This window comes from Paramormyrops kingsleyae, chromosome 22, assembly GCF_048594095.1.
Source record: "Paramormyrops kingsleyae isolate MSU_618 chromosome 22, PKINGS_0.4, whole genome shotgun sequence".
Taxonomy (NCBI): domain Eukaryota; kingdom Metazoa; phylum Chordata; class Actinopteri; order Osteoglossiformes; family Mormyridae; genus Paramormyrops; species Paramormyrops kingsleyae.
In genome coordinates this window covers 18,024,753-18,082,086 of record NC_132818.1, presented here as the reverse complement: position 1 = coordinate 18,082,086, position 57,334 = coordinate 18,024,753, and the positions used below count along the sequence as shown (strand labels likewise).

Sequence of the window (57,334 nt, the reverse complement as noted above, 5' to 3'; positions counted from 1 at the left end):
AAACGAGCATCTCAGAAGCACACGTGCCATCGTGGTTTGGAGCCACATCGTTTAAAACTCCAACAGCTGTTCAACAGTAAGGTGTTTTTGGGTCAAAGGGCACCATGTTCATGCTTTCCAGCAACGGTTACACATTTACTTGTAAACGCTACTTGAAAATATGACATTGAAATCTTGTTGTCACACCTTCCATACAAAAGACACTTCTAAACCTGTGCCTAGCCACCCTGCTTCACATTGCCCTGTGGTTTGCACTATGAGTACTGTGAAAAGCCTCATGCTTTTCATATCCCAAGGTGTGGTCTATAAAAGCTTGGGGGGGCGGGGGCTTTCCCAGCAGCCCTTTGCATTTGGCTATAGCAAGACAATGGGTGGGGCTCTTATGCATGGTCTTGGGGGAATGTTACTCCCTGCCACTGTATACTTGTGTATCAGTGTTTCCCAATCCGGTCCTCGGGGATGCATAAACAGTACATGTTTTTGCTCCCTCCCAGCTCCCGATAGAAAGCAAAAACACTGGGCTCTGGCAGGAAACTCGGAGGGATCAAAAACACGGGTCTCTGAGGACCAGATTGAGAGACACTGCTGTATACAGATGGCGTGACAATAACACTCACCTGCCTTGACTTGACGTCCCACATACAAAGTACATTTATATTTGGTAAGTTTGCTGTATGTTTCTGGAAGCTGACAGAAGTATCTTTTCCTAGAATTCTCCGAATCCTTAAATCTCAGGTTGTTTTGTACATTCACCAGAGCAAAAGTCACAGTCACAGTTGTTTTTCATTAACCTATGAAGCCACAGACTGGCGACAAGTTCCCTTAGATATCATGGCAAACAGATGCACATAGCATCCATATCATGGTTATTTGCTTATTAACAGTACAAACATTTACTGTTACTGGTTATGACTTTCAGAGCCATGGTTCCTATTGTTCATTCTGAGGCACTTATAATTCATTTCATGTTGGTTTGTTTTTTTGGGGGGGGGGGGTGGACACCACACCTTAGACCGACAAAAGATCTCACCACTACCAATCCGATGGGACTATACTTCTCCATTATACGGTAGATGTGAAGGAGGAACACAAAGGATGCCGTGGGCAGAAATCAATGAACTCTTAGTAAACATGTTAGTAGTTCTGCTGGTGAGAGTCTTACTCCTGGGGGAGCAGTATGAGGTGGGGGCAGAGGGGCTGAAAAAGACTAAAAACAGCTGAAGAACAACATTCAGCAGTAAGGGACACGATTTCCTGTCCCAGAAAAATATTACAACACGAGGAGTTTAATCCAGGAAAATTCCTTACTTTACTACTAAATACCCTACCATACAAGTAAACATTGCTCTAAGGAACCATGAGACTATCCACCAAACAGTTTCAGAATACCTTTGAAACTACCCATCTATCCATGAATCCATGCCAACACAGAGAGAGAGAGAGAGCTGGGGTGGGAATCGACCCCACACCCTGCAAGTTTGCATTCCCAGTGCTATTTACTTATCAACAGTGCTGTCCTGTTAACCGCTTAGGTGTTGGATTACTGTGGAGGCCACAATGAACAGCCACGGCGATGCTGTGGACTGTGTGACCTGACAGTCTCCTTCAATTTAATGATAATTAACACAAACAGCCTTGATTTAGTAACGAATTGGGTCAAAATGCAAGATGAAAGAGCAGCTCAGAGACGTGTGTCTATAAAGCCTTGGAATGTCATCCTCTTCACTTCAGGGCTTTGTGACTTCAAGCATCTATAGACACAAATACATTTTATCTTTGATAATAAAAGAGGAATCAAATAATCACCACCGGTGATAACTCACTTACACCATGACATTACTTTAATTATACCTTTATAGTATTAGAATCAAACAGAATGCAGTTACAGTATGTAGCTACGTACAGTAGTAAAATTATGTATTTATTTGCTCCCCCCCACCCCCCCCCCCTCCCCCCTTGAAATTTGTTTGCAACAGATCAGGCAGATAGTCAAAATCTCAAAATCTGCTTCCTCCCCAGTTGGTCAAATATACTGGAAACCCCCTTCCCCCCACCCCCAAATTTATTTCTGGCTACAAGTCTGGTAGGCATATGTGTAAATATCAGAGAGTGGATTTATTCGGCGATACCAAAAAGTGACTGACACTCCTCTGAGAAGAACGGAGAGAGAGAGGAGGACAGGACGGCGGGAGAGGGAGAGAAAGACGGACAGAAGAAGGAGGCCGGTCCTGCTTGGAGGACACGGCAGCGCATGGGCGTTTGCCATGCCCGTTATCGTTAGCCGGAGCTATAGCTATCTGTACTCTGCACATGCTGAGCTCCCAGCGGCCACTATCTATACGCTAAACTGACACATCATAATGTTAGGCCCCGCCCACATCTACTCTACACTACCTGCCAGTACATTAAGCCCGGATAAGCTGTTATTATTTGAATCGAACGACAGATTCCTTTACATCAAGCAGCTTAGATTTTACACAGTCTGACACGCTGCTCAATAATAAAGTCAGATATTCCCCTGGATCAGCTCTTCAGGTCGAACCCACGGCATTCTGGCTGTCAGTCGGTTTCCTTAATCATGGTGTCGCAGCCTCTCACTTTTTCTGACTCTGCCCAGGCGTTTAGGCGCAGAATCTGCTGGCTTCCGCCATCCACCTGCCTCTCCAGAGTGTTAACCTGCGTCACACTTGCAGTCCACTGCACACACCTGGCGTGTACTAATCACCAAATTTTATTTACGTCCGTTTATATGTGTTTTCCCTGTAAGCAAACTGCTTGCTTTCCTCCGAGGGTTGTCATGGTAATCTCTTGGAGTATTTTGGCTATTGAAATGAGAATTTGTACCAGTCAGCTCATCTGAAGGTCTCTGTGCTGAAGTTCCTCATTTTCTTCAGCTCTTAGAGAGATTTTTAAAAAAAAAGAGCTGACAGCCTCCCTGACTTAAATGGTAACCCAAAAGCCGATTTTGGGACAGTTTAAAATGCTATTTAAAAGTATATTTTACCTCAACAAATGACTTATTTATTGAAGAACATTTATTGTTATTATTTGTATCAGAGCTTTTCTATCAGCGGGGGGAGGAGCTGCACACAGACCTATACAAAGGTTTTTGTGATGTTTAGGTTAATGCCACAGAAGTATTACATCCAGGGCTATCAGCTGAAAAGTTTCACTGTTTCTGCAAGCGTGTGCTTTACAGTTTACCTTTGTCGTTCAATATTAACACACCACTAATGTGTTTTGAAATAAGAAGGTTCTGGTAGGTTTTCCCAACCATTGATGAAGGTGAGGACCACAGTACTAAGAACTATTCACTCTGCTTGATTTCGCTTAGTTATGCCTTATTTCTGTCTGCCTTTTTGTTTTACTTAAAACCACAATGCGGCAGGAGATTTATACTCTAAGGGTAGGTGTGTTAAGATGCCAGTAAAGATTAATTGATTCCTGCAAATGTTAAAGTAAAAGAGAACATTGCAACCAAATTGCCCGGAGGTGTGCATGTGTGAGTGACCGGTGTGTGAGTGACTGGTGTGTGAGTGAGTGACTGGTGTGTGTGTGAATGGTGTGTGTGTGAGTGACTGGTGTGTGAGTGAGTGACTGGTGTGTGTGTGAATGGTGTGTGTGTGAGTGACTGGTGTGTGAGTGAGTGACTGGTGTGTGAGTGACTGGTGTGTGAGTGAGTGACTGGTGTGTGTGTGAATGGTGTGTGTGTGAGTGACCGGTGTGTGTGTGAGTGACCGGTGTGAGAGTGACTGGTGTGTGAGTGACTGGTGTGTGTGTGAATGGTGTGTGAGTGACCGGTGTGTGAGTGACTGGTGTGTGAGTGAGTGACTGGTGTGTGTGTGAATGGTGTGTGTGTGAGTGACCGGTGTGTGTGTGAGTGACCGTTGTGAGAGTGACTGGTGTGTGAGTGACTGGTGTGTGTGTGAATGGTGTGTGAGTGACTGGTGTGTGAGTGACTGGTGTGAGAATGACTGGTGTGTGAGTGATTGGTGTGAGAGTGACTGGTGTGTGAGTGTGCCCTGTGATGGGTGGGCACCCCATCCTGGGTTGTTTCCTGCCTTGCACCTGTAGCCCCAGGAATAGGCTCCTCTCACCCCCCGCGCCCTTGATTATGATAAGCGGTTACAGGAAATGTAGGGATGGACAGATGGAGAATGTTTCACCCATTGGCAGAGGAAACCATTTTTAAATGTGTGGCCAGTTAGTGCGTAAAGAGGAATTCTGAAAATAGACGCAAGCCATTTCCAGGAATACAAACCTGGCTTTCACTGGTAAAGCAAATTCATGTAAGCAAATGTACCAGGAATGCACGACCACAGCGATGGGGTGATACCTCTCATCTGTTCCTCTTTCGTCAAGTTAATTTGCAAGTCTCACTGGTGTTTTCCGGGTCCACATTCAGTCTCAGGGTCAGCGAGCACAGACCTTGCACAGCATTAACATTTCTGCAGACTGGATGAACCAGACGCCATTGCTCTCCCGCTGTGTGATCATAAGAACATACTGTAAGAACATAAGAACATAAGAAATTTACAAACGAGAGGAGGCCATTCGGCCCATCAAGCTCGTTTGGGGAGAACTTAACTAATAGCTCAGAGTTGTTAAAATCTTATCTAGCTCTGATTTAAAGGCCCCCATGGTTTTAGCTTCCACTACACTAGCAGGAAGACTATTCCATACTCTAACTACACGCTGTGTAAAGAAGTGCTTCCTCAAATTTGTTTTAAAATGTTCTCCCGCTAATTTCCACTTATGGCCATGAGTTCTAGTATTTAGACTAATATTGAAATAGTCATTTGGCTGAACAGCATCCAGACCCGTTAGAATCTTATAGACCTGAATCATATCCCCACTTAGTCTCCTTTGCTCAAGGCTAAACAGATTCAGTTCCGCTAACCTCTCCTCATAAGACATTCCTCTAAGACCAGGAATCATTCTCGTAGCTCTTCGTTGCACCTTTTCTAAGGCAGCAATGTCCTTCTTGAGGTATGGTGACCAAACCTGCACACAGTATTCTAGGTGGGGTCTTACCAAGGAATTATATAAGTGTAACATCACCTCCCTTGACTTAAACTCCACACACCTAGAGATATAACCCAACATTCTATTGGCCTTTTTTATTGCTTCCCCACACTGGCGAGAGTGGGACATGGAAGCATCAACATACATACCGAGATCTTTCTCATAATCAGCTACTTTTATCTCAGTGGAACCCATAAAATATCTGTACTTTATATTTCTGCTCCCTGCATGGATTACCTTACATTTATCTGTGTTAAATTTCATCTGCCAAGTATCAGCCCATTCGCTAATTAAATCCAGATCCCTTTGAAGCTTCTCTGCTGCTAGATCAGTATCTGCTACACCGCCCACCTTGGTGTCGTCTGCAGATTTAACCAGTTTACTGTATGTATTTGTGTCAATATCATTAATGTAAATTAGGAACAATAGTGGTCCTAAAATTGAACCCTGTGGTACCCCACTATGAATGGAGGCCCACTGTGACATTGTGCCTCTAATAACTACTCGCTGCTTCCTGTCAGTTAGCCAGTTTTTGATCCAAACTGCCACAGTTCCTAAAATCCCTGCAGCTTTAAGCTTTAGCAAGAGCCGTTTGTGGGGGACAACATCAAAGGCCTTCTGGAAATCTAAGTAAATCCCATCATAGGCCTTTTTGTGATCAATTTCACTTGTAGCTTCCTCAAAGAACTCAAGTAGATTCATTAAGCAGGATCTACCTCTCCTAAATCCATGTTGGCTATCCTTTATAATGTTATTTGCATCTAGGTAATCTACCATTTTCACTTGAATTATAGCTTCCATTATTTTTCCAGTAATGCTAGTTAAACTGATTGGCCTATAGTTTGCTGGATTACTTCTATCCCCTTTTTTGAATATGGGTGTTATATTAGCATGCTTCCAATCTGATGGTACCACACCCGCAGATAACGATTTCTGGAATATTAAAGTTAAAAGTTGGCTAATAATATCCCTCATCTCTTTTAAAACTATAGGTAAGATGCCATCAGGCCCCTGCGATTTATTTATTTTGAGTTTAGCTAGGCTAAGTATCACATCAACCTCAGTTATCACAGGATCTTGTGCAAACCAGGCCACAACCTTTGTATTGCAATTCTGGAATTTTGTCAGAACCTTAATGTTTTTTTGTCGGTGTTTTGAAACAACTAAAGTTAGACCACTGGTGTGTCGAAGCCGGCCAGCACTAGCGCTGATGACCATAATGATGGTGAACCACGTATCTAAGCTCAGCTCATGCCAAACCACATCATATCCAGACAGTGTTTCTCCTCGTATCCAAATTAACATCTCACCTTCCTGGGAAACTGAAGATAATGATCACCAAAAATAATGAATTACTTTTTTGGTTATGAATTTATTAATTATAATACAGCAGTGCCTGTGGTTCACAAACACGATCTGTTCCAGGAAAGTGGTTGTGAACCAAGGCAATTTTTCCCATAAGAAAGCTCTGACTTTTGATTAATTCATTCACAAACCTACCAAATAATAATTTTTAATTAATTTTCTGTTTTTATAATAAAAACTTTAAAGAAAAACACAATATTACACATGGAGACTTGCTTGCCGGGGAAATCACGCTCTTTATTAACAGTCCTTAAAGCCTTTATATTGTTATAGTTAATGTTAATGGATGCATTTCCCTATTGTCGCGTGTGTGTTTGCCCGTGTCTTGTGTGTACCCGGTCCAATCCTCACGTGTACTTAGCGTGTGTAAATCTTCCACGGTGTGTGCATCTTGCAGTTCGGCGTCTGACAACCTTGTGTTTCCCGTCTGTGTATTTGGGTTTGGTGCTCGTTGGTTGCCTGTTGTGGTCCATCTACTTACAATGGCAGGTGGGGCATGCTGGGACATGCTGGGGCATGCTGGGACATGCTGGGGCATGCTGGGATATGAGCCCCGCCGGTGCTACACTAGTATAAAAAAAGGAATCTGGTCGAAGAATCTGTTCGTCGACCAAATATTGTATGTGAACCGATGCATTTTTTTCACTAAATTTTTGGTTGCAAACCAAATTGTTCGTAGACCACAGCGTTCATGAACCACAGACACCACTGTAGCAGAAAAATTAATGACACAATATGTTAGCATTTATTTATTTATTTGTATTAGCGTTTTAGAGGCGGTACTCATTGGCTGCTTTGCACACATATAGAAAACCTACAGTATGCAGTATTTCATCAGGAGACGTCATGACCGCAGCATTTTTGGGAGTTGGCACTACCGTTCTTTTTTCTCCACCTTTTTCTCAAATGATAATAACTGAGTGGAAAAGCACATCCATAGAACATTCTGGATTTCCACATCAAGAGCTGCTGCTCCTTAGCTGACCAACAATGCCAAGTCGAATCACCGAGTAACAGGAATGAGTGACACATGCAGACTAACCAGCCTTACAGCTCTCTGCAAAGCCTCTCATGCTTACTGAGGCTTCAGGATCTGATGGTGAGCAGTAAAGGTGTGGCATGACTATGGTTCTCAGAAGGATTGTAGAAAAGCTGGTTAGCACAAGTGTATGAATACCGCACAGAGAAGCTCACTTTTGGGGCATCGTCTTCTCTCCTAGGACCTTTGTCTCGTCCTCTATAAGGAAGGTCAAGACCAAGGAGTTCAGACTATAACCTTTCTTATGAATTTCGGCTTAGTCATCATTAAGGGCTTGACCTGCCAATGTGACAAAGGTGGAGAGACGACAACAAAGCCTAAGCCAATCAGCATTGACCTTGAGGTTCAAAGGTTAGGTTCTTACTATAATTCACCAATAAGAGTTTAGATATCACTACAGCTAACACCCCGAGCTATGCGAACAGGAAGTGGATGAAACTGGATATTTGAGGGGAGACCTGGATAGAGATCAGCCAAAAAATTAATCAAAATCAAGTTTACAGCCAATATAGTTTGCAGTTACAGTGAAGGCAGAACCATCCACAATTACCTTTTTAAAACAATGTTTATAAATTTTAAAAAACAGAAACCGAATGATCCCACATCCCAAAATGCTTACATGTGGGACAACCATAAGGGCAATTGTATAATTTTATCTGGCCTGATCTCAAAACCGCGTCATCTGGGGGTTCTGGGGACAAACTGCGATAAAAAGGAGCACAGGCTGAGGGGAAGGACGAGGCAGCTACGAGTTACAGGATAATGCACGAGGTGCGGCTTCTGCTGATCTTCTCCATGGGTTTGTTGTCGTAAGCTTTCTGGACGGCATCCAGCACCTGCAGAGAGAAGAGATCCGCAAGACTGAAACAAGTCTTCAGTACTCAATCACCCAATCAGCCTCCACAACAAACTGCATTTACCCTATCAGACAAACACCGAAATGTGGGGAAATTCATATATACAGATTATACAAATAGTATTTATGTACTCACATCTTCAGTGTACGGGAAGCCACCGCTTTCGAGTTTGGAGAAGACTAGCTGTCCATTGATCTCAATCTCAAAACTGCCTGCAGAAAAAAAGGTAAAAAAGGAACTTGGAATCAGAGAATAAAATACAGACGCTCCTCTACTTACGAACTTCCAACTTACGAACTTTCAGACATACGAACGAAGAGGACTGTAAGTCCAAATTGTGTTCATTGGGCTCCCGTTTCCTGTTCGCAACATAAATTTTTCTGCGCGCCAATTCCGCCCAGTACGACTTCTGGCCGCTACTCCCGCCGCGCAGCAGTGTAGCATGCGTACTCCCAGCATCGAAGTTCTTTGTACTTGCGTATGATGTTGAATAACGACTTACGAACATTTCAACTTACTAACGGCCGTTCGGAACGTAACTCGTTCGTAAGTAGAGGAGCGTCTGTATACCTAAGATCTGTTTCTGGCAAATCAATTGAGCCATTAGTGCACAGCACGTCTAATCTCAGCGTTTGGTTAATTGCAGTGAATACAAAACGTGTACACACCCTGTTAAAATGCCAGGTTTTTGTGATGTAAAGAAATGAGACCAAGATAAATAATTTCACACCTTTAATGTGACCTATAACCTGTACAATTCAATTGAAAAACAAATAAACAATCTGTTGGGGAAAAAATTTCAAACACGTACAATAAGCTGGTTGCATAAGTGTGCACACCCGTAAACCAATACTTTGTTCAAGCATCTTCTTTTGATTTAATTACAGCATTCAGTTGTTTTGGGGACACACCTGCCAACAATTAAAGTGACTGATTAACAGATTGACAAAGCTCAGCTGTCCTAGTAGGATTTTCCTGACATTTACTCAGTTACATCCTACAATAAAAGCCATGGTTGGCAGAGAGCTTACAAAGCATCAATGGGATCTCATTGCTGAAAGGTATCAGTCAGGAGAAGAGAATCATCAAGAAGTGGAGAAAATATGCGAGAACAGTGATGTTAGCGGGAATGAGACGTCCCTCCAAAGCTGAGGAAAACATCTGGTCATGGAGGGTGCCAGAAGGTCTACAGCAATGCTGAAGGAGCTGCAGGAATTCTGGTCGTATGCTACATGTGACAATGATCTCCCATATTCTCCATATGAGGTCGCAAGATGGAAGCCTTTTCACCAAAAGACCATCACACCCACGGTGAAGCACGTGAGGGCAGCATCACGCTCTGGGGCTGTTTTCCTTCAGCTGGAACTGGGGCTTAGTCAATGTGGGGGGAATTACGAACAGTTCCAAATACCAGTCACTTTTGGCCCAAAATCTTACGGTGTCTGCTAGAAAGCTGAAGATGAAGAGGAATTTCTCCTTCCAGCTTGACGATGACCCCAAGCATACATCCAAATCAACAAATGGCTTCACCAGAAGAAAATGAAAGCTTTGGAATGGCCCAGCCAGAGCCCAGACCTAAATCCAACTTACAATCTGCGGAACCACCTGAAGGGGGCAGTGCACAGGAGACGCCCTCGCGATCTGACAGATCCGGAGCTCTTTTGCAAGGAAGAGCGGGCAAACATAGCCAAGTCAAGATGTGGCATGATAGACTCCTACCCAAAAAGACTGAATGTTGTAATCAAATCAATAGCTGCTTCAACAGTTTTAGTTTAAGGGTGTGCACACTTATGCAATCAGCTTATTATATATTTTGTATTTTTTATATTTTTCCTCCAACAGACTTGTTTGTTTTTCAATCGAATTGTACAGGTTATAGGTCACATTAAAGGTGGGAATTTTTTTTTAATGATTTATCTTGGTCACATCACAAAAACCTGTCATTTTAACTGGGGTGTGTACATTTTTTATGCCACACAGGATTGTATAAGCGCTTCCAAGAAATTGTGTCATAAATGAGCAAACAGCTGAAAAGCACCAGACAAATGATTAAACTCACGTTTCCTTACGCTTGTCTCCCACCCTTCCGTCCTTACCTTTCCTCCCGGGGGAGCCCGACATCTTCGCATCGTGGAACTTCGCCCATACGGTTCGGGCGAGCTCCTCAAACTGGAAGTTACGCTTTCATTTTCCTCTAAGAGCGAGGAGCAAGGCGCCGGAGGAGAACGGGATGGGCAAGGAAGACAGAGAAAGCGCTCTTTGTTATTTAGTACCGACTTCACCAAGAAGGACGTTTTAGTGCATGTAAGCCATACCTTCTCGTTATGCAAAAAGAATCGAGACGTCCTTCATTTTGTTAGAGTAGACTTAACACTAAATCCGTGAATTGTTTAATACATAGTAACAGTGTAATATAGGTTAATAGATCATTTCAGAAGCAATAATGAGAAACATTATACAACTGAAGTTTTTGTGCTGTGATTATTCAATAACATAATTTAATAGGCTACTTAAACTTTTAAGCAAACACACACGTCTACCAGTATTAATATACAGCGGAAGATTCAACTTACCAGAACTCAACTTTGATTATTACAGTCATCTTTCTTTAGCTAGATCTGCGTTTGCTGACCTCCTCACACCACAGACTAAGCAGAAAATATGATCATGACATACGTACCCTACGGTTCACCCAGTTATACTGCTTTTGGTTGGCAAGACAACAGCATGTAAACTACAATAGCCGCAGATTTGTCTACCTCACACGTCATATAGTGGACCCAAATATTATTTGTACACTGTGAAAGAATGCTCCAAATGGAAATGAAATTGAGAATACTGAAGAACAAACTTTAAAAACTGTCTAAAATGTTACAGTTATGTGTGTTTTAGGTAAAGAAACAACAAAATAAAATTATGCAAAATATATTCTGAAATCGTTTTATGATTATGTAATTTGTTGCCTTCAAAGAATTATTTGTACCCCTGGCCGTTCATAGAGTTGGACAAATATGTGACAACGGGAGGAGTTCCCAGTCATAATAGAGATCATTTAACGCGACACATAACAGCAGGTGTCCCAGATAGGCAGGTAATTGGGGGCCCTTAGTTTCTACAAGTAGACTTGGTGGTCATTCTCCATACAGGTATCTGTAGGGTTGGTTCAGTTTCCTAACATGGCTAAAGCTGCTGAAATACCCAATGCATTGAGGGGAAAGAGTCATAAAAAGTCACCATTGGGTCATAAAAAGTCATCGCCAGAGTCTGTCTGTTTGAAAAATTGCCACCAGACTTGACATGATGCACACTACTGTGCACTACATCATCCAGAAATTCAAGAAGACTGGTGAAATGGTTATTCTGGAGGGAAGAGGGAGAAGAAGAAAGACCTACAGTCGAAGGACAGACGGGTACATCAAATAGCAAAGCAAGTCAAGGAGGCCACTGGCATTCAGGTTTGCACACAAACAATAAGGAACAAGCTGAATGTGAGAGTCCATTTATATGCGAAAACAACAAACTGAAACATCTCAAATTTGCCAAAGAACGTGTTGACAAGCCTTCATCCAGCCGTCTGGAAATCTATTGTATGGGCTGATGAATCCGAATTGAACGTGTTTGGATCAGATAGTCGTCAGAGAACGTGGCACAGCTCAGAGGAGTACAGTCCCCCAGCGCCTGGATCCGGCTATCAAGCGTGGTGGTTTGTGGTCACATGGCAGCTCGTGGTGTCGGCAGTCTGCATTTTTTTGAAGGCAACATAAATTCTGAGGTGTATGAGGATCTCCTGTCTGCTGCCAAACTGCTTGGGTGTCGCTACGCTTTCCAGCAAGATAACGACCCCAAGCAGACTGCATAGCGAAAGCCTTTCTCGCCAAGAAGGTGAAAGTGCTTTAGTGCGGCTCCCCCCCTCCCCCCACAAAGTCCAGATCTCAATCCTGTTGAGCACCTCTGGGCTGAGATGGAGAAGAAATGCCCAACAGACCCATCAAGCAACAAACAGAACTTGAAAGACATGCTTCACCACGTATGGGAGAGCCCTGACCCAGTCGCATTTGCAGAATGGGAGAGCCCTGACCCAGTCGCATTTGCAGAATGGGAGAGCCCTGACCCAGTCGCATTTGCAGAATGGGAGAGCCCTGACCCAGTCCCATTTGCAGAATGGGAGAGCCCTGACCCAGTCGCATTTGCAGAATGGGAGAGCCCTGACCCAGTCGCATTTGCAGAATCTCGCTCCCCAGGAGACATAACAGACATAACTGTAACATTTAAAATATTCTAGGCCTTCGCGCCCTGGCTGATCCCCCTAGCATGCCCATTTCTCTGACCGACAGTGGTACTGGCCCGGCACCAGAGAAGAACCTGCAGCCGCTCCCCGATCGGCCACTGTATCCGTTCCGGACTGCAACGGAGTGGAGAACGCGAAGAACGCCTCTCACGTTCTCCCCGGGGTTCTGCAGGAGCTCCTCGGAGATCCCCGCCTTCAAGAGTCACAAGAGCCGGTCACCCTACTGCACCAGATGGGGGCACTGAGGACGATCTCCTCAGCCCCCATTTCTCCGGTGATATGGGGGGGGGGGGGGGGGGGGACCGGGGCTGTGCTTGCCTTGCTGAGTAAAAGGGACGACTTAACTCTCCAGCCCACAGCCAATCGAGGAGCTGCCGCTTTAGTTCCCCCCTTCCAGCGCTGCCTGCCTGCCCCCCCGCCTGCCTGCCCGCCTGCCTGCCCTCCTGCCAAGCTCACCATGCCCAGATCCCCGTTCAGACATTGTAACCTGTCAGCATTTGTGAACCCATCCTGTTTATCTTAATAAACACCCGCTATGTGGGTTTTGTATGAACACCTGCACTGGGATCATGCCTCGTTTGACAATGTAACAAAGAGAAATAACCTGTAATCATGTACAATTTGTACACACTCTCACATAATTCTTGTTTGTTTTATTTTAGTGGGAGGAGTTATCACAAACTAGACATAAATCCACCAAGATTGCTAAACAGATTATTGTTTTGAATTTGTCATACTTCCTGCACTCATAACAGGCCTTGCATTGTAATATAATTAAACAGAATATAGGCCTACTGTATTTATTCCAGGGGGAAATTCTTTGTCAGTAAGATAAATATTGTCTTGTTTGTTGTGAAACCCTCTATGTCGGACAAAATTCGTTTAGCTACCAAATATTTAAGGTACTTTTCTTATTTAAAATAAATAAATAAATAAAAAAAACTCTGCGGCCACAAGGGGGCAGCAACTACCCACGTCAAACCCGATCCGCTAACGCTAAAACCCGAAATTAAATGTGAATATAAACATTTGTCTGTGGGATATTAGATACTCTCACTTACTAAAGAGCTACTTCATGCCAATGCCATCGTTTAATACGGTGTTTATTATAAAAGAGTGATGACTGCATGTGCGTATAATAGCCGCCTAACAACTAAGATTAAAACCTGATTTGCGGCTTTGTAACGGATAGGATATGAACTGTATTGTAGGAAGGTATTTGGTGCGGATGCATTATGTTTGTATATAAGCAGAAGAGCTTAAAGGCATGCCAATTGCCGTTGTTCCACCCACGCTAGCGTTCCTTGTTATTATGCCTACTGTCATGTTATCAAATTCGGGTAATCAATGCAGAGACCGTGCAGAGTATCATAGCGCTCTGAGGTTGTAATTTGTGTCATCGCAATTCAAAGAAAAAAAAACATACAAACAAATAAATACATAATCCTCTTTGCCAATAATCCATCGGAACACATCCATGCATACAAAGCGCCACCCTGACAGCATTAAGACTCAGCAGTTTTCTGCCCTACTTGTACATGCAGGGACGCTTCTCCATTATAGTTACTATTGCTGCAAGCTATAGTAAAAAATTAGGCTATTGACCAACGTCGCTACAAGCTAAATGGCTCCATTAGGTCAATATTGTATCAGCGACGCCTAACTGGAGGCTTGGTATGGGGCGGGCGGGCAGTTGCTTTATCAGGAGCACAGTTATTCAGTCCTTAAGTTAACTCCAGCCCAGATCCTGATTAATGAGGCGTAATTCATTTGTTCACTGCATTCTCACAATAATTTCTTAAAGTCTTGATATTTTTTTATTTATTTTTTTTAAGGACAACGAGTTTATTAGTGTCCAAAAGAGTTTTGTTTGTCTTCTGTAATGTATTTAACTGTTTATGTTATTTAATAGCTGATAACTCCTCAGCCAATTTAACAAACAAATGGCTGATTCACTTGGATTAAACCGAATAATATTTTGTGTTGCTGCTCGGGTCACGCTGAGACTCCAGTAACGCATTTTACCTTCTGTTTGTACAAAAGTACCTTCGACGCTCATTAACGGAGCTGCTGCTTTAAACTATTTTCAGATGCGGCATCCGGATTGTCGTTTCACAACAAGTCAATCAAACGTCATTAATTAGGGGTCTGTTTGGACCAACAATCAGGACTCATGCTGGCTTCGGGATGGGGAGGGGGCTGGGATGGAGGAAAAGAGTGAAAGTGACTGAAACTGCAGTCTGTAGTGGGGTGGGGGGAGCCGCGGCGCTACCCACGGTGATTCACCGCCATGCAGCAGTATAAAACTAATGTGAAATGCACATTAAGAGACAGGGAGTCTAACTCGAGACACTGATTCATCGTAGTAGCTTAGTCATCGGGATGGTGCGGCCTGTTAGAAGCGCCGGGATGTTGGGGGCGATTTTGACGAATAGCCTCGGTCCCTTTAGTGCCCCCCTCGCGTGCGTACGCCTTTCATGTGGCAGGATGTGTAACATGACATCACAGTCACTTTGGCACATGTCACCGTGGTCACTCACGTGTCGTCATTCCGCGCGGCTGACGGCCACTCACAGGAGTATCGCCCGACGAAACGTAATAAACATATGTACTGCTGGGACGAAATGTTTAATATCACCACAGTGTGGCGCTGCTACTGCAAAAAAAAAAAAAAAAACATCGACAGTGGATTTCTCTTTATTTTAAGATGTGTTTTAAAAGGTTTCCTAAGCGATATTATACGTAAGATACTGCGTTTATTTTTTTAAGGAGCATTTGCGTGCATCTGGGGGTGTCACTGAAACCAGCCGATGCTGGAAAACAAACCAGGACCTAAAAGCGTCGGAGAGGAAGCCCCACATTACCGGTAGAGTGCGGCCAGGCTTTCGAGAAAATGGGCCGGGGGGGCGCAAATGAAAGGCGCGAGGGGTGTCTGTGGGTGGCTGATGGACGGAGAGGTGGCTGGAAGCTCAGGTGGAGGCGGTATAATAGGGGGGGGTGCATGTTCCCCAGCGCCTAATGCAGTGCCCCCTGACCCCACCGATAAATGCATGCTTGATTTGACCTTTAATGTATCCAGATCAATGTGACCCGCTTTTCAGTCTGCTATACAAGCATTGCCCCCCCCCCCCCCCCCCCCTTTCCTGAGACCAGTGACAGGAAGTGCGGGGGGGGGGGATGGGGACCAATCAATGCATTTCCATGGACCGTAACACAGCATGTCCCTTGTCCGGTCAGAACCCGCTGAGAAGCTATGGCATGAGAATGCACAGGACAGGTCAGGCAGCCATTTCTATATCCGGCAAGAGCCACTTCTCTAGTTCCAGAGTTTCTTGGCGGTATTTCACGTCGTCACGAAGCGGTACGTTTCTGCTTCGATGCGTTCACTGTACACTGCATAATTAAAAGAAAGCTTTAGTGGATTTTAGGTAGAATGTCAGGGTAGGAGAATATAAACTTAACGGATTTTGGTGTCGCTTTACTTAACAACAAATTCATAAAAATAATAATGCATTCATAAAGCATTATAAACATGGCTATAAATGTTTATAAAAAGGCATACCACATTATAGCCATGTTTATTATGCATTATGACTGTCTTATGAAGCTCTGACCTATGATGCACTATAGATACCTTTATAATGCAAGGCAAACATCCTTAATGCTTATAACTATAACAACCATTATAATGCATTATGAAGGTATTTATAGTGTATTATAGATGAGAGCATCGTAAAACCATGGCCTTAAGTAAAAGTGTTACCGTGATTTTGTTCACTGATTTATTTTAAATACAAATTTAGAATGATGGTTATGATTATCATAACTGAAAGGGCTGTTAATTGCCCGCTAACTGCTGTGTCACTGCGTTTTTTTTTAAATTAACTTAAATACTCCCAAGGTGACTCACGAGCAGCACGGCGGCTGACGGTGAACGGGGGACCTGTTCAGGGACGGCGTGTGACGCCGGCTGACTGACTGGGAGGGATCCCTTAGCCTTATGTGACACCCCAGCACCCCACCCCGGCCCTCCCTCCTGGCCTCGGCCTCCAGTCAGATCTGCAGCTCCACAGGAAGAGGGGAGAGAGAGAGAGAGAGAGAAATGGATCTCTTTTATTGAAGCTTTTTAAGAAACAATTACTGCGCCACATCCATCTCCATTAAGGGGACAGACGAGAGGCTCACCCAGCCTCCAAGGCTCGAGTTTCTCCATGAGTTATTTTTTCAGGTGGGCCAAGGACCAGGACAGGCGGGGGTGGGGTGCTGAAAAATGCCAAAGTGGGGGCGGGGCATAATTGGACGCAGGCAAACATAATCATCACCTGACTTCCTGTGCGTAGCATGGGGGGGGGGATGGGGGGTGTCATGTCTTCCTAAATGGGAGCTCCTAACTCCTGTTGCTTGCTCGTAATTAGGCTAATTTACTAGACAAACCTGAAGACAGTTTTCTTATTTAGACAAATTAAATGAATGGGTGATGGAAATATACTGACTGATGTACCACCTATTATTCAGTAAGAAAGTATCAGATATGGCTGCCTTCCTTAGTTATATCTTAAAATGTTAAAATGACATTTTACTTTGGGGTTAATGGATGTACTGTCCATGCCTGTGTACATGTCTATTTCCATGTTTGTGTCCATGCCTGTGTACATGTCTATGTCCATGTTTGTGTCTATGCCTGTGTACATGTCTATGTCCATGTTTGTGTCTATGCCTGTGTACATGTCTATGTCCATACTTGTGTCTATGCCTGTGTACATGTCTATGTCCATGTTTGTGTCTATGCCTGTGTACATGTCTCTGTCCATGCCTGTGTACATGTCTATGTCCATACTTGTGTCTATGCCTGTGTACATGTCTATGTCCATGTTTGTGTCTATGCCTGTGTACATGTCTATGTCCATGTTTGTGTCTATGCCTGTGTACATGTCTATGTCCATGTTTGTGTCTATGCCTGTGTACATGTCTCTGTCCATGCCTGTGTACATGTCTATGTCCATGTTTGTGTCTATGCCTGTGTACATGTCTCTGTCCATGCCTGTGTACATGTCTATGTCCATGTTTGTGTCTATGCCTGTGTACATGTCTCTGTCCATGCCTGTGTACATGTCTATGTCCATGTTTGTGTCTATGCCTGTGTACATGTCTATGTCCATGTTTGTGTCTATGCCTGTGTACATGTCTCTGTCCATGCCTATGTACATGTCTATGTCCATACTTGTGTCTATGCCTGTGTACATGTCTATGTCCATGTTTGTGTCTATGCCTGTGTACATGTCTCTGTCCATGCCTGTGTACATGTCTATGTCCATGTTTGTGTCTATGCCTGTGTACATGTCTATGTCCATGTTTGTGTCTATGCCTGTGTACATGTCTATGTCCATGTTTGTGTCTATGCCTGTGTACATGTCTATGTCCATACTTGTGTCTATGCCTGTGTACATGTCTATGTCCATGTTTGTGTCTATGCCTGTGTACATGTCTATGTCCATGTTTGTGTCTATGCCTGTGTACATGTCTATGTCCATGTTTGTGTCTATGCCTGTGTACATGTCTCTGTCCATACTTGTGTCTATGCCTGTCTTAGGTCTCCTGTGTCATGCAAAGCAATCATATTCCGAAAATTATTCTAAATCTAAGCAGGGTATCTTCTAATCTGCAATCTGTATATAACATGAGGCCAGCTGATATAAATGAGGGGTTTATCCAAATTACAGCATATATAAATTCACAAACACGATTAAAGCCACTAATTTTCATCCATCTTCCATAACTGCTTATCCAGTACAGGATTGCAGTGGCCAGGGCATATGAGGCAGGGAGAACTGGGATAGTATGTCATCCCATTGCTGGGCACAAACACTCATATTTTAGTTTTTAGCAATTTAGAGTTTGTCTACCTTACCACTTGTCACTGGACTGCAGGAGGTGACCCTCAGGAACACAGGAAGGACGTGTAGATCCAACACGCAGAAATGGGGTTGGGTATCGAACCGATAGCCTTGGTGTGCAGCTACACAGTGCTACCCATAGAGCCTGGGATAGGTTTGTTGTTTCAACCTCCCCCCCCCCCTGCCATCCACTCCAAGTGTTTGTGGCCTGCATGGGTTGAGTGCTGGCAGGACTGGGAGCTCCAATAACAGACACAAGGCACACAAGGAAAGAGATAGGATGGAAAGGCAGCAGGGCGACAGTTATCATCCGAGTGCGGAAGATTAATTCGCAGTCGCCCATGCTGTCTTCTCCGTGTTTGCACGCTGCCTGCATCGATCACTCTGGAACGCCAGGGTGGCCGTTCAGCCTTTTATCATCCATAAACCGCTACTTAACCCGTGACTCGTTCCACATAAACATTCCGGTGCGTGTGTGTCATCTGCGCGATGAAATGATCATATTCAGGCAAGAAATATATCATCATAAAATGTGACCAAAATGGCCTCTTTGTGATCCTAGGCCTAAGCCTCAAGGAAATTGACCTGCTCTCAGGTTAAGTAATAACAGAAAATGTATAATTTTATTAAACAGAGAGAGCTTTCCAGCGAAGAGACAAGGTGACCCCTGAGCTTCCTCATCCATTTTCATAATAACCTGTATTGCAGTTTCAATATTAGATAGGGAAGGCAGTAATAGTTAGCTAGAGAGGCTAATATTTTAGCTTTCTGCCTGACAAGGCCTGTAGTCTTGGTTAAGAGTGACAGGCAGACAAAAAACTTAACTTTAAGCCTGGCAAACCCTACAGTGTTAGCGTTAAGCTTGGCAGTGCCCAGAAGATTAGCCTTAAGGCAAGCAGGCTCTTAGATATTCTGGCACTACCTACAAAATTAGTTCAAATGCTGGCAGATGCTGCAAAAGTACTTTTAAAATGGGCAGGTCTGGTGATGTTGGCTTTAAAACTGGCAGTGCCTCCAGAATTAGCTCTAAGACAGACAGGCCGTACAATTAGCTCTAAGACAGACAGGCCGTACAATTAGCTCTAAGACAGCCAGGCCGTACAATTAGCTCTAAGACAGACAGGCCGTACAATTAGCTCTAAGACAGACAGGCCGTACAATTAGCTTTAAGACCGACAGGCCGTACAATTACCTCTAAGACAGACAGGCCGTACAATTACCTCTAAGACAGACAGGCCGTACAATTACCTCTAATACAGACAGGCCGTGCAATTAGCTCTAAGACAGACAGGCCGTACAATTAGCTCTAAGACAGACAGGCTGTACAATTAGCTTTAAGACCAGGAAACAATAAAATATTAGCTTTAAGACAAGAGGGCTCTACATTGTTGACTTTGAGATAGTCGGGCTCTACAATATTAGCTTCAAGAGTGGCAGGCCTTTTGATGCTAGCTTTGAGACTAACTAGTTTTATATTACGTTGTGGTGGGGGTGGGGCGTTGGGAGGGGGGTTGTTGTTGCTGTGCTTGAAGGCAGTGGATGGAGAAAGTTCCGGACGGAGACGTCTTTAGCCAGCTGGTCACAAGGTCCACTTCCTGCTCTGCCGACCAGGGCCTGGAAGTTTACAGGTCAGTTGCGATGTCACAGTCAGTGCAATTTGTGGGGTCAAGGGTCAATTGGAAAGAAAACCCGAAATACGTGTTCATTTTTCTTTAAAACCACGGCTGATTTAAAGGGGCTTCCTTTCGGCGGCAGGGGCTGAGGAAGAGGAGCTGAAGCAGGTTTGATGCAGCGAAGGGACTCACATGTAAAATAGCCTCGAACCCCTGCAGATGTAATGGGCAAATACTGGCCCGAAAGCATGACACTGAAGGCGTTGTCCTGTCGTAGGCATCTCTCCCCATCCTCTGACCTTCTCTCCTCTCCCGCAGGAAGCGTTTATTTATACCGACGTATAGATTTCCCAGCCTTGTTTGGAAAAGTCACATGGGAAAAATCTCCGGTGAGCTGAACAGAGAGGATTATCTCTGTAATTATGATGAGCTGGCAAAAGGGGGGGGGGGTGTAAACAAAGACTAGGGATCTTAGTCCATTAGCCAGCCAGTGCTTCCAAAGTTCATTTTCACATCGATCTTCTTTGGGGGGGGGGGGGGGGGGGGGGGAGTAGCATCTCTGAATATATGCAGCGACTGAAACCCAGGGGGAGTTGGACCATACTACTGATCAGTGACCGATATTGAGACTTGGGTTGGGGTTTGTTTTTTTAAACACCCTCTGACATGAATGTTAAATATCCAGTAGGGTCACATCTACGCGACCTGCAAGATCCAGTTTAAACTGGCAGTCAGGCATTGTGATGGTTTTGTAAACATGTGTACACAGCCATATCTGTTTTTTTCCAAGCACAGGACATGCGATAAATACTCCAAAATCTTCACTGGGAAGTGGACTTCCTTCCATTTGTCAGTAGCAAATGGAATTAAAGCCATAAAAACCAAGGGAATCAGAGTGGCTGCATTGATTGTCTTAATTTGGATTTTTTTTTTCTCTCTCAACAGTGGACTGGACCCAAACACAGGCGCCCCCAAACACAGGCGCTCCCAAACACAGGCGCCCCCAAAAACAGGCGCTCCCAAACACAGGCGCTCCCAAACACAGGCGCCCCCAAACACAGGCGCCCCCAAACACAGGCGCCCCCAAACACAGGCGCTCCCAAAAACAGCCGCGGGCGCGGCATGATTTACGAGGCTGTCTTGAGGCATCCGGTTCCTGGAAAGTCACAGGCAGCCAATGTCTCCGTGGGCCGTCCGTCCTGCATCGCCTTTGAGATTCTGTCCCATTTCCCTGATTAAATCCGATAATTGACTCAAAGCAATTACAGCAGAGGTGAAAACTGCACCTCAGCGCTAGTCACTGCTGGCCTTTGTTAATGCAAACCGTAATTTCTCTCAGCAGTTATGCTTGCGGCATGCACCTTTCGCGATTGGCTGGCTGGTGGGACAGTCACCTGCGATTGGCTGGCTGGTGGGACACGCCCATTTTGTAGTAGCTGGCCCTTAAATCACACTATTCCTGAATGAATTTCTATACGGAAACACTTAGTGAGCCTAAATATGGACCCCCGGAACTCAAAGCTGGCCGCCACTGGAAGAGGATCCGGCCAACCCCACCCCCGTCGCCAAATCTCGCACTGAGAAACAGGCCCCACCAGCCCCACAGGATTTAAAGCCTATCTGAGGAGACAGACATTTGGTGGAACTCCACATGAGTTTACAGATCACATTCAGGGGTTTCAATGTGTGAAACGTGCCTCAGTATGAATCTATCGTGGCATTCAGGATACGGAATACAGTCCGGCCGGTTTTGATTTAGGCCGTACTCACACTAGACCTGGTTGCCTTCTACTGCACCCGAGTATGATTCCCACCCCCCCAGCAGAATGGAGTTCGTTATTAAAGTCCTGATTCATGACTTATTTGGAGCCATTTTGGCTGCGATGACCCACGGCCTTCTTACTGATTTTTTGTCTACGGGAGCAGCGATTTTCATTTAATCGTGCTGCATGTATAAGTTATTATACCAAACATCTCGGAGTTTTGTGTGTTGCATCCTGCTCTTCCTGGATACTCTTGTCAGCCCAAATGTCCAGCAAACACTGTACCACTGCCATAGACCAAAGTGATCGCTTTGGGGCCGCGTTTCTTAAAGGTCCAGTCACATCACTGATGTCATGTCTTGAGTTCCGTGCTCAGGTGTGGTTAGCAATCACACTAGATGTGTACTGTCTCCGAGTCCGACTGAACTGTGCCGGATTCACCTCTTCACGGTATGGAGTGATCACACCAGTCAAACGAACTGGACATCGGGGTCAGATGTGCTTGGGAACAGTATGGTTCACCTAGTGTAAGTACACCCTTTGCAAAAGAGAAAAGCAGGTAAATTCTGGAAGGGCTGGAGCAGGTTGGACAATCTTATCTCCAAAGGGCCAGTGTGTTCAAATTCAGGTGCGAGGACTCTTCAGCCAATCAGTCCCCTAATTAGTAATCCTTTGTGGATTACTGGGCTAGACACTCAGGTATATATTATAAAAATTATGAACATTTTAACAATTATATGGCCAAGTAACAGCTAGCATGGCAGAAATGGAGAAAGCAGATAATCAGCACATCCATAATAGCATTCATTTTCCAAACTGTGCAGTCCTAGCTATTTAAACAAGAACCCAATATTAGCAAAGATGTTTGATGTCGGACATTAAAGGCCTCTGCTATCATATTTTGAAGGTATATTACATTTTAGAGCCCAATTTTGGTATTAACTAGACATAATGCATATGCTTTAATATCAGACCCAGGTGCTGTAAACAAAAATCAGATCAAAGCGGTATAATCCAACATAAGCGACATCACACCTCATGCTGAAATACTTATTTGTGCCGTTTCATGTTCTTTCCTGAGGACATGCATTGTGACAGGGTAGAAAATTTAGGAGATAAGCGCAGTAATGGGTCGTCAGAGACTCCCCAGCCTCGGAGCAAGCCGACTCCAATACATTAATCATGAATCCCATTAGCAAAAGAGGTAATTAACACATGATAAATGCACTTAGCAGATGAAACATCAAGGACGATGGCTCTTAGATGTAGTTGTGAATCAATTTTAGTTTCCTCTGTCAGGTACATTTAGGGGTGTTCCTGAAATAATAACAAAAAAAGAAAAAACAACAACGTGTGCGGAGGTTTGTGGGAGGGCTTGGATGAATTTAGCACGGAAAACGATCCCATCGCACGAGCAACATCTGTGAACACAACACAGGCTGCGATATTATCTACATTAACACTTGAGTTGGTGAATTCCTTTCGTCACTGTCGGCTCAGTCCCTCACCATTCTGACTGTATTTTTTTTTTTTTTTTTGGGGGGGGGGGGGGCGCTCCACATGCATTATGGGAATGCTTTTCACACAAGCTAATGTCAGCCTGGTTACATTACAGCAAACCCAGGACTCCGAAGCTCTATGGACACCTTATGTGTGGTGTGTTCAGCACATGTCAACCCATCTGCATTGAGATTTCCTTTTGAATGTGGCCTTAAGCTGCTGGAAACTCTTTGGGGGGGGGGGGGGGGGGGCTTAATGGATCCTCTTCAAAGCAGTGATGGGTGACATGTACAGCAGAATAGCTCAGTGGGACAATGGTCAGTATATGCAGCTATACAGCATATAGAAATGACAGTTTCTTTTTTGCTGCCCTGCTGATTTTCTTTATCTTTCCTGCAATCCAGAGGAAAAAAGTTTTTTAATTTAGTTTTTTTTTTTTGTTTTTACTTAGATTAAATGTCGGCGTGGTAAAAAAACAGCACACCCCCACACGTGTGACGTCATCTTAAAGGAACAATGGAACTGAACAGAGTGGCATGAATGACAAAAAAGGATCGCTGGACCTCAGGTGGACATACACTAGTGGCTGGAATTGTGGAAACACTCCTGATTTTCTATCGTACGACTTCCCATCCCATCTCCCAGGACGCCTCGACCCGTCGCGTCCCACGGCACCGTGGGAAATGTGCACCCGCATCTGCCTCACGGCTGCCACCCCCCCCCGGCGCCGCTCTCCCTCCCCAAGGGCCTGGGAAACGCTCCCTCGCTCATCTTCATCTCGGTGTCAGGCCGACTGCACGGCCGCAGATGAGACTTTGAGCGCCGAGCATCATTTCCTGTGAAACAGGGGGACCAATAGCAACAAAGAACGATAAAATTAATAAAGGGAAGAGGAGGAGGAGGGGGAATTGTAAATGGCAGTTACAGCTGCGAACGATTACTGTAAAGGCCCGAAACGGGGATTGAAAACTGTCAACGGCGAAATTTATACCCGTGCCACCTGGTCTCAGAAACGGCACGTAATCAAAACCAAAAGCCAATGCAAATTCTGAGCCACTTATCAGATTGAAATCAATGAACCGAGCTGGGCGCGAAGACGAATAAAATGAAAAACGGCTCGTAAAGACTCCCATCTGACCTCTGGCGGGTCAGAGAATGCGGTGGCAAGTCCTCCCCGGTGGTCTGTCACACCCGGAGGGGAACCAGAGGGAAGGAGCCCAGTGCTAAAAACAGTTAGCGAGCGGGGAGGGTGGGATTTTTCCCTGTGGGAATTTGCACACGGATCTCAATCCAATCAATAACACAAGCCGCCCCCCCGCCCCCGTGGTTTGTGAACCTGAGATTGAGGCAAAGCCAGTGAAGCACAGTGTTGGGAAAAAATAATTTGGTTAACGTTAAACAGATGGTTTACGAAAAGTTCCCTCCTATTGTCGTTTTTTTTTTTGTTGTTGTCATGGAAATGAGTGAAATTCAGTTCCTTATGGAAAATGAATGAAAAGACAACAACAAAAAAAACAAGGATATGATTTTAATGGCTCGATTTGGTTCGGTCCTCAGATCTTCTTAAACGCACATATGTTCCGTCATGTCGAGAGACTGTTAAATTTCTCATATGTAGGTTGGGGGATGGGGGGGGGGGGTGATGCAGTAATCAACCTCCCTCAGTATCCATCTACACACATTCTCAGATCTCGAGACGAAAAGGTTGCATAGGGTAGGAATGTTTGTCAGGAAGCCACATGGAATTAGACCTGAGCTCCTCAATCAGGGCCCAATCAGATGCTTCGGTTCCGTCTTTTCTCCAGATGCATAATTGCTTTATTCCCTTAATCCTCATAATCAGCAAACTTACCACTGACTATCATGATGATCAGCCAGGAAATCCTGAACAAAAACCAAACAACCAAAACAGCCCCCTTTCCCCACAAAAAATAAATTCCCTTTCTAATGCTAGCTTGCCTTGGCAGCGAGCCACAGTCGCAGTCAAAGTCTGTCTGCGGCCTTTTGCGAAACGATTCACAGGCTCTGATTTCCCCCGTTCGCTTTCTTCTAAGCTTCACGATCATGCCGCAGCTGCCTGCCTGGTGTCAGTGGATAAGTGCCACTCTTCCTGAGAAGTAGCCGGCTTCCTGTACGCTCACGTTTGCGGTGGAGTCCCTGGTGAAGAGTGGGCGTGTCCCGAAACGACCAATCCCCGCAGGTTAGGGTTGGTAACAAGCCAATAAGTGTCAAGCATAACATTTGGTAAAACCAAACTACGGAACTGAGGCCATTTGGCAAATTGAAGGGGATCTGGACCCCCCCAGGACCCCCCATATGAATGCAAGGACCTCAGATAAGAGAAAAAATATGATTTAGTGCGCCCCCTCCCAACGCGTTCAACAACTTTTACCCTCATCACCATCCCACTTCTGCCGACCCAGTCAACACCATAGTCAGACCGGTCAACCCCCCAAGAATAATTTGAACACTGACTGAGACCCTAATTGACAGGGATGTCACAATGTGGGACACAGGGATCTTCTGGGAGACAAGCCTTTGCATTCCACCCGTGATCATTCATCAGGTCAAGTCAATTGAATTTATAAACCACATTTAACAGAACTGCAGTTGACCAAAGTGCTGAACAATTTATGAAAATATACAAATGAGAAATAGACGAAATCAAAACAAATACAAAAACAGTTTCGTGCTACATTAAAAGCCAAGAAGAATTGCTGGGTGTGAAGTAAATCTTCACTTTGTAAGATACTGAGATTGTCTGCCTGACAGGAGTTTTGTCTATTTTTAGTATTTTTTGCCTATTTTAGTTAGACCGTGAAGCAGTGAGTTGTTGTACGTCTTCTTCGTTCATCTACTTGTTTTTGCCCCTAGAGTGCCAATGTATTTCCCCATTCCCTCCGTCAAGGTCCCGTGCTTCACCGACTGGCTCGTCACCCCGAAGAACGAGTTCCCCGCGCTAGCCGGAGCCCGCGTACCCCTTTCGGAGGAGTGCGCTCGCTTACAGACGCCCAGCTAGCCGGATGTAGGATGCGGTCACATCGACTGGCCCGGAGATCGATACGACGACGGGAGCGCGCTCTGACGTTCACGCGGCCGTCGCTGAGGGAAACCCGATCCTACTGCTGCAGATGATTTTAAGCCTGGATTCTTTTGTCTTTGCTGACAAGGGTTTTCTAGAAAGGAGTTTACTGATATGAGCTGTCTCCTGTCACCACGAGTGTCTTTCGGTACAAGGGCATGCAGAGCACAAATACAGGATTATCTCCTAACTTGCCCTATAGAAGAGTCAATAAACTGTATGATACAGGAAATCATATATCATTCACCGTTCATGGTACAATCACAAATTTACACAACAGGTAACTGCAAAAGAAAGATATCATGCAAGGACTTGCATGATTCCAAAGTTAAGAACTTATAAGATGGTACGATGGCTAGAAGCAATCTTGAGGGGTATCTCTTGATTTGACAGGACCTTTAGTGACAACAGGCCAGTTAGCTTGCACGGCTCATGAGCAAGCGTGGTCAAGGGGATGCTGGCATGAGGGTCTGAAGAAAAGCCATCATCAGCTACGAGTAAGGATGCACGGGAATGTAAACGTCACCACGGCAATTCAGAGCATAGATACAGATGCAGGGAGTAACAGATGAGCAACTGGAGTCAGTCTAAGGAGTGAGCAAGCAGCTTCATCAAGCGGAGTGTTGAGTAATTAATGCATGCTGAGTGAGGCAATGTAGTCGATGCATAAACTCCTTATTAATCTGCACAGAAATTTGCTCGCTTTTTTCAGCAACTGGAGATGATGAGTCATCCTTCAGCTTGGTCCCAATGAGCAAGCCAGCACATGTGTGACCCACACGAAAATAAGTCTAGAAGCTTGATTGTTTTTACCCACAATAAAAGGGGTTCTGCATCTGCTCTGTTGTCAGGACCATTTTTCTGGTTTTTCACTTGAACTCAGCGCCTTTGAGAGGACTTTAAAGCCCGCAAAGCCATTCTGCGTGATCACTTTCATCTATACTGACAGGAGGGGCATCTTCCAGGATGAAAGTGCCCTCTGCAGGACAGGAATGGTCACTGAGCAATTCCACCAGCATAAAAAATGATATAAACCAAATGGCCATTCCACTAGAACTCAACCCAATTAAATGCCTATGGGAGATTCTGGAATGCTGCCTAGCAAGGGATTATTTTTAACCATCATCAATAAAACACCAAATGCTGGAACTTCATATACCACCAAAAGAGTTCCAGGCAGTTGGAGAGTCAATGCCAAGGCATGGTGAAGCCATTTCTGTGTCTTGGGATGGCCCAGTGCCCAATGCAATCACTTTAGGCTGGTGTCCCTTAGTACCCTGCAATAAGCCTTTTTGTTATAAGTTCTTGGTATACTGTATACCTTTAAAAATATCCTACTTATTATATATTTTAAATTATATATTACATTTTTTTGGATTCTCCAGGGAAAATAACAGACACTTAATTCTGTACTAAATCCAGTAATTTAAAACATTTTATTAGTTATGCCTAAAAGTCAGTAAGTTATCTCTGGTCAATTAAACAGTTGTTCGAGAGAGAGAGAGAGAGAGAGAGAGAGAGAGAGAGAGAGAGCAATTTTACTTTCTATCAAAGTGAAAAATATTATATTTCGTGGTTTTATACGCCTGCATCCAAAATCTGTAGAAATGTGTCTGAATCAGGCAGGTAATAATTAAACTGCGAATCATCTATATAACAAGGATGTAGTGCAAATGTTTTTACCTGGATAAGTAAACAGAAAATCCCTGCTTAGTTTGTCTAACATGATCCATTAACAGATTCGAATGAACGTCACATTTTCATGAAACAAATCTCCAGTTTCTCCGCATTAGCGGGATTTGTCACATTGCATACAGGCTCAATGTAAATGTGACCCATAGCAGTCATGCAATCAATAAGAGAGGAGACTGAGCTGTATATTTAGAAACAGGCTCTTTTATGGAACACCTGATCTATCTTATTTCTTTGCGCAGGCTCGTATACTGTGTGAAATTTTCACTCGCAAATCAATCGCTCTTTGTGATGCAAGCTGTTTCATTTGTCAGCAAAATTCATCCATGGGCTTCCATACAGCGGATGCTTTAATGAATAATTAAAACGGGTCTCTCGGCATATGATTTAAGCAAAAACTGGCTCCTACACCCACGTGTCAGTTTAATGGAGTGTGCGCGCGCGGCGAAGTCGGACCATTAAGATGCGCATCAAACGATTAACTTCAGTTGCCCCCTTGTGGTTAATTTTAATACAGCGCGCGCGCACATGGACTGACTGACCGAAAGGTCCGTGCACCCCGCAAATAGTGATAGACGTCTATGTCTTTGTGGATTAAACAAATAACATTAAGCACATTATACAAAACACCTATATATTACATTTAAATTATAATATCAGCAATGATATTCCAATGCAGATGTATATATCAGCATGAATTGATACACTTTGTGTGTGTTAGTACGGCTCGTCACTATTATTTAAAAAATCGCTAATAAAATCGTTACACGTAGTTAACCAGGTAAAAGTTGCTTTGAGTTTATTAAAGCTATTTCGTGTGACGAATGCACGAACCCCCATCTGTGTTTTGGGTACTCGTGGTGAGGGTATGGTGGGCGTAGTGTATCGGGGGGTTGGGACTCGTATTGGCCGTGGGGGGGGGATCAAGCTTTGACCTCATATCAACGTGCGTGTCTCTCTCCTCGGTACAGTTTGGCAGCGCAGGGAGACGCGGCACAGCAACCTGCGTTTTGCCCTGCAAATGTCCCACGCGGCGCCGGAGCGCGAGGACTAAATAACCTCGGTTTTAGGCTGATTGCTGAAACATTACTGTAACTCGGGAGGGGATGAAGAATCGCGCGTGGATAACGTGACAGCTCGATACATATTATTTCACGCTCACGGAAGTGACTAATACATGCATATACTATATGTTGATATATATGAGCGATTCAATTTGCAGATTTTCGTTTTTATACGTCGGTTACGAGCAGTCAAAATACTGTATACAGGCAAGATGGGAACATTGATGATGATGGTATTGCTGGGAACGGTGAGTATCAACACGCGTGACTGGTATATTATTTTATTTTTTGCTGTCTGTCCAATCGGACATCTATCTTGTCTTCTCGGTAGTGGGGGAATGAATTTCCAGGGTCTCCGCCGCCTGGTTTTTGATAGGATTAGTCTGTTTACTTTACTTAACGCGGCGTTTACTGACAGTGACTGGATCTGTCTGAGTGAGGAACCTTCCAATACACTTTACGTTCTATCCATTATTATTATTGCAGCATTTTTTTCGCGTGTTTTAAACCTCCTAATTTTGAGAGTTTCGCGCAGCCGCGATCATGTAAGTTATTCGCATATATAAGCTACGTAAAGTACAGGGAGCAGGTGCCGGGCGCAGGTCGGGAGTGAGGGTTAGGTCGGGAAGTAGTTTGTCAATCAAATAAATAAAAAGAAAACAAGTGTTAATAGCGATCATACAATTTTACATCAGTGCTTGTTACCCTGTATATATGTATTATTGTTATTATATGTAGTATAGCAGTGGGAAGCTAATGTGTTTCTCAGGCTTCACATAGCATCATATAGTTTTGCAGACTGACGTATGGCTTAGATATAAACGGTGAAGTAGCCTATAAAAAGTATAATTACTGTTTGTCTCCGCGCCTGTCGACAGGTCCTTGGTACAGATCTTACGTTTTAGGAGTGACTCTCACGGTGGTTCCTAATAAGGGCAAATAATTCCCATATTACAAACAACCACGTAGGCTAAGCTTCGCTGCCCTTTTTTTATCAATTATATCCTTCGGCTATTTCTAACCTAGTAAAGAATGGTTGTTTAATGCTTCCGCTAATTTTTGTAATGAGGGCATTAGGTGTTGAATACTGGGCGTTTAATAGAAAAAGTATGAGTTGCCTGTAGCGTAATGCATATGTGTAACGTAATATACAAGCGCACAGATGTGTACCGGTAACGATCACGTCAGGAATGTTCATGATTCAATAACTTATTATAACAATAATGATGATGATGATAATACTGATAATAATCATACCAGGTCAATTCTGTTACTTGGCAACTGTCATAAGAATCTCAAATTCTCAAATGCCGAGGCGGCCCATAGGGACATTAAGACGTAAAATAAAATAATCACAGCTGCATACGCACCACTGGGGTCCAATTAATCCCATCATAATTTCACAGCTGCAGCCCCCCCCCCCCCCATCCGCGGTATGTCATAGGCTTCTTATTACAGACTTTTCAGCCCGGAATGTATATTTTCTCTTTCTGTACAACACTTGTTAAACTTGTTAAAGGCCGGTGCACTTAACTTGCAATGAGCCTGGATATATAATTTTGTTTAAAATTGTTTTGTGGTTCAAATTATTCAAATCATTTCAGATTACAGCCACGAGAACACGTCACACGTTACTGCTTGAGACATCACTCAGGTCTTTACACACAGCTTTACCCATATGAGCAAACACCTACAGTATGAGCAAGGGGTCCCACGAGTCTATAGATAAGATCGGGAGAAATGCTCTGTGCTACGGGGCAGCACGCCGTCAATCCGTGTTCTAACAAGAGCAGACGCGTTTATTTAACAGGGATTATTTTGCGAAAAGTAGCCCATAAACCCTGCTGACAGGTGGAGGTCGGGGTGTCAAGCGTAACCATGCATGTATCTGACTATAGGAAAAAAGCTGCGGATCACCTGTACGGAGAGCAGCGCAGGTAGAAAACACGCGCAAAGTCCCGGCTTGACTTCTGACAATAATGTCGTTTTCATTTTTTTGACTCGTTATTCTTGCAAACAAAAGCAAAACTACTTACTTAACTTTATTTATCATTGCCAGTTCAAAGCTACCGTGGGATTTTGAGCGCTGCCTGTAAATCATGTTACTTCCTGCGCTGACAGGCGTTGAGCTGCCTACTAGTAGATTAATCGGTAGCATGCACGTAATAACGCTGCAGGTTTGGGGAAATCAGTTCTTGTTTTTCCTCTACACATTAATTTACACATTACCAGATCAAGTTCTGACTACGCCCTCACCGGCGGCCGAATAACGCGTGTAATAATAGGTACAAAGAGGGGCTGAGGAGCTCGCTTTTTTCTTTTAAAGCTGTTTTTGTGCAGATTACCGTATATGACGCACAGCGCGCACTGCACGTGTAACTATAGCGCTTTTCATTATAGTTTAAGAACACGGAAGGGCGTACGAAACTTAACAACATTTGAAACTGTCATTTACAAAAGGGGTATGCAGCTCGGACGTGCGCGTCTTTTACAAGCTAGCAACACTTAATTAACAAACATGCAGTGGGTTTGGTGGAGAAATTAGAAGCAGTACAGCTCAGCAGCACTAAAAAGTCATTATCTACGAGTGATGCACTAATGTATTTTAGTTATACAGTAAGCAAAATGCTTGTGACGGATATTGCGACTCAGTGTGCATTTTCCGGCTGGTACGGAAACCTGGATGTGGTAAATTTAACGATTGCACAGTAAACATCCCACCTGAAATGCAGGGTTGCCAACTCTCACACATCTGATGCGACACTCACGCTTTCAGACTCACGCAAGAAATCTTACAGCAAATCTACATTATTACGCTATGAAACTAATATTAGCTACATCAAAAGCGTTGGGGTAGTTTGCAAACCCTACAGGCGATTTACAATGTAATAGAATTGTTACATGCAGACTAGTCTCGAGTTGAAAAAGTTGGGAACCCTGGAAGTAGATAGAGTTTTTGGTTTTCATGGCTGTTAAACCCAGTATAAAATGTCGTCTGGAGACAGGCAGGGGGAATGGTTGAGCTTAGGTATTCAGTACATGAAATATTGCACGTTGGTGTTCCAGTTGGCCCATGTGTCGAAGATATAATCTCACCCGGGAAATAACCTGGAAGGGTAGCGTGGGATGCTGGAATGATGATGGCCAGACTGGAAGCACTGGGACCAGATGGCTAGATGGTCTGAGGGGCCGTGAACTCCCAGGGAGAAGATGAAATCTCGTGAAGGTTAAGTGAGGTACATATCCCAGGGCATGAAAGAGAAGATGTATGTTACCACTAAAGCTCACACCACTAGGTGTGTGGTGATTTATGTCCCGAATGTAGGGCAGTGCCGATTTAAAAAAAATACAAGGTTCAAAACCATTATGTTGGGGTCAAGTGAGAGGAGGACAAGTCCTGACAATGGCTTGATGGAGACTTGGGTGAGCTTTCATTCTCCCTGAACTGAAGGCACCTTCTCCAGTGTTTTTTACCCAGAGTAGAGCAGGAAACGAAAACGGCAGCGATATGTTGAGTGAGAGCCGCGCATTGCCCGCGGAAGGTGGCTCTTGGGCAGGGGAGACTAAGCGGCCCGTCGGGAGGTCTGTGGGTGGCCTCGGGATCAGCTTACGGGGTAACAGACGCAGGCACGGCCACGGAGATCCTGCGCTGCTCCAAGGAGAGCTGAGCTATTAGAGTCCTGACCGCAGAGCCTGACCAGTCATCCATTAAGGACAGCAGGGCAGGCTGATGCGATCCACTGCTCGTGTAAAAGGCTGCACACCCCTGTGCCTTGTGCTTAAACGTGCGCTTCAGTGTGCAGAGGTGTTTGCCAACCCAGTCCATGGGGACTCCCAGACAGTCCACATTTTTGCTACCACTAGGAAGTTGGGGAGGAGCGAAAACATGGACTGTCTGGGCTCCCCGAGAACTAGGTTGCAAATCACTGGTCTAGAGACTTCTTTAACCGAAGCCTGAATATTTAAAGAATCAGAGTATTTGGTAATGTGGGAATTAAGCTCTGCGGAGTTTCCTTCGTTTAACAGAGACTTTTATCGAAAGCGAAGCACATTTTTGAGAAAGTGGTTTTGTATAGACTGCTCACTTTGGGATTCGAACCTGTGACGCTTAGATAACAGCCATGGTACTTTCAGCACCTGCCAGTACCCGACAGCATAGGCGTTGCCACCACGTGCCAGCGATCTCACCCCCCTCCCTTGTGTCCCGTGACAGGTGGGGGCGCTAGCGGCAAAGGAGCACTGCGAGTCCGGGCAGTACACCTCGAGTGGGGAGTGCTGCTTGGAGTGCCCACCTGGGGAGGGCGTGCAGCAACCTTGTGGATCGAAGCAGACCATCTGCACAGTGTGTTTGGACAGTGAGTACCGGCCAGGGAGATCCCCCGCTGGGGGCCGTCCCCATCCCAGCATGCCGAGCGAGTCAAGACATACTACAACAGTAACCTCACATGCACAGAGTCCTGATGCATGCAAATACCTTACTTAAGTGCTGTTACGGCGGTCTATCATTACCATAACAACATAAAATCACACCTTCATATAACCCATATTTATTTTTCTGAAAGCCACAAAAAACCTTTGTTTGTGGTATTTTTAAATACACCTTTTTAAACTATAAGACTATAAATATTTCCTAGTAATCTTCTCTGCGATATCCGCGGCATCTGAAGGTGGTCGTGAGGAATTCAGGGATCTGTCAGTTGCTGAAATGCTTCATCATTGGGGCAGATGTGGACCAAACGCACACTCACTGGTCTGTCTCTCACTCTCACTCTCTCTCTCTCTTCCCTGGGGAAAAATTTCTCAAATGCTTCTCCGCTCCCTCAGGCCTGCAGCACTGCCTGTCAGCATCATTAAATGTCTGATCGTATCTGCTAAGCACACTCGGTTGCAGAATAGGGGGGGCGACGAAGCTTCAGAGCCCACAGTGGGTGGGCTTACCAAGCGCCTTCAATTACTGTCTGATGTCTTGCGTCAGGAACCAATAAAGTGACAAATATGAACTTTGGCAGAGACTGAGAGCTTGCCATAGGCCCGCCCACAGTGGGTGTCAGAGCGCCAGATCCACCACCTTTGTGATGTCATAATCAAGGCATGTTTGTGATGTCATAATCAAGGCATGTTTGTGATGTCATAATCAAGGCATGTTTGTGATGTCATAATCAAGGCATCTGTTAATTTGGGCCTAATGTTCAGCAGTTCACACCAACGGTATATCTGCTCCACACATAATGGCATGACGCAGAATCTGAAAGTAAATTACGGATTTGAAAAGAAAAAAAAAGACAATTATTGATGGTCACAGCAACTGGAACGAATATAATTATGAACAGCTCAAGTGTCATTGTAGAGGGTTTAAGTGTTATGAATATGAAAAATATTTAAAAGTAGTTAAAGATATACAAAAAAGGGACTTTCCTTAACACTTATCAACCCTGTGAGGTATTTCTTAATTTGAGCTGTTGCTCAGTACATAGAAATAATTTCCCGCAACTCACTGAGAAATGTCAAAGCACGCCGGCATTAATAAAAATGAATGTTCTAGTTACGCTGTCTAAGGAGGCTTATACCTGAGGACTGGGTGCAGTCAGATGATCAACACCTAGGTTACCTAGGAGCTAAACAAAAAACAGCAGAAGTTAGAATACCTTAATTTTTAAGCAAATCCCTTTAAAAAGGCAAAACTATTACAGTGTAATTTTAACTGCTGTCTAAGGCTTGCATATCTGGCATCTCCTGACTATTTTTGAGGTTATCGTAACGAGCTAAAGAAGAAAAGGTGAGGCACACACACCTAATTACGACGTCGAGTGACACGTTAATGTCACCATTAAATATTAACCTGGATGACCAGGTGACAATGAAGTTTAAACTATTAATATCCATCCGTCCATCCATTTTCTGAAACCGCTTGACCTCTTCAGGGTGGCGAGGGACCCAGAGCCTGTTCCAGAGGCTATGGGTGCAAAGCAGGAAACAACGCAGTATGGGGCACCAACCCATTGCAGGGTGCACTCTCACACCATTCACACACACTCTCACACCATTCACACACACACTCTCACACCATTCACACACACACTCTCACACCATTCACACACACACACTCTAACACCATTCACACACACACTCTCACACCATTCACACACACACTCTCACACCATTCTCACACACACTCTCACACCATTCACACACACACTCTCACACCATTCACACACACACTCTAACACCATTCACACACACACTCTCACACCATTCACACACACACTCTCATGCCATTCACACACACACTCTCACACCATTCACACACACACACTCTCACACCATTCTCACACACACACACTCTAACACCATTCACACACACACTCTCACACCATTCTCACACACACTCTCACACCATTCACACACACACTCTAACACCATTCACACACACACTCTAACACCATTCACACACACACTCTCATGCCATTCACACACACACTCTCACACCATTCACACACACACTCTCACACCATTCTCACACACATTCACACCTAAAACTGTTAATACACTTTAGCAGTGGTCCCTAACCTTTTTTTGAGTAAGGGACCCCTTTTTGAATCTGGTGAAAGCTACGGACCCCCTCCCGAAAATTTTATTTAGTGAATTTAGTGATCAGTTGTCATTGTTGACACACCACAGCACACAGTGCACAACAATGAAATGTGTCCTCTGCATTTAACCCATAAGGACGTCGTGACATAGCAGGGGGCAGCTAATTCAGCACCCGGGGAGCAGTGCTTGGGGGGGGGGGGGGTACCTCGCTCAGGGTACCTCAGTGGTGCCTTGCTGGTCGGGGGTTCGAACCTGCAAACTTTCAATTACAAGTGCACATAAGCACATATTTTGCATGCAATTAATATATTTTTTTTTACTTTTTCTCATTTGCTTAGACAGTGAACATAATTGTTCATATTTAATCCGACCCCCTAAGACCCATTGACGGACTGCTTGGGGGGGTCCACGGACCCCAGGTTAAGAACCCCTGCACTCCAGCTTAAAGTGAACTGAAAGGGGGGAGTAAACACCAGCAAAAAAAACTGTTTGGCTCATTGTTCTCTAGAGGAGAAGCCTAAATGCTCACTGTTTGACAGAAAGGAGGGAATCCCAGTTTTTCTCGATTACCATTTGGTTCTGCTAAACTTTCCCCAAATCAGTAACAGCTTGTCCGCATTCACAGCCAAGTTGCCGCGTGGCTTCGCGGCTCGACAGACGCAGTGCTGAATGCATGCATTGTCCTGCTGACGCGTATAGTGACGACGCGTATAGTGACGATGCGTATAGTGACGACGCACACGTGCGATGCGGCTCAAGTGTCTAGCTGCTATCGGCATCTGCTGGCGTCTGCTGCTGATCAGGGTCACAACACCGAAGGAATGAAAAACCCTCTCTCTCTCTTTCACTCGCACGACCGACCATACCTGGCTGCACACACCCATGGAAAAGTCACATATGCGCTCTTTCATCTCGTCGTAAAACATCCACTGTGCTTTTACGACGCGCTGCTCAAACAAGTACCGGAAATCCGCAGATTTTTCGCAATCATGCCCAGCTTGGGATGACACAACTCCTCCTTGCCGCCCACACAAAAAAAAAACCCAACAAATCTGGACCCGGCGGTCTGAGATCCTGACAGCAGATTTGGTCAGATTGTCCTACCGCAAAACATCCCCTAGCAAAGCACTTTCGGTCAAAACTACAAAGAACCCGGAAGGACTCTAACCGAGGTCCATGGCTAAGTTCTCAATTTTACGCTTTTTTTTTTTTTTTTTTTTAACGTAAGACCATATGTGACCCATAAACATAATGCTGTTCAACCACATGGAGCAGCATTTTCGTGTTTGTGTACAAGAATCAAAGAGCTTCTCTTTGTGGTTAGATGTTCTTTTTACGTGCCACATGTGTCACATTTACATTTCAGTTATTTAACAGATACTTTTATCCAAAGTGACATACAGTTGAAAAAGTCCAGTCCCTGGTGTATTTGTGTTTTAAAGGACTTGTTTAAATGCTGGCGGTGACATCACTCTGCTGACTAGGATATGAACCAATAACCTTCCGATCATAGGTGCAAGTGACCTAACGCATGGATACCCGCTAACATAGCTGCCCCGGAACAGTGTGGATGTTGTGTGGCGCGTTAAGAGAAGCCTTCCTCTTAATGCACCATAAGCAGTGCTTTCCCAGGATTTGACTGGTTATCGGCCGGCCAATGGATGACTGACCAGTAGTGAAAAAAAAACACTGGGAAATTCCAGAGCTTGAATAGGAGATTAAGTAAAAACCCTATTCAAATAAATAGACTTACTGGCCAACTTAAATTCCTTCCCTGAGTGCCAGGGCCAAATGAAGCTTACCACTATTATGGTTTAATAGTGATGATAATGATTCATCTCCATGAACTGAATCTTTGAAGCCTCATAATTCCAGCTCTTCTAAGACAGTCATGGGTCCGTGTGTCTGTAAGAGACAGAGGAAAATAGGTGGATGAAACCCTCGGAAAAGGACACAGAACACGCTTCTCCCATTCCAGCGAGTATATTCAGTTCCTGTATTTTTGATAAACATATGTTCCTGGCTTTCGCGGTCTTGGCTGGCGTTCAGCGTTCATTGCACAGTCATGTTATACACGCTGGCAAGCCTTTTGTCATGGAATAAACCACCACCGTAATTAGTCTAAAAAAAAGAGAAAGGCTGTATTGCATAATTTCACTAGCTTGCCATACCAGCCCATCACCAACCCTAATGACTCATCACATCTCTCCTTCTCAATGTTCATACCCACCTAGCTTTCTGACCCCCCTTTGTCGCCAACAATGTGTGACCACCCGCTACTAACCGAGCAGCACGGTGTTGTCAGTCACGTTTATGTTCTTATTAACTGACAAATTTAACCAAGGACAGGAGCATTTTAGCATCTTGTTAAAGTTATGTCCTGGCGTGCTTAAAATTACCTTGGCTTAGTCCGCCGGCCAGATGAGCGAGCGGGAGATCCAGCAGCACGTGGTGAGCCTACACACCGGAAAGGAGCACTTACACGCAAGAAAAGAACGTTTACACGCCAAATCCGGCCTGCTTGCTTTGGACTCTCAGGAGACCTGAAACCCTCAAAGCAGGAGAAACCCTGTTTAATTTCCAAAGCACCTTTCAAACAGACATGAGAGCCTCCTCTCCCGTTAAATAAGACGCATGGAGTTAGGTCCTTCCAAAGCAACACCTATTCATGACACGATACTCGGCCGGCATAAGGAAGACCGATTGAAACGGGCCTGTAAGTGTTAAGACACCTCCAAGGAACCCCCCCCCCCAAAGCACTCGGCCTGTAATGCGCAGATCGTAAAATGACAGGCGCAGCCCGGGGCAGGCCTGATGGATGCATCGACGTGCATTATTAATGCGACGCATTGTGGTGATGGGTTTTGGACAGAAATGCACAGGGGCATGTTTTTGTGGATGGGTGGCGGGGATGGGGGTGCGTGTTGGAATGGAGTGACACATTCACGCTGTGGCCCCCCTCTCTCCTGACACGTGCCCTCGCCGCACACGGGAGCCGCCGGTCACGTTCAGGCACGCTAACGTGTCGCCCGCTGTGGAATGCATGCCGGGGAGTTCTTCCAGGGAAATATTCACAGATGCCATGTGATCAGGTGATTGCGGACACCTCAAATCCATTGCCAACCCACTTACACGGTACTGCCTCTGACAGGACCGTATCTCTTTCAGTGGGGGCGGGGGGGAGGCGATTACAACACGTCTCCATTTAAAAACAACCCCGCCCCCTGCCTCGAAGTACAGAACGTGTTAAGTGCACAACATTTCCGGCATCAAGGAAACTCCCAACAGCCGTAAAACAATGTGGCAACTGCCGCTATAGTGACCCCCCCCCCCATCCTTTTGGGTCTGGTTTCCAGGACGCCCTGCGCATCACAGGCTGATCCACGCTGCGGGATGGTATTTTAGCATCGCGTTCCCTTCCTGCGCTCCTGCCCCCCCCCCCACTCTTTTCCACCAGCAGATCTCATGGAAGAAATACTTCTGCATAATTTACTGTGCTTCCAATTATATCTCAACATAATCCCATAAGAACAGATCATATCAAAGGCTTGTTCTGCAGTGAGGTGGACAGCATCCTTTGAAATAGCTTTTGCTGTATTATTTATATAGTTTGACGTTTTCTTTCCCTTATACAGCCATACCCAGGTGCTCTCAGCCTGTTTAAACTGGAAGACATTTCTCTAAAATAGCGGCAGGGATATACCTGATTCATTTCTTTAAGTGACTGTCCCTGGGGGTTACAAATTGCTTCCCCTTCTTGGCTGAGTTCTTATGTACCTTTTTCTCGTAATTTTTTATGGCTAAATTTTTACAGTCCGATTCACCCAGCAAAGTAGCTGGAACAGGCGTAAGAGTTTAAGAAAGATATATCTAATAGGTTCAAGCTGCACCATCTCTGTAGGTCACCGTCCCACATCCCTGTGGTTTCATTGTCCGCAGAAGCTGTTGCCATCATCACAGAAGTTCCCCCTCCCCCCCCCCCCCCTTTTAAAGTCACAGAAACCCGTTTTCGCAAATGACCACTTTACACCACGATGATATGATGGCTAATCATTTACTTATAGTTGCCCAATTCTGATTTGAACGAGATGCGGTGTGAATTTCGCTCAAGGTATTTCTGCTGTGTGGATGTGAATGTAATTTGGCTTTAAGCAGAAGTTCCTGTAAATAAGGGTTGATGCACAACACGCCGTGGATTATATGTTTTTAAATGCACAGCTACAGATGCATCGAACCACCCAACCTGCAGCAGAATGCGTTTACAAACATGTAATGCGTGGCTTGGCATGCATTAAACCCATCGTACCATAGCTACCACACATTTGCCGTACATGTTTGTACCTGAAGGCAGTATTCCCACATTTACGAACCAAAAACGCAAGTACTTTCTGCTGCTAATGATGAAACAATTCCGTTAGTTTTAAATTGTGTTGTACGTCTGGAATTTTAAGTAACATTAGTTGGAATTATAATCACGTTTTGATTAGTAACTGTGATTTGTCAGGCTGGGACTAGGTGTGATGTTATAGAAAATTTATTTGCATCCTTCTGACCAATCACATTTGAGAATTTAACTTCACCTTGTTATGATTGCTTTTTGGTGACAGCTGTTAAGGGGGCGGGGTATTTATGTCATGTTCTGCATCTCCCCACTAGGTGAGACTTTCTCGGACAAGTACAGCCTGAGCGAGCCGTGCAGGTCATGCACGGAGTGCGAGGGCCAGATGCGCATGCTGACCCCATGCACGGACACCAACGACGCCATCTGCGGCTGCAACTACGGCTTCTACATGAACGAGACGACGGGCCGCTGCGAGCACTGCACCAGCTGCCTGCCAGGCCACGGCATGCTGGTCCAGTGCGATCACCACAGCGACACCCTCTGCGAGGTGTGCCCCGAAGACACGTTTTCCGAGACGGAGAGCATGCTGGACCCCTGCCTGCCCTGCACCATCTGTGACGACGAACCGCCGCTGGAGTTGTGCACCACCATGCGTGACACCGTCTGCTACGAGGGTGAGTCCTCCGTCCGGAACCGCCTCGGACCCAGGATATAGTCTTGGGCTTACAATCAGGTGGGGGACGTAAGAAGGGCGTAATCCATACAGAGGAACCACCCTTTTCATTAGCCAATCTTATGTTTTGAATCGGTGAGTGACAGGGGAGTAGGCATTCTGGGGGCCAATCAGCTTGCAGATGGGGCCAGTGCCCTTGTGACCCCGCCCCTATATACACCCTTGCTTGGACTCAACATTTAAAGGCTTAAGAAATACACGTTCTATCATGTCTATCGTAATCTTCCCATCTGTGTAAGCCATCATCCAATGAACATCCATCTCTCCTCAAAGAGCAGAACCAGTATAGAGATGTTGAAGGGCCTGGAGTCTGTCCCAAGCAATATAGGGTATGAGGCTGTGGGCTACCATGGACTAGATGGCTATCTATTGCAGGTTGCCCAAACACATTATATTACATTTATACAGTTCAACTGAGAGAGAGAGCAGGGTCAGACTGTCCCTGGAGCAATTACGGGTTAAAGGCCTAGTTCAAGAAAGAAACCAGCACGAGCCTAAGCCAACGAGCCAAACACTAGCCCATGTTTTAGACCCGACAACGAGAAACGGAAAACAAACAGTATCAGACACTATGGGTCATGCAGAGACAGCAGTTTGTCTATCCGCATCTGAGCACAACGAACATTACGCTGGGGGTGTTAAACTGCAGACTGTCCTATGATCTACATGGAAGAACACGGCTAGTGCTAAAAGGGCCGCGGGGCTAGACCTCCCCATACCTCCAGACCTCCACAAACGTTTTGGTCCATGTGGTCCAGCAGGCCTCGCCTTTCCTTGCGGCTTGAGCTCGGCGCAGCTGTTGGTTAGGAGACCACCAGGGATGTGAAGGAAGAGACGCCAGGGGGCTGGTCCACTTCCTGCCGGCCGCTTGCCTTCACGTGCCGTCGTGTACGGTCGGCGGATCTTAATTAAACGTCAGGTTACAGCTGCGGGGAGGGTCAGCGTTGGTCCGAACCTTCCCTCACACGTTGTCGGTTTGAATCGCCGTACTTCCGCAATAGCGATAAAGACCCGGCCAAGCGTAATCCACATGGGAGAGACCCTCGGTTACTGGGAGATGAGCTCTGGTTGCCGTGACAGCGAGCAGAGGGCCAGTGTTCTTCTGACTCTGTATTATTAATTAACGCGCATAAAAGAGAGACCTTCATTTCTGAGAATGTCTCCTTTTACCTGTGAATGTTGCAGATCTACAGCACTGATCCCCCGCCAGTGGGTAGCCAATAGCCAAACTGATCGGAGTCACATGCCGGAGGTCAGGGGTCAGAATGTCGCATCTAGCAGGCCGGACGGCCTGAGTGACACGAGGCTTTTCTACGAAGCCACAGAGAAAATCCACTTGGTGCCAAACCTCGGAGGCTCTCCGATGGTTTCATATCCACCACTTAAATTAACTGGGGGCTTCATACTCTGGCCAATCAAAAAGAGAACAAAGAAATAAGTCCCATACAGTACATTGGCAAGGACACAGCGAGGGTCTTGTAATAAATGAGAAACAGGAAGTCGTTTCTCAAATGACTAGATGTAGTGCAAAATCCTCGCATAATGTAATTAGGGGGGTTCTGGCAGGCAGGGCCCGGTTCTGGTCCTCCTTCTGCCTGGCCCGGGGCTCCAGCTTTTGGGAATGGGGCCAGAGGAGGGAGGAAGCGCCGGCTGAAACGGAGTTTGCACAGCGCCGGGAGTGTCGAGTTTGAGAAATGAAAGTGAACGCCGTCCCAAGGTTAGCGATTTTCTGTTTAATTTGCTGGACAGTCACCGGGAAGGAAACCTGAGGTCTGCTCACACTGGTTCCGGCAGCTTGAACCCGGAGCTCCAGATGGCGGGCATATATTTAGGTGTCATTTAAACACGGCCAGGAAGTCTTTACTTTCAGGGCACCGGAGTTTGAAAAGGAGTCCTTAGCGAGAGGAGTTAACGCGTCTTTGAGCACTGTACCTTATCTGTCCGTCATGGCGGCCCCAGATTGCCAGACGGGCACCAGGAAGGAAGGGAGGAAAGGTTTTAACTGAGCACTTCTGAGTCGCATGTCGCAAGTGGTCAGTCACGAGACCAGAGCCCACACCAGTGATTCCAAATGCTTTATCTCATGTAGGCAGCTGACGTTGATTACAATTTAACTGGTTTGTACAGCCAGATGAGTAGAGGTGATTTGATGTAAGGGTATAACAGCAGAAACCTTCCTGGGATTTGATATCAAGGCTTTTCTCCCCTCTGTACACAATGGGAATACATTTACTTTTATTTAGCAGATAGTTTCATCAAAGGTGACATACAACTGCAGGGCCAGACAGTCCCTTGAGCAGCTAAGGGTTAAAGACTTGGTTCAAGGGTCCAAGGATGATGCCACTGTGCCGGTCATGGGATTCAAACCAGCGACCTCACTGGTGAGTCTCTTGTGAAAAACGATGCCCACGTGAAGAAACGTGTCGACGCTGACCTTTTCCGACCGCCCACATTGCTGTGCCTGTGACTCAGCGGGGGAGGGGGGGGGGGGGGTCTTTTGGGTCCGCAAGCTTTGGATTCCCCGTCTGCGGACAGAAGCCCCCCGATCAAAGGACTGCTTCACTCTGCCCTAAAGGCTGAAAGCTGACTAATCCTGAAATGAAGCTTGTGTCATGCCCCCCCCAATAAAAGACGCCCTATCAGCACCCAGATCTCAAAGCCTCCAGGCCCAAGCTGCTTAAATCTCAATCGGACACCTTCTTGCCCAGTGAAGCCCCGTAGTTTCAGCGCCCCTTCGTCTTTGGGGGGGGGGGGGGGGGCGTCATGGCGTAAACAGAGAGCAGCTGCTGGCTTCCAAACACCTCTCAAAGCTCTAGGCACGTGAAATATTTCAAGCTCTAAGCCCGCCCCAGATTTACACGGTATGTACTGGGGAAAACAAAAACTGCAGATCTGATTCTGGGGCTTTTTCCAAAGCACTGCGCCCGTGTGCATCCGCCGTCGCAGTGCATCCGCCGTCGCAGTGCATCCGCCGTCGCAGTGCATCCGCCGTCGCAGTGCAATCGCTGAAGCCGTCAGGCCCTCTGCTGGCTCCCCGCAGGAACTGTGGCGTCACTCGGCCGCTTATAAGCCCCCGCTTCCTGTTTTACCTCCGCTGGCCGGATGCATCCGGAAAGGGGGGTGTGAGCGCCATGCTGAAAGGCGCTACCTCCAGGCTGCATGTCCGCTACAGAGTGCGGGGGGGGGGGAGGGGGGTTGGGGACAGGAGGAAAGGCTCTGCGGATGCAGTCACGGCAGGGGTGGGGGGGGGGTTGTGGCAGATCGATTCCCGCCGCAGGGATTCTGTTACTTCCTGTGACCTCTGCAGGGTGGCTGTCCCCTGCCAGAGAGGGCACCCGCTTACATGCAACCAGCCCCCCCCCCCAGGGCTTAGGTTAGCATCCCAGACCACGCCCCCATCACCTTCTTCCACACTGGAGCTGGCGGGTCTGAGAGGGTGGATGGGGCCCAAGTTTCCATGGCCTACATCCAAGCCTGAATCTTCACCAGGGTTATCTGTCGAGGTACAGCTGATACCACATAGCCCCCCCCCACCCCAATTCCTGCAGTGCATTTCTGATTTTTATTTATTTACCAGAGACTTTTTTTTTTTTTTTTTTTAGAAAGCAAGGACAGACAGACTCTGAAACAGTTGCAGGTTAGGGTCTTGCTCAGGGGCCTGATGGTGAATGACTCTGCCGACTCGGGTATTCAGGCCAGCAACCTAACCCGCCCTGCCACGCCACGCCACGCCACGTCCCCATGCCGCACATGCCCAATAAAGCTTGACCGCATGGTGGAATTCACACCTTCATTTATGACACTATATTAATACCTACATAGAGTACCATGCAGACCCAATGGTCTATGGTCAACACCCACTTTACGTCTCAATGCTGACGGTGCTGGTCCCCGTCTTCGTGTAAATACACACGGACTCCATCTCTAAACACGCGGAGACGCCCTTTTCTCATGACTGACGTGTGAGGGGCCCCGTGTTTGAGATCAGGCCGGGGCCCCAACTCCCACTTTCTAGGATTAGCAGAAGCATGTTGCTGTTCCTGTTCAGATGAGGTGAAGGTCTGAAGAAGGCCAGACCCCAGATTAAAAAAATACGACATCTGTTAAACAACAGAGTTTTTTTTTGGGAGGGGGGTGTTTAGGGTTTCTCACTATGTGCCAAATGTCTGTTTCTCTTTTGGTAGCCAATTAACACTTGTGCCAGCCACAGCCAACACACACACACACACACGCAGAGGCACATGCACGTGCAGACAGATGTGCACACGCAGAGGCACATGCACGTGCAGACAGATGTGCACACGCAGAAGCACACGTACCTGCAGACAGATGTGTGCACTCAGAGACACACATCTGTAGACAGATGCAGAGGCACATGCATGCATGCAAACAGATGTGCACACGCGAAGGCATATACATGCACATGGATGTGCACACACGGAGGCACATGCATGCGCAAACAGATGTGCGCACACAAAGACAGATGCATGCACAGAATGGTGTGCACACATGCATGCATAGACAGATGTGCGCACACATGTGCAGACAGGTGTGTACACGCCAAGGCACACGCACAGACAGATGCAAACACGGAGACACATGTTCGCACAGACAGATGTGCACATACAGTGGCACACACGCAGACAGATGTGCACACACGGAGACACATGCACGCACAGACAGATGTGCACACACGTAGACACATGCACGCACAGACAGATGTGCACATGCAGAGGCACCCACTGAAGGTAATGCCCTGATCAACATGCTAGCCAGGCCTGATTTCTAAAGAAATAAGATCCTTTTCTGTTGGGAGTTCTGGAGTGAAAAATAGCTTTCATGATGAGAAGCTGGTGGGATAAATGACTTTGACAGACTGAAACATGCGCGGAGTGCAGGCCGCCTGGTCTGGCCCGTTGATCACAACTCTAGTGGGCTCCCCCCTTGCCATTTCAGTGGGAGAGGGGGGGTCTCTTTATAAGTCCCTTTTCTCTTTGTTGCAGTGTAATTACTCCTGCTAATCAGGGCACATTGTGGTTCCACTTCCGCTCAAGACCCACCCCCCCCAAGGGACACAAAGAATCAGCCTCTTCTTGAGCCGGAATTGGGGGTGGGCGGAGGGGAGGACAGAGAGAGGCAGACAGAGGTGCTGGTATAAATGGGATTTTTCTTTCTAATGTACTTCCACCGTACATTAGATATAATATTAGAAACCGGCTGTAATAATTGGGGATTTAGCTGTGCCCCCCACACCGCATGAAAGGGGCCTTTATGCCACCGTCTTTCACGCGTCACTTTGAGACAAAGCTCCCTTTGCCTGGCGTCGCTGGAGCAACACCAGGCCACTTCCCGGCCCCGAGGCCTGGCCGATGGCGGGACCTTTCACCCCCCCCGCACCGCTCTCTGTGCCGGGACTTTACAGACCGCAGGGGATCGATTATCTCCCCACTGTCACTACAAGCAGGGCGCCTCAGGGGGGGTTTAGCACCACCACGGGTGATTGGCCGTCACACGTGTGGCCGAAATGCTGACGGCGCCGGGGGTGGCTTGACCTTCTTGGTGGGGAGGGGGTTTAATGGGGGCTCATTCTTGGACTGAGATGTCAGCTGACTGTTGAGTCATTCCGTCATACTGATTTGTCATAGTGATGGCAAATTTTCTAAAAAAAAAAAGGGCAATTGAATGGGGGGGTGTAAAGGGCATTATGCACCTCAAACTGCCTACTCATGTGACATCATCATCAAGGGGGTGACTTCCTGTGGCCATGGGTGGCAGGGACACGTCTGAACTGAGGATGTGCAGAAACTCGTGTCCACTAGACTGTTTGCCTTCATAAATCTCAGCTTGAAAAAAAAAGAAAAAAATGTGAATATAAATCAGGCTTTTATTAATAAAGTTTTAGCAGTTTGTATTAAATTATTTGTGGGTAATTTTTTCCATAACTGTTCATCACTGCATCCTTAATGATGCCTGTGTAGTATAGAGAGCTGGGGGTGATGTGTACCCCCCTCCCTAGTGTTTAATTTGGAATCATTCATCCCTCCAATAAATAGACCTTTGTATTTCATTATTATTATTATTATTATTAAGCCTTATCCCCCCCAATATAAAACTCTTATTACCAATTAGTTCCCCCCATGCCTGGGGCTTATGAGCTTGGCAGCAGTACCAACAGCAGACATCCATGAATGGGATTCTATAGCATCTCCATGAAACAAGCCCAGGAAGATAGTGAGAGATAGTCAACAGGCCTAATAATTACAGAACTAAAGTACAGTAGGAGGTATTTTGGGAACTGGGGCCCAAGCCCATGACATTTTACAGCTGAGAGCTGTTGAAAGCCATATCATTATGTTGTCTTCAGCCCTTCATGCTGAGCATAGAGGGAAGTTCTGCAGCTTAGGAGGTCATTAATTATCATTAATTCCCGGTTAAGAAAGGCACAGCCAGAGAAAGTAGAAAGACCCTGGCAAGCTTGTGAATCACACCAATGGTTCCTCTTCCATTACATCTATTTCTACAGAACCCAGCATCGAGACATTTTCACCTCTGCCTTCGGTGGACTCGATTTTGCCCTCCTTCACCGATGCCCCTGAAGACACCGACATCCTCTCCCCCACCGACACTACCACAGTGGGGAACCCCAGTTCCCCGCGGGTCGTCCACCATGGCCTGAGCGAGAACCTCATCCCCATCTACTGCTCCATCCTGGCCGCTGTGGTCGTGGGCTTGGTGGCCTTCATCGTCTTCAAGAGGTGAGGCTATGAGCGGGAAAGCTTGGCTTGTGCCAGGGAGTAGGGCTTAGGGGAGCAAAGGTTCAAGGTTCGCAGAGGTATGTGAGCAGAGGGTCTGTCTAAGGGGGAGGGTCATTTACGAGGGTAAAGGGAGCCATGGTAGAAGGACAGAAGGATTTACAATTAGCATGACCAATGGAATGAGAGAGATGGAGGCAGGAACTATGAGGTACTCACATGGAGCATCAGTGGTTGGGTGATAGATGGTGGGTTTCCCTCCCATAGACAAAAAGCACAAACCTCTCATGAGTTGACAAGGTTTCCTTCCAGATGCCATTTTAGTTTTTGGTTTTGAATCCCAACACCGATCAAGCCGAGTTTTTACACTTCGCCTTATCCTGCTAATGTGCTGCACATTAAATCATGGTTTGTGAGGGTTAGGATTCAGGACAGTAGAATGACAGTGGTACTCTGAGTGCCTCTAAGTGATGTGTGAGAAGACTGTGGCAATTTGTAACTGTGATCTAGGTTACTGTGATCTATGTGGTACTTGGTCCAAGATGTCTCGGAACCACTGTCCTAATGGACTAGCTGAACCCGAATCTGACTTGTGCGGTGATGGCCGTCTTCCTTCTCCCTGACAACAACGGGAGGCACAGGTGGAACAGCTGCAAGCAGAACAAACAGGCGGCCAGCAACCGCAGCGTGAGCCAGACGGCGTCCGCCGAGGGCGAGAAGCTCCACAGTGACAGTGGCATCTCCGTGGACAGCCAGAGTCTGCAGGAGCAGCAGCAGCAGGCGCAGACCCCCACCCAGGGGCTGCCGCACACAGGTGGGCCAGCATAGCCTGCCCCCCCGCACCACCGTCACCTTTTACAGGCTCTGTTACCTCAGAGGTCCTGAATACGATCTGTACGGCCATAGCAACTACCCCGCTCACATAACTGACAACGACAGGCAGAACTCCGGATTATGAAGGGGGGGGGGGGGCGTTGTGTGCTGTGTGAGGGAACCTCCATAGCAGCTTTTAACAGAAATAGCTAAGGTCTGTTTTGGGGGAATCGGGAATGCCGGGAAGTCTTTTCCCAGCCATTTTGCAGGAGATGGGTGCCTTCTGCAAGTGCCATAAATGCATTAACATTAGCATTCTATACTTGCCGTAAATGCATTAGCATTAGCGTTCTATAAGTGACGTAAATGCATTAGCATGAGCGTTCTATAAGTGCCAAAATGCATTAGCATTCTGTAGGTGCCAAAATGCATTAGCATTCTATAGGTGCCATAAATAAGGGTTTCTCTGGGAATCGTGACATGAGGACTCTCGACGCCCGTTCCTCTTTTGTGTACGATGTTGAGAAACCACCTACCCTTGCTCCCGCCTCCTCCTCCCGTGTGCCTTCAGTTCATCCGTGACCCAGTCCCTCCCTCTCTCTCCTGCTGGCTTTTCCGCCCATCAGTTAGGGGCAGGGCTGGGAATTCTCATTCCCACCCCCCCCCCCCTTTCTTTTTAATCCTAACGATTTAGAGTCCGGCTGGCAGCAGTTCAGAATTCGCCGCGTGTGACGAGAACCAGCTCATTCACCCAACTCTCTGCCATTGTTCGGCTCCCTCTTAGTGTTCTACCCCGACAAGCGGTGCGATCTCATTGGCCCGCCTCGCTGAAATCCACTGGCTGCCCTCAGGGCCTTGTTAGCAGGTGCTTCGGTGATCAAGCACAAACACGACATGCTCATGTAAACCAAGTAAACAGGGTTCAGCGGGTGCGTTCGGATGGATGCTTATGGCATTGGTGCCATCTGCTTCTGGACGACGCATTAAGCACTGCTGGACATGCAAAGAGCATCCTGCTAATGTTCGAGTGCACTCCCTGTCATCTTAAACACGTCTGCAGGGCATAAACAGGTGTGATAAATCACCCCTTAATGGCTCAAATCGTTAGCGGCACACGCTAAACGTATTGCCCTTGCAGTAGGTGTTTCTGTGATGCTGTTCTGTGACGGTGGGAAAATAAACAAATGCAGGGTATGGTCTCCAAGCTTGCCAGATCATGTGCTCTATCTGTAATCTTTCCAGCAGAGCAAGGCTGGGCGCTCAAAACTAAAAGGCTTGTCTCTTCCACGCCATTTAAGTCATCTTTGGGCTGTTGCATCAAGAAGGTTTATCATACACAGGCTTGGCAGACCCAAATAATAAATAGCTCAGTCACGGCAAACCCGATCCCCCCCAAGCCTTAAATAGCGACTGAGTCGTGTCTTGTTTTGGTGGGGCATGCCGCCCTTATGGGACACTCATGTGAACACGACAAGGCGAGGCAAGTTCTTGCAAATTTGCATTTGCTGAAATTTGCCTCCTGGGTTCATGTGTGGGCAAGGGATGGCCAGCAATGGCCCCCCAGTTCGAAACACTTCTGAATAGTTTACAAAACCTGCTGCTTTGTTGCTTTCTCAGTGGGACAGAGAATCTGTTTGCTATACGTACCCTGCAAGGTGACCAGGACTGTGGAAGTCACCTGTTTAGTCACAGCACTAACATGTTGACTTTCTCCATCAGCAAAGTGTAGGATCTTGAGGCCTCAGGTTAGTGTGAAAGCAAATTCCTCTGCGTGTCTGGCGACAGAGGTCGGTGCCCCGGGGGGACAGGGGCGTTCTCAGCGGGATCAACTAAAACAAGCCACTCTGCCCTTATCAATTCCATCGTTATCTTGTTTTTTTTTTGTTTTTTTTTCTCAAATCCTGGAAAAAAACAGCACAAAAATATTTTCGAAGAGCCTCGAGCAAAAGGGAGAGACATCCACTCACACCCCACTAAGAACAGCTTAAGGCAGGCCTTGAAGAACCGGTTTGGAGGAGGGCCTTATGGCCGAGTGCCTGCTCCAAATTTGGTGCACCGGGACTTAGGCTCAAACAATCATAAAAGACTAACCTGCCGTGACAGTGATTTTATTCCAGACCTTAAAATCCAGCCCCATTTAACATAGCCTGCTATTAACCTGAAATTTATGTAGTACGTTCATCTAACTACCCGTATTCCGTAGCCACTTATCCAGTCCTGGGGCGCCGAGAGCCTGGAGCCGGTCCCAGGAGTTCTGAATAATGAAGTGATTCCATAATGAGCTGATGATTCTGTGCGGTTCAGCCATAATGCAAACTAGCTATATGAGACCTTACTATTGATGATGCGTCTCTGCAATGACTGAGACGAGAAGCAGAGGTCAAGCAATCATGTTTCCAATGATAGTCTGCAGATTCTCATTAGAAGGAATATAGTACACCAAACGCTATTAGGATACTAAAAATACTTTATAAAAAGTATTGTTTGTGCAATAGCAGTTAATAACAGTGAGTCATTACTTTCCACGCAGACACTCATAGTCGTGTTTTTATTCAATTTTGTAAATGTAAACTTCCGTAAATAAACTGTTATCCCACAATGCACCACAGAACTCATTCGTCATGTCGACCAATCATAATCGTTGCTTGGCCGTGGCTTTGGATTTTCACTTTCCGTATCCTGCATTAACTCCACTGTGTAAAACTAGCCACTTATTAAATAAATAAGCCTGGACGGACGTGCAGGATGGACATCAGGCTCAGGAACGAAGAGTAACGCAAAAGCCACCTTTTCTAGCCACCGGGGCGGTCTGGAGATGGCGAACAGAATGTAGCGTGATGGCGTGAAACATCATGAGTGACTTTCACGAAGAGTCTGACCGGCGTGATTAACGGCATGCAAACGAGAGAGTGGACGGCGACACCGAATCGCCTTTCGCAAACCACTGCATTCTTGCACCGGCTGGCTTGTAGAATGAAAGAAGAAACACAAAAAACATGCTTATAAATGAGCAAAGGCAGGGCTGGGAATCGCTCCTCCGCTAGAGCTGCTGCATTCCAGCACCGTTCCCATGGTGTTTCTCAATTGACAACAGATTGGCTCGGTGGGAAACGGCTCGTTTGTCTTCTTGCTTAAGTAATGACTTCAGTCGGGCAATTCGGGCTCACGGGGCCTATGGACCCAGTCCCCTACCCCTCCCTCCCATTCTCCTCTGACTTCTTTTGGTTCCTTTTGGTGCCGTTTCTATGGGCCAGGAGACTGATTGTTTACTGGTTGTAGATGGAGCCTCTGGAGTCCCCAAATTGATTTCAGAAACTAGCCTAAGTTGCTCAGATAGAAAAAAAAAATATCTGTGCTAAAATCTGATAAAAAAAAAAGCATCTCTAGAGATGAAGTAGATACTTTGACCTACTTTTATCTGAATATAAGGTTTTAAACCCCTCCACCGAATTCTACACTTTTTGTTGTTGTTAAGCACCCCACTGACTAATACCTGATGACTTAACAATAGGACGTATGTTACCTATATAACTCACCACTAACACCCTCTTTCTTCAGTGGTGATGGTCGACGGGAGCCCCGGCTTTGCCTTGCCCCCCCACAAGAGCGAGGAGCTTGAGCAGCTCCTGGGGGGTGGCGGGGGTGACGGGACGGACGACGAGACGGACTGGCGCAGTCTGGCGAGCCTCCTCGGCTACCAGGAGGAGCACATCGCCGCCTTCGGCCAGGAGGAGAGGCCAGTGCGGGCCCTGCTCTCCCACTGGGCCGGGATGGACAGCGCCAGTTTGGAGGCCCTGTGTGCCGCCTTGCGTAAGATGGACCGCGGGGACATCGCCCAGGGGCTCAGTCTCCACCCCGATGCAGACCCTTCTGCTACCTCAGCCGTGTGAGACGTTATCTGCTTTGGCTTCCAGAAGACGTTTCATTGATGGAGGATGTAGCTTAACATGTCATTTCTCTTCAATTCCTGCAAATTGTTTCAAAGACAGGTCAACGGTTCATCGTGAACAACTGTTCGCCCGCTCAGAGATTGTGTCCATTGGCGCCATTTGCAGTCTTCCCCGGACACAACATGGGCCTCAACCCCCCTCGCTGCCATAGCATCAGCCATAATTGGGGTTCTTTCCCAACATTCTCCACCATCCCTACTCTAGCAAGTAGCTTGTCCTCCAAAGAACCCATCTCCGATGGCACTGACTGTACCTACAATCCCAAACGTCCCTCACTTCCAACCCCTTCCATAATCAACAGCCAGGCTTCCATCAGCGTGGGTCAAACTGGGCCACATGACCTTTTGTTTACTTCTTCTGCGCTTTGAGGTGGCCTGTTTTCTCACCCCATTTCCCTTATAAGCCCCAACCACTAGAAAATGCTCCCCTTCCTTAACGGATCTTCTTAATGGACAAATTAATTTTATTGTACAACTTGTGTGTCTAGTTGCTACATCTGATGTTTGTATCTTTTTTTTTTCTCGTGACATAAACCAAAAAGCTCCTCATTAGCCACATTTTGCAAACTGATGTATTCTAAGAGGGGTATTAGGTTAGCTCTTGTCGAACCACAAAGGCAGGGTTGACGCTATAATCTACACATGTAGCATTCCAACCGCTGTCAATCACAGTTGTGCCACATTTGATGGTCTCAACTGTCTCTGAGAGGTAGGATCTTGGAATGGATTGGATCATGGGATCTTGGGGGATTCTTGAAGGTATTTGTATCTTGAAGGCCATCAACGCAAATCTCTCCCATTTATAGACCAATGCTTTTCAGTATTCTGCAGTTTTCCAGGGTTTTATGGGTTGAATATGCAAAACATTGAAGTAAACCATGCTGTGGTACCCAGTTCTTCAAGGATGGCTGGATGCAGAGAATGGTTTGTGTCAGCAGAGCTGAGGGCAGCTGAGCCTGCAGAGAGTGACCCAGAGCACGTCCCGACAAATGCGGACACGTGTGCAATCGTAAAAGACTCGAAACCAGAAGTATTCCACAAAGATTCCCGTTAGACGTACTGAAAATATACCGTTTCACTCTTGCACTGTTACACTTAAACCATTTTAGGGATTTACCAGATGTTGCATGACTACCGAAACAGATAAATCTTAATATAATCTTAACAGACAGGTGGGGCTGGCTTTGTCCCAGGAATACTGCACACAGAGCATATTTGTCTTGCATATTACAGCAAGCAGCATTTCTCAGCACCATTACAGAGTTTAGAGGTTTAGAATAAGAGTATTTTCTGTATACAGGACCGACTTTATAAAGAAAATGGGTTAGGGTTACGGTTAGGATTAGTCAAATGTAAGTCAAATGTACTACACATTTTCACAGTTATCACACTGAGACTTTGCCATTATGCTCAAAAATCAGGTTGGGATCCAGGACTTATTTCTCAGGGTTTGTTGTGTGTGCATGCGTGTGTGTGTGCTCTAGCGCTTTGTCGTGCCTGTACGGAGAACCGGGAAGCTGAGAGGGTCAAGGAGACTCCAGATTTGGCATGGTGTCAGTCGTTACGCTTAGGAAACTGACACCGAGGGCAGAAGCACTCTGCCGCAGTAGTCTGACTGACTCAGGCCCATTAGGAGAAGCTTGGTGGTGTGCTATATACCAGGAGGCCATAGCATGCTGTCATCAGCGCCCCCTGATGGTAGGAAATGGATACTGAAAGCGGGATGTAACGGTGCATTTTTGCAAAAGCCTTTTTCCTCGTGCTGCCTGTGTACCAGCATGCCGGAATCCATCAGCATGTCCTCAGATGCTGGTCACAGCTGCTCTCTCGCCACGATCTGGGACTCCTCGCGTCCGCGCAGCGTGTCAATGCCGTTAATTCCCTGGAATGTTCCCGGTGGCTGTGGAGTGGTGTGGATGTACGACACGACATATTCATTGTGAGGATCTACAAGACAGTAAATTTCCAAACACTGCATACACACCCCTGTATATATGGAAATACCCCAAATGAGCTCTTTATTTGGAATACTTGTCTGTCGTGTTTGATTTTATATATATATTTTTTACTTTGTTACGGCTTTATTTCGATTATAGCATACTTTTTAAAATGGTTATTCTACAAGACTGATTTATAGCACTTATTAGTGTAAATACGTATATATTCTGAAGCACATAATACCTAAACAAGTGCCTGGTATTTGTGTCAGCTCTTCTTCAGTGTTTTTGTTTTATTTTTTTTTTGATAAATCTGTTTTTTTGTTGAGGTTTGCTTGTTGAAGATGTAGGACACCTTCCTGTACAATGTTGACCGAGCCATAGCCTTACTGGTGCTCTAGGGTCAAATGCCGACAAATGCCCCCCCTCCCCCCCCCATGCCTCTCAGGACGTGTAACAGCAATTTCACACTCCCATAAAACACAGCTTCAATCACCCAGAATCCTCTGCGGCGAGCGGAGGGCACGCTCTTCCGGTTGGCCCACTGCCGCCACTGTCACTGGTACTGTCATAGCTTTCAAACGGCCAAACTGCCTGATGCCTTTCTCCTAGTCTCACTGCACCGTTTCCCCCGGCAACTACATGGACCCGTCGTCACAACATCTGTTTTGCAGTGTCCTATTACTAACATTTTTATCCTCTTCTGTCCATTAATATATGTAATTGTTTGGTAACTCGAGTGTCATCGATGGAAAATAGAACATATTTGCCTTTCCCATCTTCTTCCACAGCAGTATTAGCGCTTGAGCTCGCTGCGCTCCGTTCCAGGGGACAGACCGATGCGGAGGGAGCAGTTTAGGGATTGTCATGGGGAACAGAATGTCAAGTTAGGGCAGAAGGCATCTTCGGGCAAAAGGTCAGGTGTCACATGACTCTGCTGGATGCAGTTCCGTTTGGCAGCATAGTGAATACATCTAGCACCTGCTATACAGGAATGTAGCATTCTGCTCTACATCCTATGTGACTGTGCTCTACTGGCCTGCAGCCCTGTGTAAAATGTATGTGTGTGACTGTGCTCTACAGGTCTGTAACCCTATGTAAAACCTACCTGTGTGAGTGTGCCTTACTGGCCTGTAGCCCTGTGTAAAACATACCTGTATGACTGTGCTCTACAGGCCTGTAGCTCTGTGTAAAATTTACCTGTGTGACTGTGCCCTACTGGCCTGTAGCCCTGAGTAAAACATACCCGTGCAACTGTGCTCTACAGGCCTGTAGCCCTGTGTAAAACATACGTGTGTGACTGTGCTCTACAGGCCTGTAGCCCTGTGTAAAACATACGTGTGTGACTGTGCTCTACAGGCCTGTAGCCCTGTGTAAAACATACGTGTGTGACTGTGCTCTACAGGCCTGTAGGTCTGTATAAAATTTACCCGTGTGACTGTGCCCTACTGGCTTGTAGCCCTTTGTAAAACATACCTGTGCAACTGTGCCCTACAGGCCTGTAGCCCTGTGTAAAACATACGTGTGTGACTGTGCTCTACAGGCCTGTAGCCCTGTGTAAAACATACGTGTGTGACTGTGCTCTACAGGCCTGTAGGTCTGTATAAAATTTACCCGTGTGACTGTGCCCTACAGGCCTGTAGCCCTGTGTAAAACATACCTGTGCAACTGTGTCCTACTGTACAGGCCTGTAGCCCTGTGTAAAACATACCTGTGCAACTGTGTCCTACAGGCCTGTAGCCCTGTGTAAAACATACCTGTGCAACTGTGCCCTACAGGCCTGAAGCATTGTGTCTATGTGACTTTATGTATGAAGTTTGTCTTACAGCCCTTCCCCTGAGGATAGTTTATAGGCATCACTGTGCCACCCCTAACCACCCCCCCCCACCCCCCACACTGTTCTGGGGGGAGGAGTGAGGGTTGACTGGTATTCAGAGCTCTGGGAATAAAAGATTTGAAAAGGAATGTTCTCTGTACCTAGGCTTAGGAATAATGAATTATGTATTATCCTAATGTAAAATGACAAGAGATGCACAGTTAACCACTGAAAAATTAAAACGTAAAATGACAATGAGCCAAACTGCCTCGTCATCCTGAAAGAAGATACCCTCTGACAGAATGTCATACCTGAAATGAGCAAGGCCTCAAACGGGGCAGCTGAATTAACAAAAAATACAAAAAATTCTCAGCATAACACGTGCAGGGTGTGGACCTGCCCATCAACTGAAACATGACCATCGCAACATCAGGGAAATGGCAAAGTGCCGTGATTAGAAAGCGTTATTTCTGACCTCGAAATTGCTCAAAAGAGTTTACGCTCACCACAGCAGCAGTTAAGGAACTGTGACACACTGGAAACACTGGAAAGTTTGACAAACACCCTCACCCATCTAACCAGTTGGTAATTCATCCATGAAATATTATTCATATTTATATTATATTATATTTATATTATAATGAAATATTATTTCATCAGTGCAGTCTGTATATTCAGTGCAATCTGTATAGTTAATGCAGTATTCAGTGCAATATTCAGTGCAATTTGTATATTTTTAATATATTTTATTACTCTTTTTATGCCTCACATTGAGTTGAATTGCATTTTCAATTTCGTTGTCCAAGTGACAATGACAATAAAGATTATCTTTATCTTTAAATATTTGTTAGAATGTGGGGGCTCTATATCAAATCCCTACCCAGAGAGGGGCTTGATGGTCCCTTTCTGCTCCAATCTGCCCACCACCCACCTTTAATAACAAAATAATAAACGTTTAGGCATTTGGTTTGACGTTTTTTCTTATGCGCAGTTAGGCTAGCAGGAAAATAACCAACAGGGACGGAAACCCCATCGGAGACTGCCAGACGCAGACATGCGAGTTCGACCTGACGATGACAAAGCTACTTTATCAAGACACAGACCAAATGATGAAAAAATGTGGCGATGAAATGCTTATCTTAGATTAATGGAGGCATATGAGCCTGCCTATCCGCAGTTAGCAGAACATTAGTAGGAAAAGCCAGTTGACGTTATGCCA

At 46.0% G+C, this 57,334-nt stretch overlaps 1 protein-coding gene across 2 annotated transcripts; it reads left to right on the top strand.

Moving 5' to 3' along the window:
* Nucleotides 1-29,046: 29,046 nt before the first annotated feature.
* ngfra (nerve growth factor receptor a (TNFR superfamily, member 16)) lies at nt 29,047-56,373 on the top strand. Of its 2 annotated transcripts, none has more exons than XM_023829246.2 (6): nt 29,047-29,430; nt 33,396-33,537; nt 40,430-40,789; nt 47,372-47,603; nt 48,242-48,414; nt 51,972-56,373. In XM_023829246.2, exons 1-6 carry the CDS (start codon nt 29,296-29,298, stop codon nt 52,301-52,303), a joined length of 1,374 nt encoding a protein of 457 aa, XP_023685014.2. In that variant the 5' UTR covers nt 29,047-29,295; the 3' UTR covers nt 52,304-56,373. The 2 variants fall into 2 exon arrangements, with proteins under 2 accessions (XP_023685014.2, XP_023685013.2); XM_023829245.2 differs by having other exon boundaries at nt 48,236-48,414.
* The last annotated feature ends 961 nt before the right edge of the window (nt 56,374-57,334 follow it).

Bases quoted from the DNA above. Each gene is read 5' to 3' on its own strand.
- ngfra (XM_023829245.2), top strand. From the start codon at position 29,296: ATGCATATACTATATGTTGATATATATGAGCGATTCAATTTGCAGATT. The intron at 29,431-33,395 runs GTGAGTATCAAC...GTCCCGTGACAG, and splicing joins TGATGGTATTGCTGGGAACG to GTGGGGGCGCTAGCGGCAAA. The intron at 48,415-51,971 runs GTGGGCCAGCAT...CTCTTTCTTCAG, and splicing joins CCAGGGGCTGCCGCACACAG to TGGTGATGGTCGACGGGAGC.